We start from the raw sequence: 61618 nt of genomic DNA, 5'->3' as shown, positions 1-61618 counted from the left end.
CCTCTGCTCTTCAGGAGACTGTTTTGAGAGGAGACCCTCTAAGTCCTCTGAGGATTCTACAGTGTCCTTCCTCAAGGGGTCATACAAAGCCTCATCATCACTGAAATCCACAGGGGACAGGGTCCTGGGTGCTTAGCCTTTGTCCAGAGGCCTGGGCACTGGTGGCACCAGTGCCAGTCCTGACAAAGCTGGACGGGGGGCTTCAGGCCATAGTGTCAGCACCGGCTGGCCTCGACAAAGCTTCCTCCTTGAAGGAACCAGCGATGAGCACCGCATCGGGCAGGAGGCGCATCGGTACCCCGGCAGGCATCGATGCCCCCCCGGGAACCGGCCTCAGCTAAGTCGGTAACACCCCGATGAGCACATCAAAACCCTCCAGTAGTGGTTCCAACAGGGAGAATGTGGGCACCAGTACTGTCGGTGCCACTGGTTCGATATCCACAGGACCCAATTCACTGCTAGCTGGACTCTGGGCTCCAACTCCTCCTCAAATGTTGCTGATGCCAAAATGGTCCGGGAGGCAGGAAGGGTGGCTAGGTCCTCCTCGGAGCCCTGAGGTGGACTGGCGACTGACACCAAGACTGGTGGAGACCACTGTGGACCCTTGCCATTGATGGAGAATAGGCACTCCTTGCCACGGGGTTGCTTCGGGGGCATCACAGCAAGCGCCAGCACTGACCTGAGCCTGACACAGTGCATAGAAGGCGACCAGTGCCGATGCTTCCTTGGCTTTCCTCAGTGCTCAGCCCAGTGTTTCCCCGGTGCCAAGGTCAAAGACGACGAACCCAATGTCCTCAACCTGGAAAAAACCAACAGGGGCCGGTCCCCAGCGCCCCTACCCACTGGCGGCATCAACGGAGCGGATGGTCCTGCCGATGTCAACGGCTCAGTGTCTATTGGTGCAGCTCCATGGGCCTTTGGCGTCAATGCCGCTGGCTCTGACTCTCTAACCACGAAAAGCTTCTCCATCTTTAGAGGCGATCACGACGTCCCTTTAGGGTCATTTGGTCGCACAGGCGGTACCTGTGGACGTCATGCAATGCCCTCAGGCAGAGGATGCACACATCATGCAGGTCCATAATGGACAGTCCTTGGGCACTGAGGGCACAGATGAAAATCAGACAAGGCCATGACTATTCAAACTGAAGGGGTGAAAAATGACAACGGAGGCGGCAGACACACCGCCACCACAGGGGGAACGGAAGCAAAAGGAAACTTACCGAACCGCCAAAAAACCTAAGACACAGGGGAACAGAGAGGGACCCGCACACAGGAAAAATACGAAAACAAAAAATCGGTAAAGTTTTACAAAACTTTTTTTTTTTTTAAACAATAAGAACATGAGCTCAGTAGAAAGCTCTGTGGGGGGAAAAAAAAAGACTGAAGTGTACCCAGTCAAACTTCTGGAAACTATGACATAAGCTTTCCGTGCCAGGCTCCATCTGATGATGTCACCCATGTGTGAGGACCAACATCCTGCTTGTCCCAGGAGAATCACTTTCATCCTTCTGCTTGGATTTTAACTACTTTAAATATTTTGTATGTCATCTGTATATCCGACCAATTCATCCATTGCTCCCTCTTCCAGATTTATTTCTTTATAAGCATTTGATATTTTTCTTTCCTAAAAGGTAGACCAGAGGCAGATTACATAAAGTAAAAGGCGTGGAGTACATAAGTAGTGGGTACAGACATGATATACAAATATTAGGTAGACTGCAAAATAAATAGATATGAAATGGGGTACATTAGGTAGGAAAATGCATATACAGCAAGTAAGTTAAAACACCCGGCAGATAAGAAGTGGAGAAACCTTGTGGAATTCGCAGTCAGGGAGACTTCCAGTGTGTGGGTACTGGAGGATACATCTCTGCTGTGGAGTCTAGGGGAAGGGCTGGCTAAACAGTCAAGCTTTGACTTTTTTTCCCCCCACAAGGTAACGTTTCCAAACATAGTGCTAAAGGTATCTTGTCCCATATTTTAGCAGCGGAACAGGTAAACGTGCAAAGTCTTGTGCATGTTAGCCAGTAGAGGGAAGGACAGAAGTTAAATCGTGAACCTGTTAGTCACTGATGCCAGCACAGATCCCTGGGGCATGCCACTATTTACCCATTGGGAAAATGGACCATTTAGTCCTAACTCCATTTCTAATCTTTTTTTTACCAAATACCAATCCAAGGTAAAACATCACCCCCTATCCCATGACTTTTGTTTTCCCAGATTCTCTCACAAGGAACTTATCAAATGCTTTCTGAAAATCCAAAATATACTGTATTGAATGGCTCACCTTTATCCATGTAATTATTCACACCTCCGAAGAATTCTGATAGGCTGGTAAGGCACAACCTCCCTAAGCTAAATCCATGCTGGCAGTAATTATGTTCTTAACAATAACTCCCACCAGACTGCTGGTCTGCAGTCACTCGCATCATCTCTGGTGACTTGGTGGAGGGGCAGGTGGAGTATTTATGATTCAAAGTAGTGAGAGAGGGCAACCGGGGGTTTTGACTGCCAAGGGATTTGGATTTGTGAGCAGCCAGCAGGAGACAAAGAAAAACACAGACAAATCCAGCTTTCAAAGAATTAAAAAAAAAACAAAAAAAAAAACAAACCACATAAAAGAGTTTATTAGAATAATTTACCAAGGCATGTAACTGATAAACGAGCTCAGAAAAGACAGAGTCAAAAGACAGAGTTGTAAACAATACAGAGAACCAGCTCTATCTAAAAACCTAAACCATCTATAATCTAATCCTCTCCCCTGCTCCCCAATCCATTTGGCACTCATACCTCCTAAGCCACCACTGCACTCTGTGTGCAGTAACCTTCCCTTCTCCCTCCCATCTGCAACCCAGCTCTTTAACTGACTGCATGTACCCCGAACTCCACTGCTCTGTGTGCACATCCAACCCCCGCTGCTGCCTTGCCCACCTTGTGCATATATATACACCCCAACCCCCATGTGTGTGCATCCAAACCCAATCCTGCCCCTCCCTTCTCTGTACACACACACATCACCGGAGAAACACCAAGGGCCACACTTTGCAGCATGTATCTTCTGATTTCTACACTTGTGTGCGCCCTCGCTCCTCTCTCTTCTACAGGGCATGCCATTGTCACAGCAAAGGAAATCTCTCTTCCCCCTCTTCAGGAATCTCTCTCCTTCCCGAGTCATGCCTGGAAGCTGGTTGGCAGCTTAGTGTCCGTTTGTCCTTTGCACACATAAAAAAAAAAAAATATCTATCCCCGTTGTCCCACAGGAGGAGATGGCAGCAGCAGTTCAGAGAGGAGGAAGCCCATCAGCTGCAACCTACCCGCACCAACAGGAAGAGCTTGATGCCGCCTTTTGCCGAAGGGCATAGCTCCTTCCAGACTTCCCCGTTCTCTTCCAGGTTCAGGAGCTCCTGGAGAAAGCACCCGTTGAGGGGAGGGAGGGTAGATGAGAGAGACAAGAAGAAAAAAAAAAAAGCTATGATGGATCTGCAGACAGAGACAGAGGAGCAAAAGGCACTGCTGCTGCCCAGGAATGACCCAGGTATTCCTCACCTGGCGCTTCATGAGGACTATGCTGGTAGATTCTTCGGCCTCGGGACCCCCAGTGAGGTAGAACTCTCTCACCTGCTCCGCAGTAAGGCTGCATCTGGTGGGCATAAATAAAACTCATGGGCCCTTATCCCCAGCAGCAGACAGCGGGTCCCCCCCCGAAAGCCAATGGTAACAGATGCATCTACTACTGGTGGGGCAGACTGAGGGTGGGAAAAGGGGCAGAGGTGCTCCTCGAGTCACCCAAAGCAAAGATCCCATGCTCAGAGAATGCGGCTATAGCAGAGCCCAACAACTTGTCCTCAAGGCGGCACCGCCTCCCTCTCACCCCCACAGAAAGAACGGCCTTACCTAACGTAGAACTCTGCACTGGCCCTGCCAGCGCTGGTGGTGTTCCGAGCAAGGCCCAGGAGCACTGGCTGGCTGAGGGTCGGGAGGGGAAGATTCACCTGCAGTGGAGAGAGGCGCAGGTCAGCAGGGCCCGCATCACCGCCGGGACCAGGGGAAACAGGTTCTTACGCTCTGACCCTCCAACCAAACAGTCCTATTCACGTCTATGGGCTTTTTAATGGCAGCAGCCTCCCTGCAATATGGACCTTTAACACCTCATGGCTGCCTGATCACCAGGAAGAGTGAAGGAGGGTCGCAGCCCTCGGAATGAGATAGTGGCAAGGGGGAAAGTTTATACAGCATAATGAATCTTTTCTCATGGAGCCATTCACGGCTCACCAAGAGCATGCACAGTGCAGACATAACAGCTGAAAACTTTATTATTTAAAAATGCATATGAGCTGACTGCAGAGTAAAAAAAATCAATATGACCATGCGAGCAATAATCCCTTATTCTGGCTGTTTTGTTCCTTTTAAAGCTATAACATCTGGCTTAGGTGTGTTTTATGTTTTTTTTTAATTATGTTTTTATTTTAATTTATTGGTTTTATTTTATTTCTTAAGTTTAAATCTATAATTTTATCATATTAGTTATAATTTTTGTGTTTTATTTGAATTTAATTTTATCATGTAGCAAATAATTATGTTTTATATTGATTAATTTTCAAAATTTGTTTTATTGTATTATATAGGTTTTTATATAATTGTGTACACTGTTAAGATTGTTTCAGATTGACAGTATATAAAACAAATAAATAAATAGCACCTGCCCCCCCCATCATCCTCAGCATGGTATGCTCTGTGCCGTCCCCTTCCACCTTACCTCATCTCGGATCTCCATCAGAATAGAGGAGAAAAGCTCTTGCACCACTAGGTCTTCCGAGAGGTCCTCGGGGTTGATGGATTCCTCTGGGACACCTTGAGCCACTGCCTGAAAACACACAGGAGGGGGGGGGGGGGGAAAGGGTCTGCTTCAGGTCACCTTCCCTGACAGGCACATGTGTGAACAGACCTATGTCGAAGTCAGATCCTGAAAGCAGGAGCTGGAATTTCCACCCCCTCCCCCCTAGCTGAGGTGGCTGAGCACGTGCTGAACATCAGACAGCTTTTCTACAGTGTGGGGGACCCCAAGAGCATTTATTTATTTAAAATTCTTATAAGCTGCTTCTAGTGAGTCTTTTGTACTAAGTGACAAACAATATTTAAACAAACTTGGAACATTAACAAAAACTAAGAAGAACAGAAAAAAAAACCACACTTACAGTATGCCAAACGTATGAAATTCAGCACGCTGCATGAAGTAAGGCTCATCAGGCCCAGACTGAACACCACCCAGGAAGCACTCTTATTATACAAGATACTTCCGTGTTTTTGAGACTAGCCATTCTTTTTTTTTTTTTGTTTTACCTTCAGGAGCCGATCAGTTTAAAAGGAGCAAAACAGATATTGCAGTGCGTCTTGGAGAAAGAGGATGTAGTAGTTCTCTCCTTCCTCCAGGAACGCTGCAGCCACACCAGACTACAAACCTTGGGCTCGGGGTGGCCGCCCGGGATGTCTATGAGCCCGGCGGCCTCACCAACATGCAGGCTCCGACGCAGGAAGACAAAGTAGTCATCAGCGGTGTGCAGCATGGCTCCCACCCCCAGGGGCTCGGCCAGGTAGGCCTGGCTATCCTCGAAGTCTGCCTGCCCCCGCTGCTGCAGGTAGGCCGCTTGGCTGGACCAGTTGGTCCCAATGAAGTCTCGGTAGCAGGTCAGCCCAAGGCGGAAGATCAGCACACCCCTCTCCATTGCCGCCGAGTGAATGCGGAACTTGGAGCCGTTAAAGAGCCAGGGCTTGCTGTGGCGGCAGGCCTCCCAGACTGCAGCGATCTGAGGCTCGTACTCTGGCAGGATGCGGCGGTTGTAGCGGGGGGAGATCTCCGCTCGCACCATGTCCTCCGTGAAGCCCGCCTGAAACGGACACTGGAACATGATAGAGATCTCGGGGTCCATCTCGGCAACTGGGATGAGGCACAGCGAATGGGCCACACCCTCAGAGCCAGCAATCACAGGTTCATCTGAAAGAGAAAAAAGTGACAAGATAGTGAGTACTACTAGCCAGTAGAAAAGCTTTGTAGCCCCTGCAGCCTCATGCCAGACCACTAGCGGTTGGCGCAGTGAACATTCCACTTTCAGCAAGGTGAACAAAAAGCACCATAGCATCAAGGACAAACTAAGCCAAACATAGGGTTAAAACTATTGCATGCTGAGTCTTGTAGCGCCAATTCCTCCGAGAACAGTAGGACTATAAGTTCCAGATGCAATGGGAGAAAAACAAACACCAAGCCTGGTCCAGCCTGTCCCAGAAGAGATGGTCATCATATCTTAGAATTCACTGAAAATTACCTTAGGAAAGGACTGCTGCTGGTTGGCCAGGGTATGGATGGGAATGAAGTAAATCTACATTATTTAAGGACAAAAGTATTTATGTGGACTAGCAAAACTGAAAGTGAGCAATACCACGGGGCTGGATGAGATGCATGCTAGGATACTAAAGAAGCTGAAGGAGACAGGAGTGGTGCCACAAGGCAGAAGGCAGGCAGCTGTGGTCCCCTCTTTACAAAAAGTGGTAACAGAGGAGACTGGAAACTATAGGCCAGTTAGCTTTGCCTTGGGGATGGGAAAATTAACAGAATCTCTGCTGAAGGGAGAGATAGTGAACTATCAGTGGTTTGCAGGATTCAAGGCAGCATGGTTTCACTAGAGGAACATTGTGTCAAATACATCAGATCGATTTTTTTTTTCAATTGGGAGATTAGAGAATTAAATCAAGAGCATGTGCCGAACATGGATTATTTGGATTTCGGAAAAGCTTTTGATAATTGTCCCACATAAGAAGGTGACTCGTGGATAAAATGAGTTAGGTAGGGTGCCCTATGGTGGAGGACCTGATTAGAAATTGGTTGACAGACAGAGGATGATAAATGGAATTCACTCCGAGGAGAGTTCAGTGGAGTGCCTCAAGGATTGGTCCTGGGGCCAGCTCTGTTCAATATCTTTGTGAGTGATATTTCCGAGGAGGAGAAGAAAAAAAAAGTTTGTCTTTTTTGCAGATGACACTAAGGTCTGCAATAGAGTGGTCACCCCTAAGACAGTAGATAGAATGAAAAGTGATCTAAGAAAGCTTGAAGAGTGGTCAAATGCTCGGCAAAGTCACGCATTTGGAAAGCTGAAACCTAAAGAAGCTGTATGTGATTGGAAGTGATGTGCATGGACCAGGACAGAGACCTCGGGGTGATAGTATCTGATGATCTGAAGGTAGCAAAACAGTGTGACAAGGCAGAGACTAGGGCCAGACTCATGCTAGGGTGCATAAGGAAAGGCACAAGCTATAGAAAAAAAAAGGTGATAATAACCCTGCACATCTGGAGTATTCAGTTCTGGGGGCCATATATGAAAAATAATAGAGAAGATGGAAGCAGTCCAGAGAAAGGCAATCAAAGATATACGAGATGGGGACTTGAGGACCTAAATAACACTTTGAACCTGTTTCTGAATCAGACACCATACCATATTATCAATATGAATTCTTCCTCCAGCTCTCCTGAAAATGCTTAGTTCTGATACAGCCCTTTTCATCTCCAATTTCATCAACTCTTCCCTAAAATATGGCTTCCTTTCTGACTCTTGAAACAGGCGTCAGTCCATCCTATAATTTAAAAAGTCTCTACAGACCCAACACTTCTTTAGTTACCAGCCAATTTCTTTTTACCGTTCATGGCAAAAATTTTAGAAATAGTTCTTCACCAGCTTAGTGACTTTCTTGACTCAAATAATATACTCGACCAATACCAATTTGGTTTTAGAAAGCAACATTTATTTATTTATTTCTAATTTTTCTATACCGAAATTCCTGCATAAGATACAAATCATTCCGGTTTACAGAGAACAGGAACTCGCCCGGGGCTTGTCTGGCCGGGGCTTTTTACATTAAAACAGTTAAACTTGGCTTATTTACAGTAAACAAATAAAAAACAGATAAACAGATAACTAGTAAAAACATAGCACTGAACTACTTTTACTTTCAAGATTCACACGGCGAGACAGGGTTTTGATTGGGGTATAGATTTTCTCCTATGTCTTCTTGACATCTCTTCTCTGTTTGACAGTGTTGATCACCAAATTCTTCTTTCCAGACTGCACCCTTTTGGGTTACTCTATTCACCTCATACCTCCCCAAGAGGGCCCAACAAGTTAATATCAATTCCTATTCCTCCTCTTGGGTTGCCCTTTGTTCTGGTGTCCCCCAGATTTCTGCACTCTCAGTGGCCCTGTTCAACATTTACCTAATACCTTTTGGCGTGTTCTAGACAGCCTTGGGGTCTATTACAAAACTTTTACGCCGACGACGTACAGTTCTTTTTTTCCCCCCTTAAAGAAACATGGGCACAGGCAGAATCATTTCTTCTTTCTTGCCTCACAACTATTCAAAATAAACCAGTTCTCAACATTTCAAGAACTGAAATCATCTTATCACGTTTCCCAATCCCAAATACTCCAACTGACTTCCATTTTGACAATCAGACCATTACTCTCTCGCAGAATGTCCGTGATCTTGGAGGCATCGTTGACCCTGCCCTTTCCATGCGTGATCATATCAGAATGTCACTCAATCCTCCTGTTACAAATTAAGATTCCTTCGTCATCTCAAACCACTCCTTGACCCTGGTGATTTTTGCTCTGTTCTACAATCACTTTTATTTTCTAGTACTGTCTACGGTAATTCTCTCATTGGCCTCCCAACATACACCATGTCTTCGCTACAAATTATACAGCCAGGCTCCTCACAGGAATCCCAACTCGTTGGCATATCACCCCCTGCACTTGAATTTCTCCATTGGATCCCAATTCCATACCGTATCCAGTACAAACTGGCCATGATCATACACACTTCCATTCATAATATCCACTCTCCCTGAATTTCATCCGTATTAAAAATCCACGCTCCTGCTCGATCATTAAGATCTTCAAATCAAACCCTCCTCTATGTTCCTTCCCCCCAAAAAATAGCCCATCTTGACGAAACAAGAGAACTTGCGTTTTTTTTCAGCAGGCCCGCTTCTCTGGAATACCTTACCAAAAGAATCGAGGAACCTCCAAGAAAGAAATCTCTTTAAAAAAAGCCCTAAAACATATCTATTCAAATAAAGCATTCTCGAACCAGGCTAGCAACATATAGTCTCCCTGGCTTCTTTCATCCTCAGTGTCGTCCAGTGTCCGAAACTCTTTGTCAGCAAAGCGATACTACGGTAATTTGTATTTTATTGTCTAACAAATTTGAAGTTTTACAGTAACAATTTTAACTGTCACCTTATTGTACCCCACCAGGAACATAGGAAGGGCAAGTAATAAATGTTTTAAAATAAAATAACTAAATACGTTATATTCCGTAGAGAGGAGTTAAAGGGGGATATGAGAAAGACCCAAGTATTACAAATGCAGAAGAAACTAACCTTTTTTAAATGGAAAGAAAACTGTAGCACTAGGGGTGATGATATGGAACTCTAGGACAGAAGACTTGGGAATAATATCAGTAAATATTTTTATATTTAAATCTTTTTTTTTTTTATTGAGAATTTTTCAAACACACACTTCCTGATAGTGGGTGGTTTCTGTCCGCCAGCAGGTAAAGCAGATCATTATACAAATTTACAAGTTTAAATTCTAATTACACATCTAGAAATATCTTTTCATGGAAAGGGTGAAAGGTATCTGGAATGCCTTCCCCGAGGACGCGGAAAAGACAAAAATGGTGACAGAATTCAAAGGCAGTGGGATAAACACATTATCTCTAGGGACATGAGGACATAAATGAAGTGCTAGGGTATCCTGTGATAATATTTCTGTAGGGTGTAACCTGCATGGAGCAGCAGTTATAACTCCAAACAATGAGACTGTGTGTGTGTGCGTGTGTGAGTGAGAGAGTGTGAGTGAGAGAGTGTGAGTGAGGGATAACCTGTACATAGCGAAAGTTATAACCTTAAATACCTTGCTGGCAGACTGAATGGCCCTTTTTAGTCTTCATCTACTATAAATTTACTATGTCACTGTTGGGCCGATACAGTAAAAACGCGGGAGAGCGGGCGAACGTCCGCTCTCCCAGCGCGCGCTCAGGCCACTCTCCTGTGCACGCGATTCAGTATTTTAATTTATTTTAATTAGGGCTGGCGGTGAAAAGAGGCGCTAGGGACACCAGCGCGTCCCTAGCGCCTCTTTTTGGACAGGTGCGGTGGCTGTCAGCGGGTTTGACAGCCGATGCTCAATTTTGCTGGCGTCTGTTCTCGAGCCCGCTGACAGCCATGGGTTCGGAAACCGGACGCCGGCAAAATTGAGCGTCCAGTTTTCGACCCGCAGGCCTATTTCAAATTTATTTTTACTTTTGGTCACTTTCGGGTCCTCCGACTTAATATCGCCATGATATTAAGTCGGAGGGTGCACAGAAAAGCAGTTTTTACTGTTTTTCTGTGCACTTCCCTGGCGCCAGCAGAAATTAACGCCTACCTTTGGGTAGGCGCTAATTTCTAAAAGTAAAATGTGCGGCTTGGCTGCACATTTTACTTACTGAATAGCACGTCCAAAACGTGCGTCCAACCCCCCCCCCCCCCGAACCTAACAGCGCCCGCAACACGCTAGTACCCCTTACTGAATAAGGGGTAAAGCTAGCGCGTCCAAAACGTGCGTCCAATCGCGGGGGTAACAGTGCGCTCCACCGGAGCACACTGTACTGTATCGGCCCGTGTGTTAGATGCATAATGACAAGGGGCAGAATAGGTTGGCTAGCAGAGGGACACGAGGATCGCGCTCACACCGATTCAAGCCAAGAGAAAGGAACAAGAAAGAAAAGGGCTGAGCAGCCAGCATCAGACAGCAACAAGCATCTCAAGCTCCAAAAGACAAACCTGTTGGATCGTAGCCCTGATCTTCCCTCCTTTAGTATGGCAGGATGATTCTCTCCCTCCGGACAGGTCAGGGAACCCTCCAGAGCTCCGAGGCACTGGTTAGGGGCAACTCAACTCACTGGAGAGAGAGAGAGAGCGCCGAGGCAGGCAGAGCAGCCCAAGCCTTGCACTCTCAGCCCAAATGCAGGGCCCGTGAAACTCTCCCGCTGTCGTCAGAGCACAGCACGGGCAGGGCCGGTGACGGGGAGGGCGTGGCAGAGGTGAGCACATTGACACAGAGCTGGTAGCCTTAGCACCCTTACAGCACTCCTCCATTGGCCACGCCGCTCCAAAACCTTCCAGCCCGCAGGCTGACAAACCAGCTTTTACTAAGTTTAGCTACTGGGCGGGCATTTCTGCAGGGGAGCAGAACTGGTTTCTCCGACACGGAGCCTGAGGCAAGGATGCTTCACTGGCAGATGATGGTGAAGGGGGTGGGAAGGGGAGGACCACCAAGGAATGGAGGAGAGAGAGAGGGTAGCCTGATGGCTATAACCAATGGGCAGAGTTCATGTCCTGCTTTTAAGATTTCTTGGGCCCGACGCACTAAGGGTTTCCTCCTATTTTGTTTCTTAATAGTTTCCCTTGTGTGCTTGGGTAAATCACTTTATCTCCAGTGAAACTGTTCTTGCTGTAATGATCTGTTTTACTGGTTTCTGTTCATTTTTTATAGAAATGTATGAATATTTTCATTGTATGTTGCTTAGAGCTGTGGCAGTAGGCAACTAACCAATGCCTAGATAAAATAAAAGTCCAGTCAGAGCGTAAGCTCTTTTGTTTGGGAATGGCTGAACCTTCGTGTAAGTTTAAGGCCCAAATAAATACAAAAAGGACAGGGGAGGCCCATGACCAGTTCTCAGGTACAAGAAGCATGGCCTACTCCTTGCAACCATGGACAATTTCTCCTCTCTGCAGCAGAGGCCCCCAAAAACCTCAGGTCTAAACTTGCTCAGGAGCCCGGGGAAAAAAGTGTCAGGGTAGATCGATCCCAGTCGGGGTAGGCCTGGCTCGTTTGTACCCGTGAAAACGAGAAGCACAGCATGCAGAAGACTGAAGTGAAAGTTTGGGGGAAGGTTGTAAAAATCAGGCCTGGAGCGATGGAAGGAGCCCCCAGACTCAGCGGGGAATTCTGGCCGCATCACTGCAGAAAAGCGACTTTAACCCGGCGCAGTACAGCACAGCAAGTCATTTGCTCAACCCTGAGTGGTCATGCCAGTAACCGCTGAAGATGTAGCTTCAGGTGGGCTTCCCCAGGCAGGCGAGGGTGGAGCAGCAGGTGCCAGGTAGAAGCAAGTTTATAGATTGAGGACCGCACTCCTCTTTATATCCTCTTCAGCCTTTCACGGTGACCAAATTTGCCCCCAAACCCCCTGCACCTTAACTAGCTGCGGCCCACTTTGAGTCCAGCCTAGGGTCTGTCCTAACCAATGAAGCCATAGGAGGTAGGTGAAGGAAATGAAGCGTGTCCCCGGTCCCTTCCCTTAACTTACCTCCCTCTGCCTGTTTTCAGGAAACAGGTTTACAAAAGACATTATCTACTTTTCCACTGTTAAGAACATAAGAACATGCCATACTGGGTCAGACCAAGGGTCCATCAAGCCCAGCATCCTGTTTCCAACAGTGGCCAATCCAGGCTATAAGAACCTGGCAAGTACCCAAAAACTAGTCTATTCCATGTAACCATTGCTAATGGCAGTGGCTATTCTCTAGGTGAACTTAATAGCAGGTAATGGACTTCTCCTCCAAGAACTTATCCAATCCTTTTTTAAACACAGCTATACTAACTGCACGAACCACATTCTCTGGCAACAAATTCCAGAGTTTAATTGTGCGTTGAGTAAAAAAGAACTTTCTCCGATTAGTTTTAAATGTGCCCCATGCTAACTTCATGGAGTGCCCCCTAGTCTTTCTACTATCCAAAAGAGTAAATAACCGATTCACATCTACCCGTTCTAGACCTCTCATGATTTTAAACACCTCTATCATATCCCCCCTCAGCCGTCTCTTCTCCCAGCTGAAAAGTCCTAACCTCTTTAGTCTTTCCTCATAGGGGAGCTGTTCCATTCCCCTTATTTTGGTCGCCCTTCCCTGTACCTTCACCTCACCTGAATCACGTGCTGACCTCACCTAACAAAGAATAAAAAGACCAAAACGCATAACTAGAAGCCTGCAGACAGAAACTGAATTGGAAACCGCAACAAACCAGAGTCTCTGTATGCAGTGTAACAAAAGAAAAAAAGAAAAAAAGAAATGTCACCAGTCCTTATAAAACAAATCAAAAAATATAAAATCAATAGCAACAAAACCATACTAACAAAAAGAAAAGATTATTTCGAAACAGCTGATGAATGGAATATCCAATAATTAAAAAAAACTCAAAAAATTTCTAGATACCAATAAAATATTTCAAAATAGCAGACACAAAGGCCCAATAATGAAAAATATTAAGGATACAAAAAATGTTTTGCTCTGCTTACCTGGGAAAGTTTGATATCCAGGGGCCCTGAGATTGTTTTGAATTAGCAGGAGGAGGGATGGTTTGCTTGCAACTTTCTCCTCTCTCTTTCTCTCACACTGGCTTTCAATCGCTCACATATACACATGCTTTTTCTCTCTTACTTATATAGGCTCTTAATTACACATTTACACACATTCTATCTTTTCTCGCTTACACACACACACACAGGCTTTCAATCACACACATACATGCTGTCTTTTTCTCTCACACACAGACTCTCATTCACATGCTTACAAAAACATGCTTTCTCTCTTTCTCTCATTTAAACACAGGCTCTCAATCACATACTCCCTCACCTAAACCAGCTCTCAATCACACACAGACACACATGCTCTCTCTCTTACTTTTACACACAGGCTCTTAATCATACATACACATGATCTCTCACACACAAAGGATCTCAATCATACACACTCTTTCACACAAACAAGTTTTCAATCACAAACTTATACATACAGGTTCTCAGTCATACACTTCCATTCATGCTATCTCTCACACACAGGCTCTCAATCACACACACATACTCTCTTTCACATATACAGGCCTCAATCATTCACATACATGCTGTCACACAGGATCTCAAACACATATGCTTGCTCATTCACTCACTCCCCTCCTCCCTGAACTAGCGACAGCAGCAACCTCTTCCACTTCCAACCCTAAAGGCAGCAGCAGCCTCCTTCACTTTCAGCCCTCGCGGAGAAAGGAGTCTCATCGGCCGCGGGGGGTTGACGTTGTTCTTCCTTTTTCTCCGAGCCGCGCTGCTCATTCCTCGGGCTGTGCCTCTCTTTTCTTCTTCAGGCTGACGCTGCCCGCACTAGCATGGCCTCTTTTTCTCGTGCACGCACCTGCTGTTTACCACCTCCTCTTCCGGCCCGCGGCAGGAAGAAGAGAGCGTGCCGCTGACTCCAGCTGTCCTGCCGTGTTCCGCCCGGGCTATCAGCGTTTTAAGCCCGGGTGGAGAGACCTATTTTGTTTGGGTAGGGGGAGCAGCTGGGTCAGCGGGGAACCGGGAAGTGTGGCGACACACCGGTTGAGAACCACTGCACGAAGATATACCACGAATGCCCTAGCTTTTCTTCCTGTTCCTTCAACATTTCAACTAGAAGTCAGAAGGAGCAAAGAACACAAGGAGGCAGACCACTGGACTGCAGGGGTAAGCACAAACCTAAGCGAATAATTCGCTGCCGATTCCAGAAGGGAGTTACCCACCCAGATACAGCCCTCAGCCTGCTTGGAACAGTTGAAACGGAGGGCAAATCCCTCAGGGAAGGAATCCAGAAACCCTCCACCAAGAGACAGGATGCCAGGGCAAACCCTGTAGAACAGGATTTCTTCACTGGCCTGGAAACCCTAAGGGTACTAGGGTAGGGTGTGATCCACCAACCTGACTTAGGTATTAATACCTCAGCCATGATTACAGATACTTCCCTCAAGGAGGCACGTGGCCCAGTAAATGGAGCAACTGTTGCAAGAACCAGACCTCCCCTGGTTGAGACAATGCCTACGGCTCAGAAGGCCCTTATGGCATCGAGGGCAGTCACATACCTTGATGGCATTGAGGGCGCCTCAGCACCTCGACGGCATCCAGGGTGACTGTGGTGCTCAATGACAGTCCTGGTCCTCGATGTGGTCCTGACATCAACATGTTGCATCCACAGATGTGCACGGGAAACCGTTACTGGGCATGGCACTGAAGGTGCGGTGGCAAGCTGCTTGCCCAGCCTCCTGCTCACCCCTCTCTCTCTCTCAAGGAGACTGCACTGCCATTACAGGCAAGCAGGAGGGGAGGCTATGTTGTCCAAGGCTCCTGTCTGTGGAGACTAGTTCCTTTGAGTGTGGGGAGGATGAGCTCTCCCCCCACAGGAACGGTATGGTCCTCCATCACTGCCGATCGATTAGTGAAACGGCATGGAACTCCTACGAGTCCCCAGGCTCAGCGGCCTATGTGGATCACCCACAGACTGCATCGTCAGTCCTGCCAGCACCAGACAGAGATATAAAACAGAGAGAGCAAGGAGAGGACACTGCAGGTGCAGTATTTATTTAATAAACAGATAGCAACAGACTCTGCCAGACTGCACAGCAACTAAGGCACAGTCATGCGGCTGGCAGACAGTGGGAAGAAGAGGCAAAAGGAAAAGAGAATAAAACTACTGTGAGGGAAAGGAAAGAAAAAACCAGCTGCAGCTCTAGAAAAAGTCACAAAAAATGTAAGGAGCAAAACTGAATACCGTGACACACATGGCGCCGTGGACAAAAAGAGACTGAGGGACTCTGCCTAGGGCGCAGGGTGATGACTACGGCTGCACATGCTCAGTAGGGTATGTTTTAAAGTTCTAGAATCTTTGAGATCAAAGTCCCGGGCCAAGGCTCTATCTGATGATGTCACCCATATGGGAGGACTAACATCCTGCTTGTCCTCTGAGCATATCTCCAATCACGTAAGCCCAAAAAAAAGCAAGTGGCCCTGACAGGATACTAAATGAAGTGCTCAATCCAGGAAATACTAGTAAAATTATTGAACCTGATGCTACATTCTGGCCACTTTCCTAAGACATGGTCAGAAGGGTTAATTACACTAATCAATAAACATGGAGATACCACTATCCCAAATAACTACAAAGAGATCCGTGTCAACAGTAATGTTAGCAAACTGTTCTGCGATGTCCTCAAGAAACAAATACTAAAATGAGCATCCAGTGAGTCCGCCTACCTTTGTCCGCAGCTACAGGAGCAGGGGCTACTGGCAAGGGCCTTTAACCTCTCCCATTTATATGAGCAAGAGGGAAGTCTTAAAGCTTTGTAACCTCTAGTCCTGGATGAATTCTGCGCAGCGCAAAATTTGCACAGAATTGCCCTCCTGCACAGCAATTACGTTCTCTGCACAGAATTTGGCAGGCCCCAGTGTGCCACAAGCGGAGCCCGTCCCGCTCACGGCAAAGATGAAGCAGGCCCTGGCAAGTCACGAGTGAAGGCCTTCCCGCTGATGGCGAAGATGGAGCAGGCCCCAGCGTGTCGCGAGGAAGGTGTATGTGTGTGAGAGATTGGGAGCTGGTGTGTGTGGAAAGGGATTATGTCTATGTGAGAGTGCTTGTTTGTGAGAGAGGGAGCTTGTGTGATGATGTGTAAAAAAGAAAGCCTGTGTGAGGGGATGTGTGTGTGAGAAAGAGCCTGTGTGAAGAGGTGTGGGTGAGAGGGGGAGCCAGTGTGCAGGGGTGTGTGAGAGAGAAACATAGGAGCGTGTGTGTCTGCATGAGAGAGAAAGGGAGCCCATGTGGGTGTAATACAAGAGAGAGTGGGAGCCTGTATAAGGGGGGGGGGGGGTGTATGTGCACTAGAGTGTGTGTGAATGTGAGAGAGAGATGGAGAGAGAGAGAGACAGACTGTGAGGGGCAGTACCGAGAGAGAAGTCAAACTCTGGGAGTGGCGACAGAGTGGAAGGGGTTGAGCCTACAGGGGGAGGGAAGAGATAGCGGCAGGTGGAGGAGTTGGGGCCTGAGAAGGCAAAGTGAAAGGAGACTGGCCAGGGGAGTAGGAAGAGAGGGTGGAAGAGACACTTCTACAGTGAATTTCTAGGGAAATTCTGCTCAAAATATTTAAAAACTCTGCATCTTTAAGTAATAACTTTTTTCTGTATTACATTTTAAATTACTTCAAGAACAGTCATGTATTGTATTATTTTGTCCAATATAAAGTATGCAGAATTTTAAATTTGTGTGTTCAAAATTTCAAATATTTTTGCAAAGAATTCTACAGGTTTAAACCTCTCTAACAGCTGAAGAACAGGGAAACCCCAATGGAAATGGACTGGTCTAGCAAGAACAAAAGGAATGTAAAATGTTACCCGTTCTGGTCTAGTGGGGATAAATCACTCCACAGCTGCCAGAGACTGAGCCCACACCTTTTTTTTTTCCCCTCTCGTGTCCACACTGGTGGATATTAGGGGTGCGTGGACTTGGGCGATTGCCAGTCGCCGTTTGTCTGAGCCAACCACAAACTCCTCAAATTTGCAGAATGTAACCCAAAACTGAAACCAAGAAAAGGCCATCTTCCCCAATCCCCCCTCTGAATGTGTGACTGAAACAATGTTTTGAAATCACCGAGGTAGTTTGAGACCCCCCCCCCCAACCTCCACATCAGAGTGGGAGCAGGGAGAAAGAAATAAGAGAGGCCCAGCTGAAGGCCATTCACCCCTATTGGATCTTGTGCTTCTGGGTGGAAATCTGGACTGGTCTAGCAGGATTCAAAGAAAAGAAATTAATGGGTACAATTTTGCATTCATTCTCTTCCTACTAGACCCATCTGGACTAGTGGGAGGTACCAAAACAGTACCTAAACTGGGCAGTCCTAATAAACCCTGTCTCAAAGGCCGAGTTGGCCTTGGCTCTCGTTTCTAGTTTATAAAATATCATGAAGGAATGCAGACAACCATGTGGCCACCCTTTATGTCTCTTATCTGAGGAAATCGAAGATGGCTCGCCCATGATGATGCCAGGGCCCCTGTGGACTGTGCCTCAAGCATTGCGGGCACCTGTGCCCCCTTGGATAGGTAAGCGGAAGAGATGCTTCCTTGACCCATCTGGCTAATGTAGCCTTGGAGGCTGCCTCCTCTTTTTGGGGACATCTGAACAAGACGAAAGGCAGAAACCACCTTGCGCAGAAAGGAAGCGACTGGCCACAGGCCGAAGGCATCTGCTGAGAACACTAAATGTTGGTCCTTGCACAGAAGGACTTGTAACCATGAAGGTGTCTGGGCCTAGACAGCCAGCTCCAGTCAATATTCTCTCCCCACAATATCTGGCACTCATTGGTCCGTAGTGATGTTTATCCATTCCTCGTAGAATGGAAAGAGGCGGGCACTGACCATCGCCAATGCTGGCGAGGCCACCTGACCATCATCAGGATCGACTACCACCAGCTGCCACTGGGCCAGAGTCACCATTAGCTTCCTTGGCTCCCCAAAAAGGGGTGAGCCTTGGATCAGATGGACAAGAGGCGAGGATCTGCAAAAATCCCAGACTCTCTGCTGCCGCCAACTTTCTACCCCAGGGCGCACTTTTGAGAGTCTTTGGAGCTTGCATCCTCTAGATCAGGGGAGGCCAACCTGTGGCTTGGGAGCCACAAGGGCCTCTTTCTTGTGCATAATGAGGCTTCTTGCCCTCTTCTCCCAATGTAAATTGGGCAGCACTGCAGAGGACAGAAGAGGATGAGCTGAAGCAGAGACCACAACACAGAAAGGTAGAGGAGCCAGTGAGCTCCCTGCCCCAGCCTATCCATGCTCCAACCTAGCCACTGCTTGGAGTAGAGGCGTCTCTGTTCTGCTGTTCGGAGGAGACTTTCTTTTATTAAGATTCTTTCTATACCTCAATGTCCAGATTAATATTAAAGTTGTTTACAATAAAGGAGGAGCTGTGCTCCCAGGATTTGGCACCCAGCTGACAGCAGAAAGGAGAACGAAGGCCACTTGGAGTGCCAGGCAAGTCATAATGAATGCTCGAGGCTGTCTGGAAGCTGCTCAAGTCACGTCCCCTCCCGCATATGGATGCTTGCAACACCACAGCACTTGTGGTAAAGACTTGTTGCCTGTTTTGTGGGTCCCTGAGAGCTGTCCCGCCTGCCACCAGAATGGTAGTCTTTCGAGTTACTGCTGATGCTAGCGCATCCACTCTAGGAATTCTCAATAAAAAAAAGTTATTCCTGCCCTACCTTCAGTGGCAGGAGATACAATTTGCTCAGTACAGGGCTGCCCTTCAGTCCCCTCTGAGGGAAATTCCACTCAGACAGAAACCATGTTCCTAAGGGTCTCAAGCAGTGGGAAACTCTTCTGAGGCTTATAGACACCCAATAGGATACTGCCCACCTCCAAAAGTGTGTGTGCGCGCGTGTGTGTGGGAAATGAAAATTATTCCTTACCTGCTAATTTTCGTTCCTGTAGTACCATGGATCATTCCAGACGGTGGGTTATGTCCCCCGTCCAGCAGATGGAGTCAGAACCAAAACTCTCAGGGGAGGTCCCATATAACCACGCCTCCCCTGACTCAATTCTCAGTAAACAGACTATCAAAGCAAGAGATTAGAACAGAGGGATCAAGTAACCAAAAACAGAACGATCGCTAGCCAAAAGCCCAGCAACTAGATTTGGAATTAACAACTATAAACTGTGAGACTTGCAAACAGTACTGCGCGGAAGACAGACCCGCAGTACCAGCAGTATAGAGAAAGAAGAATGTTAGAGACAGGTAAGCAGGGTTGTCCCACACACAAATACCCCCAAAAACGAGGGAGGGTGTCTGGAATGATCCATGGTACTACAGGAACGAAAATTAGCAGGTAAGGAATAATTTTCATTTCCCTGTACGTACCAGGATCATTCCAGACGGTGGGATGTACCAAAGCTTTCCCATCACGGGTGGGCCACGGACAGCCCTGCCCGAATGACCCTGTCCCCCAGCTGACCGTCCGACGGCGCTCGGACGTCTAGGCGATAATGCCTGGTAAAAGTGTGAAGCGACTTCCACGTGGCCGCCCTACAGATTTCCTGGGCGGGAACGGAGGAGCTCTCCGCCCAGGAAGTTGCCTGGGCGCGAAGAGAATGCGCCTTGATTACCAACGGCGGAGTCTTACCTGTTCCCAGATATGCCGCTATGATTGCTCCCTTCAGCCAGCGAGCAATGGATTGTTTCGAGGCCATGCACCCTCTACGGGGTCCCGACCAGAGGACAAATAAATGATCGGAAAGCCGAAACTCATTAGTCACCTCCAGATAGTGTATCAGAGAACGCCGTACATCTAGCTTGTGCAGATCACCCGGCTCCGAAGAGGGGAAGGACGGGAGTTCCACCGACTGATTAAGATGAAACCCTGAGACCACCTTAGGCAAGAAGGATGGCACCGTACGCAAAGACGCTCCGCCAGGAGTAAAGCGAAGATATGGTTCCCGACAGGAGAGAGCCTGCAACTTCGAGATCAGACGTGCTGAGCTGATTGCTACCAGGAAAACGGTCTTGAGGGTGACATCCTTGATGGAAGTGGACCGCAATGGCTCAAAAGGTGGACTGCAGAGGGCCCGAAGCACCAGGTTCAAGTTCCACGATGGGCATGGTGGTCGGATTGGAGGTTTTATATGCTTCACCCCCTTAAGGAAACGCAGGATATCGGGATGGGAAGACAGAAGGCTGTCGTCCACTCCCTGACGAAAAGCTCCCAGAGCCGCCACCTGAACCCTGGAGAGAATTATAAGCAAGACCCAGATCCAGTCCCGCCTGTAGGAAAGAAAGTATCTGTCCCACCGAAGCTTGTGGTGCCTGAATGTCATGCGAGCCGCACCCCTCCTTGAAGACCTTCCACATCCTAACGTACGTGACCGATGTGGACTTCTTACGTGCCCTTAGCAGCGTGGAAATAACGGGCTCAGGGTAACCGCGACGCCTCAGTTTGCGCCTTTCAAAAGCCAAGCCGCAAGACAGAAGTGATCTGCCGCTGGAAAAAATATTGGTCCCTGACGCAGGAGCCGCGGTAGGTGTCCGAGTCGGAGCGGGTCGCCCACCGCTAGGTGGAGGAGGTCCGCGAACCATGGGCGTCGAGGCCACTCTGGCGCCATGAGTATTACCGGACCCTGATGGGCTTCTATTCTTCGAATAACCTTTCCCACCAGTGGCCACGGCGGAAAGACATACAGAAGACACTGACGTGGCCATGGTATTACCAGTGCGTCGACTCCTTCCACTCCATGTTCCCTTCTTCGACTGAAGAAGCGAGCGGCCTTTGTATTCCTGGCCGTCGCCATGAGATCTAAGCGGGGAGTTCCCCAGCAAATGACTATCAGATCCATCGCCTCGTCCGAGAGTTCCCACTCCCCTGGATCCAGGTGCTGTCGACTGAGGAAGTCCGCTTGTACGTTGTCGACGCCCGCTATGTGGGAGGCTGCCAGACGCAGTAGATGAAGCTCCGCCCATTCCAATCTATTTCCAATGATACTAGTAGACTCTTCGTGCCCCCCTGACGGTTGATGTATGCCACGGTGGTGGCGTTGTCCGATAGTACACGCACTGCCCGACGGCGTACCAAGTGTAGGAATCCCTGTAGGGCGAGCCGAACAGCCCTGGCCTCCAGTCGATTTATGGGCCAGGTCGATTGCTCCTTCGACCATCGTCCCTGAATGGAGCTGTCCTGACAGACCGCTCCCCAGCCCAATAGACTGGCGTCTGTGGTCACCACCATCCAGTCCGGGGGCTCCAGGGACACTCCTTGAGCCAGTTGATGAGGATCCAACCACCAACCGAGACTGCGCCTCACGGAGATTGGAATGGGAAGGACCGCCTGGTAATCCCGAGACACCGGCTTCCACCGGGAAAGCAATGCTCTCTGCAGGGGATGCAGGTGGGCAAAGGCCCATGGCACCAGGTCGATGGTGGAGGCCATGGTTCCCAGGACCTGAAGATAGTCCCACGCTGTCGGAGCCTCGAGAGCCAGGAATCTGAGGATCTGTTCGCGTAGAGCCCGCGTCCTCTCCGGGGTGAGGAACACCATGGCTGCATGCGTGTCGAAATGCGCTCCCAGGAAGTCCAACGTCTGGGTCGGATATAGCTTGCTCTTCATGAAGTTGATGATCCACCCCAGGGACTGGAGGAGCCGAATCACCCTGTCGACCGCTTGAATCCCCTGCGTTTGCGACTTTGCCCGGATGAGCCAATCGTCCAGGTAGGGATGTACCAGGATTCCTTCCCTTCTGAGCGCCGCTGCCACTACCACCATAATCTTCGTGAAAACCCGCGGGGCCGTGGCCAGCCCGAAGGGTAGGGCCCGGAACTGAAAATGCTGCCCCAAGATCTTGAATCGAAGGAACCGCTGATGGGCTCAATTGATCGGAATATGTAGGTACGCCTCCGTAAGATCCAAGGAGGCTAAAAACTCCCCCGGGTGCACCGCAGCCAGCACCAAACGGAGCGTTTCCATGCGGAACCCTGAGGAAGTTGTTAATGGTCTTGAGATCCAGAATGGGACGGAAGGTCCCTTCCTTTTTGGGCACTACAAAATAGATGGAATAATGACCCCGGCCCAATTCGGAGGCCGCCACCGGCACTATCGCACCCAAAGCAAGTAGCCGATCTAGTGTCTGCCGGACGGCCCAACGCTTGAGAAGGGACCCGCAAAGGGAGAACAGGAACCTATCCTGAGGCGTGCGCACAAAATCCAATGCGTAACCTTGTCTTAGAATACTTAGGACCCATTGGTCTGAGGTTATTTGGACCCACGCTTCGTAGAAAAGCGCAAGTCGACCCCCCAGCCGGGGAATCGACTCGTGGGTCCCTCTGGCATTATTGGGACGACTTCGGAGCGGTGCCCGTCCCGTGTCTGTCCTTACCAGGCCGACGGCCCCGAAAGGACCAGTTCCAAGTATGCGAACGAGAGGAGGGAGCCCGAGGAGGCTGCTGTCTCGTGGAGCGTGTCTTACGCTGATTCCGATATCTACTTCTGTTGGCATTGAAGGTTCTATAAGAGCGGGGTCGATCCTCCGGCAGCTTATGAACCGCATTCTCGTTGAGTGACTTAATGATCTGATCCAGGTCTTCCCCAAACAGGTACTTGCCCTTGAAAGGGAGAGATCCCAGGCGGGTTTTGGATGAAGCATCAGCCGCCCAGTTCCTTAGCCAAAGAAGACGACGCGCCGACACCGTAGCCACCATGGCTCGCGCTTGTACTCTGATAAGATCGTACAAGGCATCTGCTCCGTAGGCGACCACGGCCTCCAACCTGTCCGCCTGCTGAGCCTCGGTGTCCGGCAGGGTCTGAGACGTGAGCAGCTGTTGTACCCACCGGAGTCCTGCACGTTGGGCCAGCGAACTGCAGATCGCAGCCCGCATGCCTAGCGCTGAGACCTTGAATACCCTCTTCAGGTACACTTCCAATCCTGAATATCCTTCAATGCCGTCCCGCCAGTGACGGGAATGGTCGTATGCTTCGTCACCGCTGAGACCGCCGAGTCCACTGCGGGGACTCGGAGCAGCTCTAAAAAATCTGCCGGGAGAGGATACAATTTATCCATAGCCCTACCAACCCTAAGATTGGCCTCCGGGGTATCCCACACTCTGGCGATCAGCTGAAGGATATTATGATGTGTGGGAAAAGCTTTAGCCAGAGGACGAAGGCCCGCTAGGAGCGGATCCCCCTTCTTGACGCTCGGATCTGGGGCCACTGGATCTGGGGGAGGATCAATATCCATCTCCTGAAGAATGTGTGGTATGAGGTCATCTAATTCCCCCGCCTGAAAAATGCGGAGGACTCTGGGATCATCACCCTTGACCTGAGCTGTCAGGGAGGGGTCCTCGGCGAGCGGGTCCATGAGGGGATCTCCACCCCCTGCTGGCTGCGGCGCTGTCACGGTAGAAGGTGACCCCCGAGACGTTCCTGGGACTCCCCCCGAAGAAGGGGCGCTACCCTGGGGAAAAAGACCCCCCAGGGATGGGCTCAGGCACGGCCACTTAGCTGGAGGCGGACCCCCTCCTCCCAGCAGAGTGTCCCTGCTATGTACAAAAGCCCTGTGCATCAGGACTATAAACTCTGGGGAGAAAGCAGGGACCCCAGCGAAAGGAACCCCTGAATGCCACCAAGCTGTCCAACCGGCTGGGCTCCGGCCCCAAGAAACGGTAGGGTCGCCGAAATTTGGGCCTCTGCATCGTCATCTGAGAGACCGGCGATCGAATCCTTAAACAAAATGGCCGCCGTTCCCGCGCTCTGCAGAAACGGGGCCTGCCTCTTTCTGCCCCCACGGTCCTGAAGCTGCTCGGTCTCCTCCGGAGGTGGGCTGTCCTCCCCTCCCGAAGAACCACTGAAGCGCCGCCCTTCTCGGGACAGGGGATCCCCCTGACCGCGGCCGTCTTCACAGCCCGTCTGCCGCTGCATCGCTGGAGGGAGGGAGGGGGGAGGGGCAGCTCGAGCGCGCGAATCACCACAGGCAGCCAGAAAGAAGAAGCTGCGGGTCCGGCCCGGTTCCCCACCCACCGACCCGAAGAGCCCGTCGGGGAATGTGACTTCCCGACGGCAAGCGGCCCCGGGGAATGTGACTTCACGGGGCCGCGGGTCGGGAGGCTCCTCCACCATAGGGGCGGGTACACAAAACGCGGGCAGGAGGGGCGGGATCGGCCCCATCGATGTGCTCCTTCGGACCTAAGCGCTCTGAAACGGAGAATCCTCCGGTGACCTAAAATAATCAAACACAACAACTAAACTTACCTCCAGCCCTGTGAAAAAAAAGAACAACGGGAGGAGGCAGGAAATGAGAAAGGAAGACAACGGCAAACAGCCTGTCAGCAAGTCACCCTTAACTAGGGAAGGAAGCAGTTCCCTAGTTATAACTTTTAAAAAAGGCTAACTTTCAAATCAAGTGAAATTCACTTAAAACAGTACTTGATCCCTCATAAAGAAATAAACCAAAAGCTTAAGCCCGAAGGCCAAATGCTGGGGACCTCAGTGTCCCCTGCTCACATCTGCTGGAGTCAGAACTATACTGAGAATTGAGTCAGGGGAGGCGTGGTTATATGGGACCTCCCCTGAGAGTTTTGGTTCTGACTCCATCTGCTGGACGGGGGACATAACCCACCGTCTGGAATGATCCTGGTTCGTACAGGGAAAAAACCTTTTTTGTATTCTTAATTGAGAGCTGCTAAATTATCAGCAATAACAGCCAACAGTTCTTTGCAAAAAAAAAAAAGTCTTATAATTGTTGATTCCTCTTCCTCAGAGGCGTATACCCCTCTTTAGAACTGCCCATTAATGAGTGTCCAAAGCTCTCCCTTGCCTCAGAATCTTTTCTGGAGTAGCTGGGATGGCCTGAAATTCTGGAGCCTTCGGACCAGTCCATGGCCGCTTAAAACACCAGCTCCCTGTGGCCTAGGGTTGCCAATTTTTCCACAGATGAGGCCTGGACACTTGAGGACCGGGGGTTTCCCCACCTCATTTGCATATATTTAAGATCCTGCCACTTGGAATTCATTTGGTGTTAGGCCAACACTATAACGCATGTTGGGTATGGACTTTGACCTCAGAAATCAATGAGTATACTGAATTATAATTACAGTATAGTAAACCTCTCATATCAAAACAGCACTAAAAGCTAACACTCAAACAATAACAACCCTACCTATGAAAAAAGGCGACACTGCAAATATTACACCAGGCCCTAAAACACAAATACACCTCCTATTAGGAAAACAGACCGAGCCAGGCTGCTGTTGAACCCTTCACAAAAACTACACACTGGCAGACTATCTCACTTTGGATACACATGCAGAATGCAGACAGACCCTCACCAAATACAGAATAAAGAAATCATAAAGTATAAACAGAAATATCAGAAAAAGATTGAATTGGAAACTGCAACAAGCCACACTGTATACAGTGTAATAATGGAAAAACAAAACATCACCATGCCTCATAAAACAGCAAACAAAAAAATTTAAATATAAAAACTGGAATTGGGTCTCTTCAAGTCAAAACATATCCAAATTCTGTTGGTTTATGCTCCACCAGGTACACTCGACACCGAAGCCTCCCTTCTCATAGAAATTATCGCCAAATACATCAACACAGACGCTCCGGCTATGATATTGGGGGATTTCAATCTTCATGTAGATGCCTCACCTCTCTCTACTAATGTTGAATCCTTACTCTCAACTCTCAGAGCCATGGGTTTTGAACAAATCATAAATAAACCAACCCACAAAGCAGGACACACACTTGATCTCATATTCATTAATTCTAACCTGTCTTACTATAATTCTCCAGACTGCACCCCTGTTCCTTGGTCGGACCACTCCCTGATATCAACTACTCTCTCCACCAAAGTAAATCCTATTGAATCTCAACCTCAATCTACCATCCACTTCCGGAAAGCATGCCCCTCCGACACTCTTAGCGAACACCTATCTACTGATCTTCCTAATATGGATATCTCCAACCCCAACGCAGCCCTTCTCTCTTGGAGCAACATCACGGAATCAATAGCCAACAAACTATGTCCTAAAACGACGAAAACCATCAATTGGGCACAAAAAAAGAAACAACCTTGGTTCTCCCCAGAGCTGAAACAGATGAAGCTAGACCTCAGATACAAAGAAGGCATATGGCGTAATAACCCCAACTCCTCAACTCTATCTGATTACAAACGTACCCTTCATTTCTACAAGATCTCTATCCTACAGACAAAAAAGAAATTCTATGCAAGCAGAATCCATGATATACAATACGATGCCAGAGCCCTGTTTTCCTTCGTATCCCAACTCACAAAACCCTCTGCCCCTACTATCCCAGATGAACAGGCTCAATCTAAAGCCAATGAACTAGCACGCTTCTTCCAAGATAAAATCACAAACACTCTGGCACTCCTTCCCTCCAACCCAATGACCCCAACTCTAGACTCCAATCCCACTCTTCATCCCAGAGCCACCTTCGACTCCTTCGAACCTACAACTACCTTGGAGATAGAATCAACCCTTAAAAAAATGAAACCATCCAGCCATCCGACGGACCACATTCCTACTAAACTTCTGCTCCTCATCCCCAGCACCATCTCTAGAGCACTGACCAACTTCATAAACTGCTCCCTAACTCAAGGAAACTACCCAGATGAGCTAAAATCTGCATCTCTCAAACCCCTCTTGAAGAAACACAACTTGGATACAAAAGAACTCTCCAATTACAGACCTATATCCAACCTTCCGTTTCTAGCAAAACTCACAGAGAAAATTGTGAACACACAACTCTCCGACTACCTCGAGGAACATAAAATTCTATACCCCTCACAGTACGGTTTCCGGAAATCCTCCAGCACAGAAACCCTCCTCATCTCCCTATCAGACCACATCCTTCTGGGTCTTGACAAAGGGCTTTCATACCTACTGGTCCTCCTAGATATCTCAGCGGCTTTTGATACGGTAAACCATGCCATACTTCTAAACCGTTTATCTGACATTGGAATTGCTGGACTCGCCCTTAGCTGGTTCAACTCTTTCCTCAAAAATAGAAGCTACAAGGTTAGAGTCAACAACAGAGAATCACCTACTTATAAAGCAACACTAGGCGTTCCACAAGGCTCCTCTCTATCCCCTACCCTCTTCAATATCTACTTACTGCCCCTCTGCCAGCTGCTCACAAACCTAAAACTAACACATTACCTCTATGCAGATGATGTGCAGATATTGATCCCCATAAAAGATTCGCTGCAAAAAACGCTTGACTACTGGGAAAATTGCCTGAAGTCCATAAAAAGCCTCCTCTCTAGCCTGAACCTGGTTCTTAACGCATCCAAGACGGAAATCCTTCTTATATCCCCCGAACACTCGACCAACACCGACATTACGGCTCTGGACCCACAGATCTCTCAAACTAGAGATTTAGGAATTATACTAGACAATCATCTGAATCTAAAGAAATCAATTAATAATATCACCAAGGACTGTTTCTATAAGCTTCAAGTTTTAAAAAGAATCAAACCCCTTTTCCACTTCCAGGACTTTAGAACCATCCTTCAATCCACGTTATTTTCAAAAACAGACTACTGCAATGCCTTACTCCTGGGACTCCCCATTTCAGCCACAAAACCTATACAAATGCTCCAGAACGCAGCTGCTAGAATCCTAACCAATACCAACCGCCGTGCTCACATTACCCCCATCCTTCGAAACCTGCATTGGCTGCCAATAAAATATAGAATTCTATATAAAGCTCTCACGATAATCCACAAATCTATTCACCAACAGCTCACACTAGACCTTCAGAACCCTCTCAAACACCGCTCGTCCGAAAGACCCATCAGAGAAGCCTATAAAGGGACCCTTCAAGTCCCACCTTCAAAATACACCCGTCTAAAAACCACCAAAGAACGTTCCTTCTCCACAGCAGGCCCAGTCCTCTGGAACAGACTTCCGACCGACCTAAGACTGGAACCTTGCCTTCATACCTTTCGAAGACAACTGAAGACGTGGCTTTTCCTCCAAGCCTTCCCCTAGTCAAAATGACACTTCGGACTCAGCTTAAGGAATGAGATAATTTCTTATCTCATAACCAGTTATATATTATTTATTTGTTGCTAATTTCCGCTCTACCTTTCTTCCTGGCTACTTTAGCCCCCAAGTTCTATGCCCTTGTTTTATGTAACTTTGCTTGATTCAGCCTTCTTGTTTTTTGGTTACTCTTGGGTTTTTTTTCCCCTAAGTTCCATGTAAACCGGCCTGATGTGAATTCTATTCGTGAAGTCCGGTATAGAAATATATATTAAATAAATAAATAAAACAATCATAATAGTTAAAAGAATACAAATTTCAAAACAGCTGATGAGTAGAACATTAAACAGTCATATAAAATGTTTATAAATTTCACAAACACCAATAATATTTCAAAACAGCAGTCATCGAATAATATCCAATAATTAGAATTAAAGATTTAAAAAAAAATCTCACTTTTTCTATACCTGAGAATTTTAAATTTCTAGTCTCCCTGCAATTGTAGATTATTACAGGACAGGACAGGACAAGAAGGCGAGGGGACCGCATAAAAACTCTCTCCTTTGTTATACACACGTTCATTCTCTCACACTTTCACATGCTCCCTCTCTCACATATGCTGTCACATGCTCACACACCCCTCTCCCTCTCATATACATTCTCACTTTCACATGCACACAACATGCTCACTCACATATACACTCACTGAAACACACAAGCTGTCACTGACACACACGCTCACATCTGCATTAACTGACACACATGCTTGCACTCATATGCTTTGGCACACGCATACATGCTCTCCTTCACATATAATCTGGACACACACACATACTGTCACTGACACACACACACACAAATGCTTGTGCTGGTGACTCGGGAAGCTCCCTTTTACCTCACAGATCTTCAGCAACGCGTGCCCCCTTGAAAACGTCTCTCACACAGACAGGCCATGGTGTGAGGCAAATCAGCAAAGGAGAATTATCTAGCAGGGCGGGAAGAGGGAACTTGTGTTATTCACTGGTGCTCCCTGGGGTCCCCGCCTGCAGCAGCAGCGGATTGCACACTCTGGGGTACCTCCATGCTGTCCCCGGCTGCAGTGAGCAGAGACCTGGGGGCTGATTAGCAGCCCACCCAAAAGCTACAGGGTCATGGGAAGGAGGTGGCTCCATGTGCTGAAAAGACCACGTCCCAGAGTCCGCAATTGTGGTGATTTTTTTTTTGTTTACTGGCGCTAAACATTCTGAACAGTGAAGAAAATCTGATCCCCACCTTGCTGAACCTGTGGACCAGCCCAGGGGAAACACAGGGCTTATTGTCCATCAGCCAACCTCACCGGGTTTGTAGTGACTCTGACATGGGATGGGAGACTCTAGGCCCCGGGCTCCTGCTGTTTGCTGGGGCTGCTCTTTGGCACTGAAGCCTATTACTGTTTCTACCTCGCTCCCTGTATTTCAGTCTCTCTGCGGCAGGCAGGCCTCTCTGTCTTCAGGCACACACCCTCTGCTGATTGGTCCCAGGCCTTACTGACTGGGTTTTACAGTGTCCGGTTACCCTTCTGGACACTACAGAATTACCTACAAAACCAGGCTAGCAGATCGAAAAACCGGCCCCCAGGATCCCTAGGTCCCATGGCTCAGGAGGGACCCTCTGCACCCTGGTCCTTCATGGCCTGGAAGGCCTGATTCATGACTAGCACCAACGCAGGTGAAAACCCCCGAGCTCCTGGTAGGGCCAAGCCTCATTTCTGTTCTCCCACACCAAGACGGGGGGGGGGGGGGGGGGGGGGGCCTTTGAATACTCTTACCCCACAGTTGGGGGGCTTTTCAGGAGCTGCTCTGCTCCTGCTTCATCCCCTCTGAGCCTATACTGGTAGCCCTCCCCCATGCTCTCTAGGAGAGGGGGAGGTTCCTGCATCGTGTGGTGAAGTCAGCTCTGGGTCTTGGTTGCAAGCCGGGCAAAAGGAACCGTTTGGTGCCAAAGATAGCGCAACTGAAGCCCTGCATCATTGTTCTTTCACTATTTTCTTCCTTAATTAAGTACGAAGGCTCTAGCCTTGCCCCAGGAACTAGTACTGCCCTGGCACAATCACCCACAGCCAAACTACAGCATCCTACTTCCTCCCCCCAACTACGCACTAAATTACTCACCATTAGGGGACCATTGGAGTCCCCTGCTTTTTTCCCCCCCATCCACTACTGAGCCTCTCTTTTTTTCTCTCCTCCTCCCCCCCCGAAAAAAGCAAATTCATCAGGAAAGGAGCAGGCAGAAGAGAGTAAAAGGTCTCAAACTTTCCCCAGGTGTCCACATCTAGGAAGCCTTCCACTAATGTAGATCATCAGTCCCCAAGGGAAGTGGACTGCCCCCTGGGGTGCCTACCACCCGGAATCTCTGGAAAGCAAACTCCTCTGGGGAAAAATCAGCCCCTGGGAGCTGTTGTCCCAGGAGCAAGTGTTGCTCGACAAGGCAGAGGCCAAACTTAGGCTCTGGGAGATCTGGGTTCTTCTGGTGAGACCACACCTTGAATACTATGTACAATTCTGGTCGCTGCATCTCAAAAAAGATATAGTTGCGATGGAGAAGGTACAGAGAAGGGCGACCAAAATGATAAAGGGAATGGAACAACTCCCCTATGAGGAAAGGCTGAAGAGGTTAGGGCTGTTCAGCTTGGAGAAGAGACGGCTGAGGGGGGATATGATAGAGGTCTTTAAGATCATGAGAGGTCTTAAACGAGTAGAGGTGACTCGGTTATTTTCACTTTCGAATAATAGAAGGACTAGGGGGCATTCCATGAAGTTAGCAAGTAGCACATTTAAGACTAATCGGAGAAAATTCTTTTTCACTCAACGCACAATAAAGCTCTGGAATTTGTTGCCAGAGGATGTGGTTAGTGCAGTTAGTGTAGCTGGGTTTAAAAAAGGTTTGGATAAGTTCTTGGAGGAGAAGTCCATTAACGGCTATTAATCAAGTTTACTTACAGGCCGATACAGAAAGAAACGCTCTCCCACTGTACTGTATCAGCCTGTTAGGGAATAGCCACTAGGGATGTGAATCGTGTTATCGATCGTCTTAACGATCGATTTTGGCTGGGGGGGGGGGGGAAATCTGATCGTCTTAGTTTTTTAGGTTAAAAAATCGTTTTATCGGGGGAGGGCGGGAAAACCGGCACACCAAAACAAACCTAAAACCCACCCCGACCCTTTAAAATAAATCCTCCACCCTCCTGAACCCCCCCAAAATGTTTTAAATTACCTGAAGTCCAGTGGGGGGGGGGGGGGGGGGGGGCGGGCCGGCACGATCTCCCGCTCTTTGGCCACGGCTGCGTTACGAGAAATGGCGCCGGTGGCCCTTTGCCCTTACCATATGACAGGGCAAAGGTAGCGCCGGCGCCATTTTGGTTCCTGTGACCTGACGTCACGAGTGCAGGAGATCGCTCCTGGACCCCCGCTGGACCCCCAGGGACTTTTGGCCAGCTTGGGGGGGCCTCCTGACTCCCACAAGACTTGCCAAAAGTCCAGCGGGGGTTCGGGAGCGACCTTCTGCACTTGGGCCGATTTGCCAATCTTCAAAATGGTGCCGGCGCTACCTTTGCCCTCGAGGGCAAATATTCAAAATGGCGCCGGCACCATTTTGAATATTGGCAAATCGGCCCAAGTGCAGAAGGTCGCTCCCGAACCCTCGCTGGACTTTTGGCAAGTCTTGTGGGGGTCAGGAGGTGCCCCCAAGCTCCAGCGGGGGTCCGGGAGCGATCTCCTGCACTCGTGACGTCAGGTCACAGGAACCAAAATGGCGCCGGCGCTACCTTTGCCCTGTCATATGGTAAGGGCAAAGGGCCACCGGCGCCATTTCTCTTAATGCAGCTGTGGCCCGAGAGTGGGAGATCACGCCGGGACCCCCCCACTGGACCCCAGGTAATTTAAAATATTCCTGCCCTCCCCTCCTCCCCTGATTTATGATTTTTGACGATAAATCGGGGGAATTGTTATTGTATCGCGGCTCTAACGATTTTTGACAATTTAAAATATATCTGACGATTGTTTTAAATCGTCAAAAAACGATTCACATCCCTAAGCCACTGCTATTAATTGCATCAGTAGCATGGGATCTTCTTGGTGTTTGGGTAATTGCCAGGTTCTTGCGGCCTGGTTTTGGCCTCTGTTAGAAACAGGATGCTGGGCTTGATTGACCCTTGGTCTGACCCAGCATGGCAATTTCTTATGTTCTCTCTTTTTCCCAGCCTAAAAACCTCTGGTGTCCGCAACTGCTACGACTGGCAACTGCTGAAGTCCCCACCCCAGGAGGGCACAAAGGAAAAAAAAAAAAAGTGTGGCCTCTGTCTCACAGCTATGGAAGGAGAATATTCCAGCTAGTCTAGACTGGTCTAGTAGGAAGCAAAGGAAACAAAGATAAGAGATAATCATTTACCAAGGCTAACACAGAAAATCAAAGACTTCCCACAGAAAAATGAGCAAGAAAAACACTTTATAATCCTGGCAGAAAGAGGAGCAACAGCAGCTATAGCAGTAAAAAATGTAATATTCTGATACCAGGCCAGAAAGGAAAAAACCCCAACCAGGGACAACACCAAAATCTGAGCCATGTACCTATACTGTGCTCTCTGTAACTTTACATATTGTTTTCTATAAAATTTGGCAAATCCATGTAAAATTGTCACGTCAATAGTTATGTTTTAGTGTCTTTATCATTGGAATGTTATTTGATTATGAATATTTCTATGGAAACTGCCTAGAAATGCCCCCTGGGGCCGGGATGATACAGAACCTGAATGTAATCTGCTTTGGAGGGTCCGACAAGCAGAATCTAAGAAAAATCAAATAAATACATCTGAATCTACTGCTGCCCGGCGGTCCCCTAGCCTCTTGCTTAACTGTAACATTTGCCTGTTTATAGTCTTTGCTTGACCCTCGCCCCACTTTTTTTTTTCCCCCGTCTCCCCTGAGCGTCCCCAGCATCCGTGCTAGCTGCATCTTGCCACGGTTTTTCGGAGATTTATAAAGTGAGATTCTCGCACCGAGTGGGTGGCAGAGAAGTGGGGGATCAGATGCAGGAGAACTTCATTCGCCCCGACCCCGCCCGGCACCAGGAGCCATCGCGTCTCCAGCCCGGCCACGCCGCTCTTACCCTACGAGTCCGAGGCAGCCTCCGGCGCGGGAGCAAGAACTCGCCGGCTCCTCGATTGGCTGAGGCTTCACCTCTGACCCCGCACATGTCACTGGCACAGGTGGGCTCTGCCCTGTAAGCGAGGGAGAGGGCGGAGCAAGAATCCTCTCCCCAGCAAACTCACCGCCGCTGGGAGAGAGAAAAAAGAGTTCAGTGAGCAGAGCCACTATACGTCAGCTTTTTTTTTTTTTTTTTTGGACCTCGCATCCCAGTGCACGATGGGAATCGTAGTCCCTGCTGCTTGCGGTCAGCTGGTAGGTGGCTCCCTGCAGCTGTGGCAGTTTGTCGGAAAACCAGGCATAGATCGTGATTTTGCTGCGCAGGCTCGGGAAGTCTTCGTTGTGCGGAATGTCTTGTGCCCCCCCCCCCCCCCCAGGCTCTGTTACACACACATTTATCCTCAAGCATGCATACAAGAGAGACGCACCCACACTGATCTTCAGGCCAAGCGAATGAGACATACACATTTGGCCTCGGATCACGCATGCAAGAGAAAGGCATGCACATACATTCACCGAGTCTGGGACCATCCACAAGATATGCCACACACACAGCCTCAGGCAATATACAAAAATGAGAGATATAAGCATACATAGGTACATTCAGCCTCAACCCATTGAATACAAGACATACACACACTCAAAACATATATCTATATGTTCAGCCTCAGATCATGCACACGAGGGACAAAAACAGAGAGTCACACACTCATCTGGCCTTGCACATATGACCTCAGACCATGCACATGAGAGAGATATACTCACATTCAGCCTCAGATCATGCATACATGACACACACATGCATACATTTGGCCTCAGCGGGCTCAGCCCCTAGTGCAAAAGAGAGATACACATACAGATTCAGGCTCAGACCATGACCACAAGAGAGAGATACTCATTCAGCCTGAGACCATGTATACAAGACACACACATTTGGCCTCAGACTATACTATCTATAGAGAGAGACATACACAACACATACACATGTTTGCAGCCTCAGACCTGGCATATGAGATAGACATAGACACATATATATATTGATTTTCAAACTATGCACACAAAAAAAGAGAAAAAGACATATGTACATACACATATCCATTTAACTTCAGTCCATGTACATCAAACACACACACACATTTGGCGTCAGACCGTGACCATGCAAAATATAGACACACATGCACATTCAGCCTCAGACAATGCACAAGAGAGAGCGAGACAGACACACATTCAGCTTGTGTGTATGACTTAGACCATACACACAAGCGATAAATATCTACATCCCTTCCAAAATCTTTGGTTGCCGTATGGCCTGGAAGTAAATGCATTAAAACAGTGTTCCTGTTGCGTCGGAGGTGGACCCTTGGGCTGAGGTAGGGTTGATGCAACCCCTAGGCAGGGGCCTATGGGTCCCTACCGTCGGGTGGAGTGGGCTGAAGCTAGAGGCCATTGGAGCTTCACCTATACAAGCCCTCGTTCCCCTCGGATTGAGCCTTTGGGTGCAAATCTCTGTGAAGGAATACAAAGTTGAATGTATCTGGCACTCAACCAGACTTTCTGACCAGGAAGAACTCAGGAGCCAAGTGCTGTTGACTGTCAGTAGTTCTCTTGGCCCGGGAAGTGGCCTCACGTAGGTGAAGGTGTGTCTGTTCCCATAGCGTCTTAAGAATGTCCTCAGTGGCCTGTGCCGCATGGGTAAAGGTGGTCGTGGTTGTTTCCCATAGAGGATTGAAAATGGAGACATTTCAGAATCTGTGGCGATGTGGGAGTTGTGAGAAAACTCTGCCCAGGATAAGATGTTCGAGTAGTTATCTTGTTGGTCATTGATGTAGGTGCGCAGGAACGTCTTCAAAGAGCGGTTCATCCTTTTGGCTTGCCTGTTAGCCTGGGGATGATAGGCGGTTGTAAAGCTGATGTTGATACCGAATTTTCGGCAGAGAGAGCGCCAATACCTGGCAACGAATTGAGGACCTCAGTCTGAAACGATATCCATGGGTGAACCATGCAATCTGAAAATATGATGGAAAAATAATCGAGCTAGCTCTGGAGTGGAGGGTAGGCCCGGTAGAGGTACAAAATGGGCCATTTTAGAAAAGCGGTCTATGGTGACCCATATTACGGTGTGACCCTTAGAAGGTGGCAGATCCACGATGAAATCCGTAGACAGGTGAGTCCACGGTTCTTCGGGTGCTGGAAGTAGTTGAAGAAGACCCCACGGTCACCTGACCGGGGGTTTCTGCTGTGCACAAACATTACAGGATTCGACATATGCCTTCGTGTCAGAGACCAAGGTAGGCCACCAGAAGAACCGCTGGAGCAGTGCCACGGTTTGTGCTCTTCTTGGGTGACCGGCAAATTTGGAATCATGTACCCAATGATGGATCCTTTCTCAGAGTATTCTAAACATCAAAATCACAGAACATATAGAAAGACATGGTTTAATGGAACAAAGTCAGCATGGCTTTACCCAGGGCAAGTCTTGCCTCACAAATCTGCTTCACTTTTTTGAAGGAGTTAATAAACATGTGGATAAAGGTGAACCGGTAGATATAGTATACTTGGATTTTCAGAAGGCGTTTGACAAAGTTCCTCATGAGAGGCTTCTAGGAAAAGTAAAAAGTCATGGGATAGGTGGCGATGTCCTTTCGTGGATTGCAAACTGGCTAAAAGACAGGAAACAGAGAGTAGGCTTAAATGGACAATTTTCTCAGTGGAAGGGAGTGGGCAGTGGAGTGCCTCAGGGATCTGTATTGGGACCCTTACTGTTCAATATATTTATAAATGATCTGGAAAGAAATACGACGAGTGAGATAATCAAATTTGCAGATGACACAAAATTGTTCAGAGTAGTTAAATCACAAGCAGATTGTGATAAATTGCAGGAAGACCTTGTGAGACTGGAAAATTGGGCATCCAAATGGCAGATGAAATTTAATGTGGATAAGTGCAAGGTGATGCATATAGGGAAAAATAACCCATGCTATAATTACACAATGTTGGGTTCCATATTAGGTGCTACAACCCAAGAAAGAGATCTAGGTGTCATAGTGGATAACACATTGAAATCGTCGGTGCAGTGTGCTGCGGCAGTCAAAAAAGCAAACAGAATGTTGGGAATTATTAGAAAAGGAATGATGAATAAAACGGAAAATGTCATAATGCCTCTGTATCGCTCCATGGTGAGACCGCACCTTGAATACTGTGTACAATTCTGGTCGCCGCATCTCAAAAAAGATATAATTGCAATGGAGAAGGTACAGAGAAGGGCTACCAAAATGATAAGGGGAATGGAACAACTCCTCTATGAGGAAAGACTAAAGAGGTTAGGACTTTTCAGCTTGGAGAAGAGACGACTGAGGGGGGATATGATAGAGGTGTTTAAAATCATGAGAGGTCTAGAACGGGTAGATGTGAATCGGTTATTTACTCTTTCGGATAGTAGAAAGACTAGAGGGCACTCCATGAAGTTAGCATGGGGCACATTTAAAACTAATCGGAGAAAGTTCTTTTTTACTCAACGCACAATTAAACTCTGGAATTTGTTGCTAGAGAATGTGGTTAGTGCAGTTAGTATAGCTGTGTTTAAAAAAGGATTGGATAGGTTCTTGGAGGAGAAGTCCATTACCTGCTATTAAGTTCACTTAGAGAATAGCCACTGCCATTAGCAATGGTTACATGGAATAGACTTAGTTTTTTGGGTACTTGCCAGGTTCTTATGGCCTGGATTGGCCACTGTTGGAAACAGGATGCTGGGCTTGATGGACCCTTGGTCTGACCCAGTATGGCATGTTCTTATGTTCTTAATACATGCAGCAGGTAATCCAAGAGTTTAGGTATGGAGCAAGAGAACGGATCCAAGCCGTGGCTCTCACATCAAACAGAAAATCTTCTCCACTTCAGACTATAAGACTTCCTAGTGGAAAGCTTCCTGGACTCCACCAGGACCCAGGACAGACCCTCCGAGAGGACCAGGGGCTGTAAGGTCAACCTCTCAACATCCAAGCCATGAGAGAGAAAGGTTGGGATGGTACAGTCTGCCCTGATCCTGCGTGGTGAGGTCTGGAGAGGTTCCCAGACTGATCGGCTTCCCCAGAGAGAAATCCTGCAGGAATGGAAACCAGATCTGTCTCGGCCAATAAGGCGCAATGAGAATCATGCTCCCCCAATCCTGTTGGAGCTTCATGAGAGTCCTTGACACTAGCGGAAGCGGAGTGTAGGCATACAGCAGGCCTGTGCCCCAATGGAGGGCAAAGGCGTCCAATGACACCTTGCCCTTCTCCATGGACAGGGAGCAAAATTGCATTACCTTTCTTTTGTGGGGAGAAGCAAAGAGATCTATGTTCAAGTTCCCCAGAGACGGAAGATCAGATCTGCAATCTCCTGCTTCAGGGACCACTTGTGCGGGCAGAAGGAATGACTCAAGTCATCTGCCATCACATTCTGCTGCCCCAGCGAAGTATACCTTGGGACAGAGCCCACGACCAGATCTGGACCACCTCCTGACAAAGGAGAAATGAGCTGGTGCCTCCTTGCTTGTTGAGGTACCACATTGCCACCTGGTTGTCAGTCTGGATGAGGACCACCTTGTTTGCCAGGCGATCCCGAAACGCCCAAAGCACGTATCGGATTGCCCAGAGCTTGTTATGACCACCGGCCGTGGCAGACCCAACTCACCTCATGTCTTGCCAGGCTCTCCATCTCCACCACTGCCGCGATTCTCCTGGCTCTCTGCACTCCACATGGCAGCTGGGACGCCGCCAACCAGCCGCCAACCTGGGCCTCTCGCTACCTGCTCTGCTTTTAAAGGGACCATGGCGGGACCTCCGGGTGCGTCCCCGCCCGATGACATCATTGAACCGGGATATTTAAGCCTCACCTGTAGCCTCCACTAACCGACTTGGCAACAAGTTCCATGGTTCCTTTTGGTGCCATACTTTTTCCATGAACCAATTGTTCCTGCCGTTGCATATCTACACTTCTCCTTCTGGGTTCCTCTCTCAGCGCAATCTAACTGGACTCTTTCTCAGTGCTTCCCGCTCCTCGGGGCCAGGCTCAGCACCAGTCTACTTGTGAGTTCCAACGGCAGTGCCCGCTGCTCCTGGGATTCCCCACAGTACTTCTCCTTGAGGACTTTTTCTTACAGTGCCTTCTCTCTCCAGGAGTTGGCTCAGAGCAGTACACCTTCAGACTGAGCCTCGGAGCAGCCCTCTACGCTGCTACTACAGAAGATCTTGTCACAGGCTTGCTGTGTCCCAGGCAGGACCCCTGCGCTGCTACTCTCCAGGCACCAGCTACAGCAGGTTCCCGGCTCTAGCCCTTATCCAGCGTATTACAGTTCGTGTCTCTGCATCTGCACCTCCTCTCCTCGAGGCCACTCCCACGTGGTGTCACAGTGCTGCAGTGGCCTTACTCCCTGAGACTCTTTCTCCTCCTCCCTCTGATAGTGCTCCTGTCTCAAACTGTGCCTAACCTCTCTGACACTCTCTGCATTCACTCGCCTACCCTCTCCGGGACCAGCCACACAGGGGTGCTCCTAAGTCCTACTAGCCCTGGCACCCAAGGGCTCAACCTGGGGGGAACGATGGTTGGCATAGGTGAAGTTCCATCTTGCCTCTGTTCCCGGCCAGCCTTGCCTCCCGACGGTGGGGACCTGTGGGACCCAACCCTTCAGGTAGGAACAACCTCACCTCGGGCCAAGGGTCCACAATTCCTAACAGAGCTCCAGGAAGTTGATTTGACAGTTTGCTTCCTGCGCTGATCATTGACCCTAAGTGCAGAGATCTCCCACATGCGGGAGACATCCGTCGTAAGCACAACCTGATCAGGGAAGCCTGAAAAGGCACACCTACTTCCAAGTTGGATAGGGTCCCCCACCATGATAGGGAGTCCCGAAGTGGTGGGGAGGCCCTGATGTGCACCCGAAAGGTCCTGGGTGGCCTGGCGCCACTGGGACCGCAGAGTCCACTGCACTCTGCACATGTGCAGACAAGTGAAGGGAGTGAGTGACATGAATGGTGGCCGCCATGTGTCCCAACAGGTGCAACATGCGGTGTGCAGAGACCTGATGACTCTGAGAGACTTCCCCACCGAATGGTAGGGAAGGAACCCTCAAACCCATAATAGAGGGAGCAGGTCCCTGTGAGAGTCTATCATTGAGAAATGAAGTCAACTGGGAGGGCTCAAAGATTTTGAACCTTTTTTTGAAACCCTTTTTATCCTCCTTAACCTTGTAACCTTTGAATTTTGTAAACCGTTATGATGGCGAAACCGAATGACGGTATATAAAACTTGATAAATAAATAAATAAATAAATTTAACTCCCTTAAATTTAATTACACACTTGCAGGGGAAAATAAAGCCAAAACATAGCCCCCAAACTAGTGACAGCTGGATGCATCAGAAGAAAACGCTTTCTCTTTAATTGAGTTACGTCCTAGAAATAAAACATCCCTATTATGAAAGAACAATTTCAAAATGAAATCACGATCTGACTCAATTAGAGTAGAAGACTCAATTCCTTCTACTGAAGATTTTTCAAGAAGTGAAGAAAGATGTGATAATTCTAATGGGGGTGTAGAATCCTCTTTCTCTTGTGAAGCCTTACGGTTTATAGGCAAATAATAAGCCTTCGAAACTGGAGGGAGCAAATTTTCTGAGATTTTCACATTTTCCATAAAGTATCTGTGCAGCATCTTTCCAAGGGGGATAACATTTTTTTCTTGGGAAAGTTTATTATCCTGATGTTTCCACGACGGATAACATTTTCAAGATTCTCCACTTTATTTTACAAAAACAAACGACCAGAAGAAATAACTCCCACCAAATTTTGTAATGCAGTCTCTTTAGTTTCCAGTTGTTCCATTCTTGGTAAAATTCCAGCTATACGAGATTGTGAATCTTGAACTATAAGGGATAACTCCTGATGATGCGATGTAAATTGTGCCACTTGAAGAGAACGATTCATAATGGCTTCCCAAATTAGGTCTAAAGTAATATTCTGGGGTTTAATTAAAGATTAAGAAAGTACCTCTGCATAGAAGAGGAAAAAATCGACAGGCAACCCCGCTGCCTCTGCACAGTGAGGAGATTCCTCAGAATAATGCTCCACAGTCCAGGCGTCTCCAAGTGCTGACCCAGCTGGCTTTGCGATGTCATCAGCTCGCAACAGAACACCTCTATTTCCATTGATACTGGCTACAGAGACCCCAGGTTAGGGAGGCCCACTGTGCTGTTCCAGAGTAAATGAAAGCTCCAAATCAGGGACTGCAGCTGACGAACCATCGCCTGGCAAACTATCCAGCGACTGCTTACCGAGCAAAACTGAGGGTCCCGGCTCCGGAAAAGGTGTATATCCATCAGGCCCTTCGGCACTGAGGTAGCCGACATATCTGGGTACACTCGAGCCTTGCCCTTTCTCTTGCCCATGGAAGAAAAAGAAAACGAAAAAAAGGTAAAAATGCCAAGTTTTATAAGAACATAAGAAATTGCCACACTGGGTCAGACCAAGGGTCCATCAAGCCAAGCATCCTGTTTCCAACAGAGGCCAAAACCAGGCCACAAGTACCTGGCAAGTATCCAAACACTAAGAAGATCCCATGCTACTGATGCCAGTAATAGCAGAAGCCATTCCCTAAATCAACTTGATTATTTATTTTATTTATTTTATTTTATTTTATTTATTTAAGGTTTTTTTATACCGGCATTCAAGAACTCGTTCTCATCATGTCGGTTTACAGAAAACAGGGGTGCAAAAATATAACCAAAAACATAAATAAACATGGAGAAGAGAAGCAGTTACAATTAACAAGGGTTCATGAACTGGGACTATAAGAAATAAAAGAGATAGAGGAGGATAATTATATACAAGTGTACAATGTAAATAAGGAGTCCTCTATAAATACAAGAGAACAAAATAAATATATATTTATTTATTTATTTATTTATTTATTTAAGGTTTTTATATACTGACATTCATGATACAATCACATCATGCTGGTTTACAGTTAAACAGGGGGTGCATAATAAACTAAAAACTGGAACTTCTGTGATGAAAGAATGCAGTTACAATGAACAGGGATGGTCAAACTAGGAGAAGAGAGAAATACAATAGGAAAAATTAACATCAGAGAGAGTTATTTACAATGAACTGAAATGGCTGCATTATAGATGTTGATGGGGTGAGATTTAGGTGGAGTCAGGAAATGCTTGTTTAAACAGCCAAGTCTTAAGTCTTTTTCGGAAGGTTGGGAGGCAAGGCTCCTGTCGGAGATCAGAAGGAATGGAATTCCATAATGGTGGTTCAACTGTTGAGAGGGCCCGTTCTCTTAAGGTTATATGTCGAGTGGTTTTGGTATGAGGTACCTGGAGAGATCCTCTGTATGCTTTTCTGGTGGGTCTTGAGGAGTTATGTTGGCTGAGCGGGAATTGTAGGTCAAGTGGAGCATGGTGATGGATGGCTTTATATATAATGATAATGGACTTGTAAATGATTCTGAAGTGAATTGGCAGCCAGTGTAGGTTTTTTAGGATTGGGGTTATGTGATCTCTTCTCCTGGTGTTTGTCAGTATTCTTGCTGCCGCATTTTGGACCATCTGTAGCGGTTTGGTGTAAGAGGATGGGAGACCTACAAGCCGATACAGTAAAGCGCGGTTGCGGTTACCCTGCTTCTAACCCACTTTTTACCCACAATTTGGCCTCGTAAGTCCAACTCGCGATTCACTATCCCTTTTAACCCATCCTTACCGCTTCTTTAAATCAACGGGTAACCCTTTCCGCCCGTGGCGTGTATATGGTATGTAAACAATCGGATTAGCTATTCCCTCCCATAGAGTAACGTGCGCCCCGATTATCGCCTTTTAACCTGCAGTTTTGCTGCGTGTTTAACCTGCTAATTTACCGCCTACCCTTACCCCTGTGTTAGTGTGGAGCGACAGGTCAGAGAGATGAAATTTCACGGGCAAACGACCCCCTCACCCCCCGGGACAAGACCTTTAGAGGAGCCAGGATCGGGCAAGCTTTCCCCCAGCCCCCGCTCACCTGCCCTGGTCGCGCGCTGACTGCTCCGGAGCAGGAAGGAAGGACCTGTTGTTTCCAAGCATAACCTAAACTTTTGCCTGCCCAACCTAAAATCCAACGCACCGGGAAAGCCACTCTTCAGATCGCGACTAATCCCATCACTGGAAGGACGAAAGATTTATTTTAAGCATCCCAGTTCCTCTCTCCACTATGTCAATGCATTCTCTTTTCCACTGCAATGTGAACAGTATTCTGAAAAATAACTTTCAAACCCAGGGTGGTGGAGCATTGTTGTGCTTGATAAAACCTGCACTCAACAAGATTGGGCAAACTTTCCCCCAGCCCCCGCTCACCTGCCCTGGCCACGTCCATGGGTGCCGGTCTCCGGAGCAGCCCCAGTCCTCTCTCCCCTCCTCCCGGGGGCAGCCGGCGGCGAGAGCGAGAGCGGCTTCAGCAGCCCGGGGCAGATCGGATGCTCCCCATGCGAGGTGCGGCTTCCAGCAGCCCTCGCCGGCGAAGGTGCATGAGCGCATGAGCGCACGCCGTGACCTGAGCGCCTGGCTGGACGTCCGAGGTTATGGTGTGCGCTCATTCACCATCGCCGGCTAGGGCTGCTGGAAGCCGCGCCTCGCATGGGGAGCGCCCGATCCGCCCCGGGCTGCTGAAGCCGCTCTCGCTCTCACCGCCGGCTGCCCCCGGGAGGAGGAGAGAGAGGACTGGGGCTGCTCCGGAGACCGGCACCCATGGACATGGCCAGGGCAGGTAAGCGGGAGCTGGGGGGAAAGTTTGCCCGATCCTGTTGCGTGCAGGTTTTATCAAGCACATCCTTTTCTTTTGCTTAAAGTTGCTTAAAGTTGGGATCCACTTCCTGGTACCTGTCATTTCAAATGTCATTTGAAATGACAGGTACCAGCGCACCCAGGATACTGTATAGGTGCTGTATAGCGCAGTATACAGTAAAATGGATTGTGCTTCATGGACGCTTCTTGGACGCGCTTTGCATTTGCATGCCATTTAAATACTGTATCGAGTGGTATGTGATCCGAACTGTGCGCGCGGCAAACGACCGGACGCCCGGCACTGCCGCACTCTTTCTACCGCGTCCTTACTGTATCGGCCTGCTAGTAAGATAGAATTACAGTAATCTATTTTTGAGAAAATAATTGCTTGTAGAATCGTTCTGAAATCTTGAGAGTGGAAGAGAAGTTTATGGAGTTTATGGAAACAGTCCTTGGTTGTTCGGTTGATAAATGATTTCAAGTTCATCCGGTTGTCAATTATCACTCCTAAATCTCTCACTTGGGTGGAGGGTAGGTTGGCTGGAGGAGTTGAGGTGGTGTTACTATTCTCTGGTGAGATGAGCAGGAGTTTGGTCTTGGAAGCATTTAATATTAGGTTTAGGCTGGCGAGGAGGCGGTTGATTTCTTGGAGGCAGATTAATAGCAGTTAATGGACTTCTCCTCCAAGAACTTATCCAAACCTTTTTTAATCCCAGCTACAATAACTGCACTAACCACATCCCCTGGCAACAAATTCCAGAGCTTAATTGTGCGTTGAGTGAAAAAGAATTTTCTCTGATTATTTTTAAATGTGCTACATGCTAATTTCATGGAGTGCCCCCTAGTCCTTCTATTATCCGAAAGTGTAAATAACGGATTCACATCTACTCATTCAAGACCTCTCATTATTTTAAAGACTTCTATCATATCCCCCCTCAGCCATCTCTTCTCCAAGCTGAACAGCCCTAATCTCTTCAGCCTTTCCTCATAGGGGAGCTGTTCCATCCCCTTTATCATTTTGGTTGCCCTTCTCTGTACCTTCTGCATCGCAACTATATCTTTTTTGAGATGTGGTAACCAGAACTGCACACAGTATTCAAGGTGCGGTCTCACCATAGAGCGATACAGAGGCATTATGACATTTTCCATTTTATTAACCATTCCCTTCCTAATAATTCCTAACATTGTTTGCTTTTTTTGACTGCTGCAGCACACTGAGCCGATGATTTCAAAGTATTATCTACTATGATGCCTAGATCTTTTTCTTGGGTGGTAGCTCCTAATATGGAACCTAACATTGTGTAACTACAGCAAGGGTTATTTTTCCCTATATGCAACACCTTGCACTTGTCCACATTAAATTACATCTGCCATTTGGATGCCCACTCTTCCAGTCTCGCAAGGTCCTCCTGCAATGTATCACAATCCGCTTGTGATTTAACTGCTCTGAATAATTTTGTATCATCCGCAAATCTGATAACCTCACTCATCGTATTCCTTTCCAGATCATTTATAAATATATTGAAAACCACCGGTCCAAGTACAGGGCCCTGAGGCACTCCACTGTTTACCCTTTTCCACTGAGAAAATTGACCATTTAATCCTACTCTCTGTTTCCTGTCTTTTAACCAGTTTGTAATCCACGAAAGGACATTGCCTCCTTTTCCATGACTTTTTAGTTTTCTTAGAAGCCTTTCATGAGAGACTTTGTGAAATGCCTTCTGAAAATCCAAATACAGTACATCTACCGGATAATCCAAGAGAGAGTCCACCGAGCAGTTTCCTTTGGCCTACGGCCATCTTGGAACCCCTCATGAAATCTGATCAACAGCTCTCTCACCAGTTTATCTCAGAAGCTAATGTATGGAATTCTATTTCATACTCTTCCAGGGTTCTGGAGCCTTGACGGAGGTGAAACAAGTCAGAAGCCATAGCTGATGCATGGCCAGGCTCCTCAAAGAAAATTCAAAACTGTTCAGTGAATTGTTGCAAGTTGAGCAAAAGGGAATCTCCTTGTTCCTAGAGGGGAGAGGCCCAAACTAGGGCTGTTCCGTCCAACAGAGACAGAATGTATGTAATTTTCGCCTGGTCATCAGGGAATAGTGGTGCTTGTAGTTGAAAGTGCATGTGGCACTGGTTCAAAAATCCCTGACATCACTTGTGGTCTCTGGTATACCAGGGTGGAGTTGGTAGTTGTTGTATGGGATGGCTGGAGGCCACGAAAGATAGCGGTGCCAGTGCAGGTGGAGGTGGCACTGCAGAAGTGGTCAAGGCATCCAGGCGAGTGGATAGCCAGTCCATCAAGGCGGCCAGAAGTTCTAGAGTTCTTTGCTGATCATGCAGCCTGGACTCAGAATGGCCTGCAAGGAAGTCAAGTCTGCTAGATCCATGATCTTAGCATCTATGGACCCTTGAGTCAAGGCAAGATTGGCGCAACCTGCAGGGAGGAGCCTTGTAAGTTCCCACCATTGGCAGGTGGACCAGGCTGAAGCAGAGACCCAGCGGGCCCTTCATCTATACCAGCCCTTGTTCCCCACCGGTTGAGTCTTTGGATTCCGGGGCCAGCAGGTCTTTGGGGGGGGGGGTTCTGTTGATGGCAGAAGTGTTGGTCCTTGGATATCTTGAGTTGTAGGCAGGTGGAGGTCAAGTGAGTCCGAGGTCTGTGCAATGTCAAAGAAAGCAGTACTCAGGTGTTTCCAAGATCAGGTAGCGGTCAGAGGCAGGCAGCAGTCAAGCGTATCTGAGATCAGGCAGTGATCAGAGCAGGCAGTGGTCAGGTGTATCCGAGATCAGGCTGAGGTCACACCAGGTATCTGTCCAAGTGGAGAGGAGAGACGGATAGGCAGGGCAGGTAGGCAAAGAGAAGAACAGGCAGGCAACGAAAAAAGAGATAAAGACTGAAGACAATTTGAGCAGACTTTTATCTAGTATATTGGAGGCAGGTTCCCAGGTATTTTCCTCTGGGCCATATCTCTCCCAAGATATCAGATATTCCCACTTCTTATTTTGACGCCTGACGTCCAATATTTCTTTTACTTGATAAACCTGGTCCTCCTCGGAGGATACCTTTCAGGGTTCCAAGGTCTTTCAGAAGGGCCATGACAGAATTAGCGGTTTGAGGAGGGAAATATGAACTGTATTGTGGATCTTTAGAGACGTGGGCAGACATAGCTGATATGTAACAGACCCTACTTGTCGGATGAAGAGAAAAGGGTCAATATAGCGGGGTGCGAGTCTCATAGAAGGCACCCTATTTTGTATGTAGAGGGTGCTTAATCAGACTTTATCTCCCAGCTTGAATTGAGGGGCTGGTCGTCTATGACGGTCAATGGCTTTCTTGGCCTTCCCGGGGGGGCCTTCTGAATCATCGCCTTGGTTCGGGTCCACAGTTCTTGGAGCTCTTGTGCTGTCAATTGGGCTGCTGGAGAGGAGCGGACAAGGGAAGTGGTAGTGGCAGAAGAGGCTATTTCCCATAAACAATCAGAAATGGAGATGATCCCGTATAGTTGTTGCTATGAGAATTGTGGGAAAATTCTGCCCACGGGAGGAGAGATGCCCAGTTGTCCTGACAACTCGTTGACGAACGCCCTTAGAAAGGTTTTAAGTGTACGATTAGTCCATTCATCCTGACCATTAGCTTGTGGGTGGAAGGCTATCATAAAGATCAGCTGGATGTTGAATTTTCGGCAAAAGCTCGCCAGTAATTGGCCATAAACTGGACACCGCGATCAGAGGTGATGTGTCGTGGCAGCCCATGTAGGCAAAAAATGTGGGTGGTGAATAACTTCTTAGGGGAGAAGAAGGAGCATGGGCGGAGTACCCTGTGAGAGTGTTGACTTAAAGCCAGTTCCTACTTCCATGGAAGGGCGTGAACTTCTAGAATGAACGGACACGTTGGATCTGGGTGGTGAAGGCAGGGTCCCTGGAGGAAAGCCTGTTTTAATTTACTGAAGGCAACGACTCCCTCAGGAGGCCATTCTTTGGTATCTGCTCCTTTTCTAGTTAGGGTGGTGAGAGGAGCTACAATTTAAGAGTAATTAGGAATAAAATGACGAAAGAAATTTGCAAATCCCAGAAACCTCTGTAAGGGACAAAGTCCAGAAGGCTGGGGCCATTTCAGGATACAGGTCACCTTCTCTGGATCCATGCGGAAGCCGACACTATAGACTATATATCCCAAGAAAGGTAAACTTTCTTTCTCAAAGATGCATTTCTCCAGTTTAGCGAACAACATCTTGGCCTGCAGACGTTGAAGAACTTGACAGACATCTCGGCGATAGGATTGAAGATCCTTAGAAAAGATAAGGATATCCTTGAGGTAGATCATCACATTGGCGTACAAGAGGTCCCTGAAGACCTCATTCATCATATTTTGAAATACAGTGGAAACATTACACAAGCCAAATGCATGACGAGGTATTCATAGTGGCCATCCCGCGTATTGAAGGCGGTCTTCCATTCATCACCAGGCCAGACGCAAATAAGTTGTAATCTCCCCAAAGATCTAGTTTGTAAAAATGTTAGCTCCTTGGAACCAGTCTAGAAGTTCAGAAATAAGCAGCAAAGGGTAGCAATCCTTTTTAGATATAACAATTAGACCTTGGTAGTCTATACAGGGCCGTAGAGTGCCATCCTTCTTGGCCACAAAAACAAATCCAGCCCTTGCTGGGGACATAGAGGGCCAGATGAATCGTCTCTTGAGATTTTCTTGGATGTATTGAGACATGGCTTTACTTTCAGGAAGGGACAGGGGGTACACCCTCCCTTGTGGTGGAGTAGTACCAGGCAGTAGATTAATGGCACAGTCAAAGGTATGGTGCTCCGATAAAGTCTCCTCCTTCCTCTTGGAAAACACATCTGCATTAGTGGCATACTGTGGTGGTAATCTGAAGGATGTCGAGGCTAGAGAAACTGGTGAAGGAGGATTGACTTGGAGGAGACATGAAGTACGGCAGCACAGGCCCCAACTGATCAACTGAAGGGTTCCCCAGTCGATGGTGGGAGAATGGAGCTGTAGCCAAAGCTATGGAAAAGCTGTGGCCACTGTTGGAAACAGGATACTGGGCTTGATGGACTTTTGGTCTGACCCAGTATGGCAAGTCTTATCTTCTTTTGCAACATCAACCTGTGGGCTTCCCCTTTCCTCTTCAGGGCATTGTCATCGTCACCTGGAGGAAAACTGGAGATCATCATCCCTGAAAGGACAAGGATCCCCTGGTGAATTCTTTGTTTCCCTTCAGGAATGCTTCTTCCCCGGGGATGCAAGGAAATTGCAGTTTTAGGAGAGACTCCAGTCTGCAAAGCCCATTGGCCCATACAGAAAACCTGCAGACCTTTAAATAACTTCACCCAGGAATTAGAAGACATATATATATATATATATATCCCAGATGCAAAGTTCGCTGACCCTCTGGAATGAGGGAGCGAAGCCATCTGTTCTAGAGTTCTTGCAGGGATAATGAAGATGGTCCCATGTGCTCATCAGGGCCTCTCTGCTCTAACATGGCCACTGAGCCCCCTCCTGTGGAAAGGGACTCCTCCTTCAGGGACCCTCCACTTGATTAGGTGACCCAGAGCCTCCCACTGAAACAGAATCGCAGGCAGGCATCTCCCCCTGGGCACACTCCCTAGCTGTATGAAGTGGAGGGAACAGGCTGTGCACACAGCTGACTTCCTCCCACGCAGGGCTGACATGCACCATCTTTGTCTCTCCACGTGGTTGCTCTGCTAGTGCACCAAAAATAACAGTCAAGAACTTTACCACTCCAAGTCTCCCAGTGCTCTCCCCAAAACTGCCTGTGGTCTATTCAGGAGGTCCTGACTTCCTGGGGAACACCCGTGAAGCTCCTGTCTCCCAGTCTAGGAGTCTTCTTTACTGTAAGCTAAGAATCTGTTACGCCCGTTGGTCGCAGACGGCTGCGACCACTCATGCTCACCTCCTTTTTCCCTGCACCATCAATCCTAGGAAGAATGGCGGCTTCTGCCAACCACCGCCGACCTCCCTGGCGTTCCCGGGATGGCATGGGCGCTGCCGACCGCCATCTTGTCTCTGGAATCACCTAAGGCGCACGCTTGCGCAAGGGCCTCCTTTGTACACGTCATGGCGGGAACATCGGGGGCGCCCCCTCCGGATGACATCAACTCGCTGCTGTTCTTAAGCTGACCGGTCCTTTGCTTCAACGAGTTAGCAAGGATTTCTTATGTTCTTATCTGGAATTTGTTGCCAGAGAATGTGGTTAGTGCAGTTAGTATAGCTGTGTTTAAAAAAGGATTGGATAAGTTCTTGGAGGAGAAGTCCATTACCTGCTTTTAAGTTCACTTAGAGAATAGCCACTGCCATTAGCAATGGTTACATGGAATAGACTTAGTTTTGGGTACTTGCCAGGTTCTTATGGCCTGGATTGGCCACTGTTGGAAACAGGATGCTGGGCTTGATGGACCCTTGGTCTGACCCAGTATGGCATTTTCTTATGTTCTTAATTCCCTTGTTGCTGAATCTGCTCCATTCCTGGACTTCCAGTTCCAGATTCCGCTCTTTGTGTGTGGACGCTCTGGGTACCCGCTCCTCAGGGGCCTTTCCACGTTCTTGGCTATCCGCTCCTTGGAGGGCCTTCCTGCCTTGGACCACTATCTGACCCGCTTCTTGGGTCACTCTCCTGGAACTACCACTTGTGAGTACCTTACTACAGACTTCAACGATAATAGCTTTACTGAAGCTTTCTCTGCGGTGTACCCCGTGCCTCGGGCCACTACCGTTTTCTTTTCAGTGGAAGCTGTTCCAGTATACCCTGTGCTGCAGGGTATTGCCGCACCTACTACAGGATCCACTTCTGCGATCCTGCACCTCAGACTATCTCATCATCTTCAGCACAGTCATCCTCAGTGTACCCTGCTCTGTGGGCCACTACCAGATCTGCACTTCTGAGGTAATCTCTACTCATCTGAAGGGACTTCCTGGTGTATCCCGCTCTGGAGGCCACCTCCGGATCTTCACATCAGTGGTAACACCCTGGGTATATCCCACTGCTCAGAACTGTACTATTTGCATCTCCCACTCTGCGGGCTCTGCTTTTCCTTCCTACATAATAAAGTCTCCATCATACAGCTGTGTCCTATACCGCTGAGACCGCGCCTACTGACGGTGAGGCTCACAGGGCTCCTCCCTGTGGGTGGAGACACCTCTCATCTCGGCCCAGGGTTCACATCCTTACAAAAACATAACACATCTATATGCTGTAAAGTTCCTCACCCTCAAAACTTGTCACTGCAAATGACACTTTAATGTTAAGAGCTGTAGCTTTGGCTGCCCTTTGACCAGTGCTGTCCTCTGAAACTCCTTGTAGGGCTTTACTGCTTCCACAGCTGACTATGGAGCTGCACACTGCCGTGAGGAAGCGCCTTAACACTTGAAACTTTTTCCCTGGCTTCTGTGCAAAACAGCATGCTGAGTGCAAGAGTCTCCCTCTAGTTCAAGTTGTTTTGCACATGCATCCTGCTTGCCTTTCTTTATTTGCTTTTTTGACACCTTCCCCTCAACACACACACACACACTTCCCTCTAGGCACTTTCCTCCCTGGGGGTAGAAGTAGGGTTGCCAACTGCCTGGTTTTTGGACCGGACAGCCAGGTTTCAGCTGTCAGAAGTACTGACTGGACACTGAAAATCCGGTTTTTGCAAGAGGCTTCTTCTCTTTCCCACAGCTTCCTAATTACAGGGAAAGACAGAGCCCAGAGCTGTGCTGTGTCGTCACCCCCCCCCCCCCTTGCCTCCTTTCCTGTGCTGTGATTGGATGGGATGGGGAGAGGATGTGGGGCCAGCACAGCCCTTCCTTCCCAGTGGCTCCACAGGTCTCTGCAGCAATGCCCTCTGGGTCCCTCCCCCTCCCTCACTGAGTGTTAGGCCAAGACCTCAGAGAGGGGCTGCAGGGAGCCTGCTGAGGGATACAGGAACAGTGGAGGGGAAGCTAGCGAAAGAGACAGAGTCACAGGGTGGTTAAAAGGGGAGGGACAGAGAGAAAAGGGGAGGGAAAGGGTGATAGACACATGGGAAAGAAGGGAGGAAAGAAACACAGAGAGGGCATGGAAGGAAGGAAGGTCACAGGGAAGGGAAGAGGTAAAAAAAAAAGAAGACAATGACACTGAAGAACTGCCAAATGGGTGCTGTCTCTTTAAGGGCTGAAAACACACAGCCCAGCTGAAGTCAGCTGGGGGCACCTGCAAACCGACCACTGCTTCCAGAGCAAGACAGAGAAAGCTCTTTGCTGTGCCCTGAAACTAAAGGCATTTGTTTGTTTTAATTAAGGATCCATGCTGTGAAGGATTAGTAACTTGAATTGCCAGAGACTGAGGGTTGCCTTGGCAACCAGGGCTCAGCAGTTAGGATTCAAAGAAGTGCTGGCGTCATCTCCCGCCCTTCAGCATTCAAACGGCTTCACAGTAGGAAAACGAGCTGGGACTCTGAAATAAATGCAAGGACTGGGTAAAGATTGGAGATAGCTGCTGAACTGCCACCAGCTGAAACCTTTGAGCAGAATTTCTTGTCTGAGCTACTGCACTTTGCATGTGTTTGCAGAGTGAGCAGAATGATTAAGTCTGCTGCTTATTATTCAGTAAAGTTTAATGCTGTTATATGTTAATGCAGTGTGTGTTACGGCTATGGCTGCTGTGCAACCGCCTCACCACCAGGGGTCCCTCTAGAGCTGGCTCTCCTGACAGGCCCAGTCTATCTCCCTTCTCCTCTCTATGTTCTGGGCTTTCCCTTATAACCCTGCCTGACAATTCCCTCAGTGCTTCGGCATCGAGCTCGCCTGGGCTCCCTGCTCTAGCCTTCCTTGCTTGCTGTGCGTGTGGTCCTTTGACCTTGCTTTGCCTAGCCTTGCCTTGCCTTCGGGCCTTTTCTCTTGCCTTGCCTTGCGTGGCCTTCGGGCCTTCTGTCTTGCCTTACCTTGCCTTGCGTGGCCTTCGGGCCTTCTACCTTGTCTGCCTTGCCTTGCATGGCCTTCGGGCCTTCTGTCTTGCCTTGCCTTGCCTTGTGCGGCCTTCGGGCCTTCTACCTTGTCTTGCCTTGCCTTGCCTTGCGTGGCCTTCGGGCCTTCTGTCTTGCCTTGCCTTGCCTTGCGTGGCCTTCGGGCCTTCTACCTTGTCTTGCCTTGCCTTGCCTTGCGCGGCCTTCGGGCCTTCTGTCTTGCCTTGCGCGGCCTTCGGGCCTTCTGTCTTGCCTTGCCTTGTCTTGCCTTGCCTTGCGCGGCCTTCGGGCCTTCTACCTTGTCTTGCCTTGCCTTGCCTTGCGCGGCCTTCGGGCCTTCTACCTTGTGCTGTATATGGTCTTCGGACCTTCTGCCCTGCCCTGCCTTGCTTACTGTGCGTGCGGTCCTACGGGCCCTCTGCTCTACTGTCTGTGTGTGTTTGGCCTAGGGGCTCTCTGCCCTGCTTACTGTGTGTGGCCTACGGGCCTTCTGTGTGGGTGTGGCCTACGGGCCTTCTGACCTGCCTTGCCCCGCTTACGGTGTGTGGCCTACGGGCCTTCTGACCTGCCTTGCCCCGCTTACGGTGTGTGGCCTACGGGCCTTCTGTGTGTGTGTGGCCTACGGGCCTTCTGACCTGCCTTGCCCCGCTTACGGTGTGTGGCCTACGGGCCTTCTGACCTGCCTTGCCCCGCTTACGGTTTCTGGCCTACGGGCCTTCTGTGTGTGTGTGGCCTACGGGCCTTCTGACCTGCCTTGCTCTGCCTCCTGCCCTGACCCAGCCTGAACCTAGACACTGCTATCTGCCGCCTGCCCTGACCCAGCCTGAACCTAGACACTGCTATCTGCCGCCTGCCCTGACCCAGCCTGAACCTAGACACTGCTATCTGCCGCCTGCCCTGACCCAGCCTAGACCCAGACACTGCTACTTGCTGTCTGCCCTGACCCAGCCGGGACCCAGACACGGTTTCCAGCCATCCCTGTCTCTCTCCACCTGGAGCCACCCTTTTGGGTGGTGTTCACTACCCCTGAACTCAGCCCAAGCGTAACAGTGTGCAACTTCATTATTGGTGCTGGGCTATCAGTTCAACTGCAGGTCTCTACAGCCTTAACCTTGTATAGTCTGGTTAACCCTGAAATAATAAACTACAAGAAACCAGTGCCATATATATATTACAAGGTTACACAAACATGAGGGAAGGAGGGAGACAGGGGGGTAAGGAAGAGACGAGGCACAAAGGAGACGGAGATACAGGGTCTGATTTTAAAAAGCATTTACATGCGTAAAACTGGGTTTTACGCATGTAAATGCACTTTACTCGAGTAAGTGGGCTTTTGAAAATTGCTACAATATATGCCATTGAATCGTCCATAGGATTTATTCACATAAGTGCACTTTACGTGAGTAAATGGCTTTTGGAAATTGCTACAATAGTAGTTACATTTATGCACGTAACTCCTTTGAAAATTACCCCCACAGGATGTTTCGCCGGTCGGCCACAGAGGCCGTGGTCGACCGGGCTCGCCTGCCTCAGCCGCGGCCCATTGCTCTCCAGGGCTCAGACGCAGAGCTCGGGGGGGCACGCCCGCTCTCCCCGGGGCCTGTTCCGGCGTAGGGAGGCCTCTCTCCGCGGCAGGAACGCCACCGCCGCTGAAGCCCCGCCCCTCCCCCATCTCTTAGACGCGTGCGGCGAAGCCAGCCCCTTTCTTAAAGGGGCCAGCGTGGGAAACCTTGGACAGTTCCCCGAATGTTCTCCACCCTTGCTGGGGTATTTAATGCTCTAACTCAGATAGAACCACTAATGGGCCGATTCAGTAAAGTCCGCGGGAGAGCGGATGAACGCCAGTTCTCCCGGCGCGCGCACAGGCCACTCGCCTGTGCGCGCGATTCTGTATTTAAATTGGGTAGTGCGGTAGAAACGGGCAAAAGGAGGCGCTAGGGACACTAGCGCGTCCCTAGCGCCTCCTTTTGACCTGGAGCGGCGGCTGTCAGCGGGTTTGACAGCCGACGCTCAATATTGCCGGCATTGGTTCTCGAGCCCGCTGACAGACACGGACTCGGAAACCGGACGCCGGGAAAATTGAGAGTCCGGTTTTCGGCCTGACAGCCGCCGGCCCATTTAAAAATTTTTTTCTTTTTTTTTTTTAACTTTTTTTACTCTTCGGTACCTCCGACTTAATATCGCCATGATATTAAGTCGGAGGGTGCACAGAAAAGCAGTTTTTACTGCTTTTCTGTGCACTTTCTCGGTGCCGGCAGAAACTAGCGCCTACCTTTGGGTAGGCGCTAGTTTCTTATTTATTTATTTATTTATCTATTTATTTATTTATTTATTTATTTAACACTTTTATATACCGATATTCATGTAGACAATTACATATCACTTCGGTTTACAGTATAACAATAACTAGCATGTAAGAATGCTTTACATTTAACAGGGATAAAATAACTTGGAGCAAAACGGCTTGGCTGTACATTTTACTTACTGTATCGCGTGGGCATACCTAATAGGGCCCTCAACATGCATTTGCATGTTGAGGGCCCTATTAGGTGCCGCGTGTTGGACGCGCGTTTTCCTCCCCTTACTTAATAAAGGGTAAGGGAAAATGTACTGTATCGGCCTGTAAGTTAGCAAGGACTTCGGTTTAGCTACTCTGACTGCTTCTAGCTGCACACTTAGATACCTCGCTACCCTCCGGGGTATCTCGCTCCTGAAGAAGCTCTGGGCACCCGCTCCTCGGGGGCCTCCCACTTCCAACTACCCTTCGGGGTTTCTACTACTAATTCAGACAACCACTCCTCAGGGGTCTCTCTTCTCTTTTCAGGATTATCTGTGCTCCCTGTTACTCGCTTCTCGAGGGCCTACCCAGCTCAGAGTATCCTGCTCCACGGACCTCGGGTCCCACCTTTATCATCTACCAGGAGGATTCCTGCACTACTCTTCAGTGAGTACCTTTATGCTCCAGCTCTCCATTTCCACCCACCAGGTTCGGCTTAACCCGCTCTGCACAACACTACCAACCTTGTACATCCGGGTGATACTTCTACATCTGAGACTGTCTGATCGTATTGGCACATTGCTGGACTTCTGTGCCATTTCTTCCTGCACAATTACCATCTATCTACAGCAGTAAGAACATAAGAAATTGCCATGCTGGGTCAGACCAAGGGTCCATCAAGCCCAGCATCCTGTTTCCAACAGAGGCCAAAACCAGGCCACAAGAACCTGGCAATTACCCAAACACTAAGAAGATCCCAAGCTACTGATGCAATTAATAGCAGTGGCTATTCCCTAAGTAAAATTGATTAATAGCCATTAATGGACTTCTCCTCCAAGAACTTATCCAAACCTTTTTTGAACCCAGCTACACTAACTACACTAACCACATCCTCTGGCAACAAATTCCACAGCTTTATTGTGCGTTGAGTGAAAAAGAATTTTCTCCGATTAGTCTTAAATGTGCTACTTGCTAACTTCATGGAATGCCCCTAGTCCTTCTATTATTCAAAAGTGAAAATAACCGAGTCACATCTACTGAAAATAACCGAGTCACTGTACAATAAAGCTTTTCATCTCCAGTGTCTACTCTCTGAGTCTAGCCTATCGCTGTGGTTCCCCACAGGGCCCCGCCCCGTGGGAGGATTCATTGCCACTGCGACTAAGAGTCCACACTACGCCACAAACACAACACAGGAGGAAAGGAGATGTTAACATTTTCTGTGGACCCAAGTGGAAGAATCTGACTGTCTTACCTGGAATCCAGAATTGGCACAGGATCCAGGCAATGTTCGGTTCCAGGGCCAGGCAGCAGATTAAGGCAAGTGGCAAACAGAGTTCAGAATCCAATACCAAGCAGAGGGTCAAGGCAGGGGGCAAGCAGAGTCCAGAGTCTAATACTAGATGGAGAGTCAAGGCAGGCGACAGACAGAATCCAGAGTACAATACCAGGCGGAGGATCAAGGCAGTCGGCAAACAGAATCCAGAGTCCAATATCAGATGGGAGGTTAAGGCTAACAGAGTGGCGACAAGAAAGACTTACACTAATAGGAAGACCACGAGACAGGATCAGGGATCAAGGAGAACAAGAGGAACAGGAACACAGAGCAATTCAAGCAGAGCAGCAATGAACATGACTCACCAAGCCCGTTGCCGAGGCGAAGAACAGCTGGAAGACTGAACCTTAAATAGAGGCTGTCGATGATGTCCTCCCTGGGTGCTTTCGGCGGCGGCATTCAATGCAGCGCGGGGGAAATGGCAAAATGGAGCACGTCCCGCATTGCACTTCCTTCGAGGGAGATCGCCGCTGTTGTCTGCAGTGGCGGTGCTCGGTGAAGCGTGAGGATGCCAGACGTGGGTGAGTGTGTCGTGTTCTAACAGTATCTCCCCCACAAGATCCCTCCCCCTGCCTCCTAGGCCAGGGTTTAAATGGAAAGCATTGATGAAACTCGTGAATAAGTTGAGGGGCTTGAATATTACTGGCAGGCTCCCAAAGGTTCTCCTCAGGACCATAACCTTTCCAGGAGATAAGATATTGCAATTCTTTCCTTCCTTTCCTAATTTCTAGAATTTCAGTCACCTCGTATTCGGGCCGATACAGTAAAATTGCGGAAGAGCAGGCGAGGGCCCGCTCTCCCAGTTCGCGCACAGGCCACTCTCCTGTGCGCGCGATACAGTATTTTAATTTATTAAAATTAGGTGAGTACAGGGTTCCTCAGGTGCTGGTAGTGGTTGAAGTAACCCCCAAGGTCGAATCTGGAGACTTTAATTGGCTGCACATATAGGACAGGATTCCATGTACTGTTTGGTATCATTCTCCCACTGAGGCCACCAGTAATGTCGAGAGAGAAGCTCCTTCATCCGTCAAAGGCCTGGATGACCTGCAATGAGTGAGTCGTGGGCCCATCGAAGGACTCATTCTTGAAATCTCTTAGGGACTACGGTTTTCCCCACTGGAACTGTAAAAGTGGAAGCAATCATAATTCGGACTGGGTCTAATATGCCAAGGTGATTCGGGGGTTTCATCAGGATAAAAACTTCTGGACATAGCATCCGCCCGTTGATTTTTCTCTGCTGGAGGAAAACACAAATTAAAGATGAAACAACTGAAAAACAGAGACCATCGGGCTTGTCGGGGATTTAACCGTTGGGCCTGAGAGAGATAAATTGTAATTGTATGTTTGGCTTCCTCCAGTAGATGGCACCATTCTTTCAATGCAAATTTTATTGCAAGAAGTTCCCAATCTCCTATAGAATAATTCTTCTCTGTAGATGAGAATTTTTTAGAAAAGTACACACAGGTAATCAATTTCCCATCAGTATCCAGCTGCAAAAGAACTGCTCCAACTCCTAAAGAAGAAGCATCTACTTCGACAATGAACGGTCGGGTAGGGTCCGGATGTCGCAGGCAGGGATCCTTGATAAACTCCTATTTTAATCATTGAAAAGCCTGAACAGCCTCTTGGATCCAGTTGCGCACATCTGCTCCTTTTTGGGTTAAGGCATGAGAGGAGCTGCCAAGGAAGAGTATTTGTGGATGAACTGGTGGTAGTAATTAGAGAATTCCAGAAAAAATGTAAGCCTTGAGACCCACTGGTTGAGGCCCATCCAGGATAGCCTTGAGTTTTTCTGGGTCCATCCGTAAACCAGTTCGAGAAATTATGTATCCCAGAAAGGGTAGCTCTTCTTGATGAAAGGCACATTTCTCTAATTTTGCGTATAACGTATGTTCACACATATGTTATAGAACTTGTCATACATGATCTTGATGTTGATCCAGTGTCTTAGAAAAAATAAGAATGTCATCTAGATATACTACAACATGTGAGTATAAGAGATGTCAAAATATTTCATTTACCATTGCTTGAAATACTGCAGGAGCATTGCATAGTCCAAATGGTATTACTAAATATTCGTAATGGCCATCCCATGTGTCGAATGTGTTTTTCCATTCATCCCGTTCTCGAATACGAATTAAATTATAAGCTTCTTGAAAATTTAATTTAGTAAATATCTGAGCTCCCTGGAGTTGATAGAAGAGTTCTGAAATGAGTGGCAGGGGAAATCAAATTTTTTTTGTAATGGTATTTAGCCCCCGGTAGTCAATACAGGGCCGGAGAGACCCGTATTTTTTTCCCAACAAAAAAGAACCCAGCTCCCGCTGGGGATGAAGATGATCTGATTAACCCTCTGGCCAAATTATCCTGAATATATTGAGTCATGACCTCTGTTTCTGGGGCTGATAACGAGTACACTCTTCCACAAGGGGGCATGTTCCCATGAAGTAATTTGATGGAACAATCACATTCTTGATGCAGGGCAAAGTCTCGGCTTGTTGTTTACTGAAGACATCAGCGAATTCTGCATAAGGAGCGGGTAGTCCAGGCAGACCTGGAATTGAACGCTGAATTTTAAGTGCTGGAGTCCCCAATGTAGTCAAACAATTTTCATGGCATTTGGGACTCCATTTGGCCAGTTGCAAGGAGCTCCAATCAGTCGGGCCGATACAGTAAAAAACGCGGGAGAGCAGGCGAGCGCCCACTCTCCTGGCGCGTGCACAGGACACTCTCCTGTGCGTGCGATACAGTAAAGTAATTTATTTAAATTAGGGCTGGCGGTAAAAAGAGGCGCTAGGGACACTAGCGCATCCCTAGCGCCTCTTTTCAGACAGGAGCGGCGGCTGTCAGTGGGTTTGACAGCCGACACTCAATTTTGCAGGCGTCGGTTCTCAAGCCTGCTGACAGCCACGGGTTTGGAAACCAGACGCCGGCAAAATTGAGCGTCCGGTTTCCAACCCGCGAGCCTATTTCAAAATTTTATTTAATTTTTTACTTTTTTTAACTTTCGGGACCTCCGACTTAATATCGCCATGATATTAAGTCGGAGGGTGCACAGAAAAGCAGTTTTTACTTCTTTTCTGTGCACTTTCCTGGTGCCCGTGAGAAATTAACGCCTACCTTTGGGTAGGTGCTAATTTCTTAAAGTAAAATGTGCAGCTTGGCTGCACATTTTACTTACTGAATCACGCGGGAATACCTTATAGGGCCATCAACATGCATTTGCATGTTGTGGGCGCTCTTAGGTTCGGGGGGGTTGGACGTGTGTTTTCGACACGCTATTACCCCTTACTGAATAAGGGGTAAAGCTAGCGTGTCGAAAACGCACGTCCAAATGCCGGCTAACAGTGCTCTCCATCGGAGCGCACTGTACTGTATCGGCCTGAATGTGTGGTTAGTGCAGCATTATCCATGGTAATCTCAAAATGATCTGGTTGACAGCAGAAGGTAGAACATATAGATGGATCTTTTCCTGGTGTAAAAGGCCGGTATGCTTAATCAGAGGTGTTGTTATTCAGGTAATCCTCCCCGCTAGAGGTTCCCCTGAGACAGACGAAACCGTAAGAGCCGGTGTCAAATTGTTGGTGGGAATTTGGTACTGCTGTATTAATCTTTCTTCTATGAAGTTTCCAACTGCCCCTGTATCTAGGAAGGCTTGAAGGTGAATTAAGTTCTTATTCAAACAAAAAGCTCACAGGAAGTAAGATCTGTGGAGAAGAGATCAAATGACCCAGGGTGGCCTCTCCTACAAACCCTAGGTCTGAGAGCTTCCCGATTTCAGGGGACAAGAATCAGTATAATGACCAACGCCAGCACAGTAGAGACAGAGATTATGTTGTCGACGTTGCTGGCATTCCTCAGATGGAATCCTGACTCAATGTACTCTGGGGTAGACTGAGATTCTTGAGGTTTAGCAGGAAGGACCGGGTGCTGAAAGTTGGGTGCTAATCGTACCGGACGGCGTGTGGAAGCTCTCTCCCGAGATCTTTCCTGAAACCGAAAATCCAAACGTATCACCAGTCGAATTAATTCTTTTAATGAGTCTGGCTGGTCCCATCCAGCCAAGTCATCTTTTATGGATTCAGACAGTCCTTGACGGAAGATGGCAATAATACTATCATATCCCCACCATAGTTCGGCATCAGGGTTTGAAATTGAACTGCATATTCTCCAACGGAACGAGAGCCCTGATGGATTTGTAATAAATCAGAAGCGACGGAGGCTGAACGTCCTGGTTTATCAAATACCAACCAAAAGTCCCAGAGAAAATGGTCCAAGTTGTCTAGTAAGGGATCATCTCATTTCCAAAGTGGAGACACCCTGTTATGGCCGCCGGCCACGGCGTGCTGCAACCAAGGCCAGGTGTCATGGCCGCCGGTCGCGGCGGTCCGCGACCGGGGCCGAGGAACTCACCCGAGGCATCGGGCCACCTCCGGGGATTCCACAGAGGAAGGCAGGCCTCTGTTCTGGTGTTGTCGCGGCCGCTGCCACTGCGGGGCCCGGTCGCTTGTGTTTCCTCTCGGCTGGGCTGACTCCTCCCCCTCGGGTCTCCTTAGAGCCGCATGCGCGGCTGAGAATTTGTATTTAAACGGTCTACGACAGGAAATTGTCGTGGCTCCTCCCAGTGCACTCCTCAGACCTTGCCTTGGCTTCTTGGCTGCTTGGCTAGTAGTTGGAGGTTCTGGTGTTCCGAGTTCCTGTCTTCTCCGTTCCTGGTTCCGCTTCTCGTCCAGTTGGTTGGATTTCTTCTGGATTTGACCCTTGGACTGGCTTCCGACCATTCTTCAGGCTTTGACTTTTGGACCGGCTTCCGACCATTCTTCAGGATTTGACCCTTGGACTGGCTGCCGACCATTCTTCAGGTTTTGACCCTTGGACCAGCTGCCGACCATTCTTCAGGTCTATAACCTTCCCCTCCCTCTGCTTCCACTCCCAAAACATGAAGTTTAGTGGTGTATCCGGTTATAGCCCATGGAAAAGTTGGGTACCCCAGTTCAATGATTACATTGAAAGCACAATTCCTGCCAGGCCTGGCGTTGTGCCTGACCCCCCTCAGAGAGGGAAGAGCAGGCCCTCATTTCTGATTCTCAATGTGGCCAGTCTGGCCACAGACCTTATGAAAAATTAAGTTTTCAGCCGGGGAGGTGGGCTTTTTTGGAATGAGCCCACCCCAGCATAACCGGAAGTGTGTGCATGTGCAAAAGAGAACACATATACCGGCGATCCCAAGTATGTGCAAACTATCGTGCATGCTGAAACATGTATGCATATTTCCAGGGGCAGAGAAACCTATTTTAAAATCTATGTGCAGTTTCTAAATACTTGATCAAATCTCCGCGGGCCCCTGTATGCACATGTATGGGGGGCGGCATAAACATATTTGAAAGTTAGGCTCAATACCTCTGCCCCCACTCCAT

General features: G+C 48.5%; 1 protein-coding gene across 6 annotated transcripts; it reads right to left on the bottom strand.

Moving 5' to 3' along the window:
- Positions 1-1362: 1362 nt before the first annotated feature.
- NUDT22 (nudix hydrolase 22) lies at positions 1363-33761 on the bottom strand. 6 transcript variants are annotated; one of them, XM_029614772.1, is made up of 7 exons: positions 33465-33593; positions 5460-5992; positions 4757-4864; positions 3895-3992; positions 3547-3640; positions 3315-3404; positions 1366-1624 (listed from the first exon to the last, which is right to left on the bottom strand). In XM_029614772.1, the coding sequence occupies exons 2-7, from the start codon at positions 5925-5927 to the stop codon at positions 1529-1531; spliced, it is 954 nt and encodes a 317-aa protein (XP_029470632.1). In that variant the 5' UTR covers positions 5928-5992; positions 33465-33593; the 3' UTR covers positions 1366-1528. The 6 variants fall into 6 exon arrangements, with proteins under 6 accessions (XP_029470635.1, XP_029470632.1, XP_029470630.1 ...); XM_029614770.1 differs by having other exon boundaries at positions 1367-1624; positions 33575-33760; XM_029614771.1 differs by lacking the exon at positions 1366-1624 and adding an exon at positions 2610-3212 and having other exon boundaries at positions 33575-33758.
- Between the last annotated feature and the right edge of the window lie 27857 nt (positions 33762-61618).

Source organism: Rhinatrema bivittatum, chromosome 8, assembly GCF_901001135.1.
Source record: "Rhinatrema bivittatum chromosome 8, aRhiBiv1.1, whole genome shotgun sequence".
NCBI lineage: Eukaryota > Metazoa > Chordata > Amphibia > Gymnophiona > Rhinatrematidae > Rhinatrema > Rhinatrema bivittatum.
The sequence above is the reverse complement of the archived record's forward strand: the minus strand, read 5'-3'. Positions and strand labels throughout refer to the sequence as shown.

Excerpts from the sequence above, each read along its gene's own strand:
- NUDT22 (XM_029614770.1), bottom strand. The coding sequence starts at position 5,927 with ATGGACCCCGAGATCTCTATCATGTTCCAGTGTCCGTTTCAGGCGGGC. Across the intron at positions 3,993-4,756 it reads TGATGGAGATCCGAGATGAG|GTGAATCTTCCCCTCCCGAC; the intron begins GTAAGGTGGAAG and ends TCTCCACTGCAG. Across the intron at positions 3,405-3,546 it reads TAGTCCTCATGAAGCGCCAG|GAGCTCCTGAACCTGGAAGA; the intron begins GTGAGGAATACC and ends TGCTTTCTCCAG.